The sequence below is a fragment of the Antechinus flavipes genome, chromosome 4 (assembly GCF_016432865.1).
Source record: "Antechinus flavipes isolate AdamAnt ecotype Samford, QLD, Australia chromosome 4, AdamAnt_v2, whole genome shotgun sequence".
In the NCBI taxonomy this organism is placed as follows: domain Eukaryota; kingdom Metazoa; phylum Chordata; class Mammalia; order Dasyuromorphia; family Dasyuridae; genus Antechinus; species Antechinus flavipes.
In genome coordinates, this window is record NC_067401.1 from 442,409,957 (window position 1) to 442,482,045 (window position 72,089).

Here is a 72,089-nt window from a genome sequence, read left to right on the forward strand (position 1 = left end):
AATTGCTTTCTTTTTAAATGAGAGGGGAATGCAAGAGAGAAAAGAATGTGGAACTCAAAATTTGAAAGGGAGATGTCAAAATTATTTTTTTACATTTAATTGGGGAAAATAAAATAAAAACTCACAGTCTTAGAATAAGATTTATCTGATTCAAATCCCAAACTAATCAAATTCTTAACAGTATTTAGGAGGGAACAAAGAATGAAAAATATGAATCCCATTCAAATAGGTTTCACTTATAAATGCATAAGCTACATTTTAATTGTTTTCATTTGTCCACATCTATTATTTCATCTGTGTGGAAATTTCCTCAGCTGATAACAGATTTGTGACTGTTCTATAATTTATAAGCTTAACAAGACTCTTAGATCATTAGTTCAATGTCTGCCCAGGGTGAAACAACCAGTATGTTTCTTAGGTGGGAAGAGAGCTCAGATTTTGCTGGTTCGAAAGTTGGCTCTAATTATACCATGCTTCCACAAGTTACATTTCTAAAACACTATCAGTGGAAAGAAAATCCCAACATGCATTATGTTCTTTACCATGTTTAATGGAATTCATTTCACAAAGTTCTAGGATGTCAGACAAATTTCTCTTTTCACACACATACACACATGCATGATCATACACACACACACACACACACACACACACACACACTTCCCAGATAGACTGAAAACATTAAAAAAAAAATGGATTCCTGTTTGATCACACCCAAATGGTACTTTGGAGACCACCTATTATCAAAACCTAAACCCTCCTTCTCTATTCCATCATATTCCACAATCACAATGGAGTCTATCCCAGAATCATGATGGAGTCCTATAAGTTTTGAAACAATAGTCAGTTTTGTTATATATGCATAGTTGGAACTCAAAGCAAAAGGACATCTTACTGTTTTTGAATTGCAAAATAAATTGCTCTCCTTCATCATAGAAGTACCCCCACATTTCTTAGGCTTCTCAATGCAGGAGCAGCTGGATGCAATTATGCTATGCATACAGACTATTTTGATTCATTTTTGATAGTCCATTATCTTATTTTTAGTGAGCCCAGGTCTCTTGGTGGGGCCAGCCACTCCCTGGGAGAAAGCTGAACATTAACTCTTTCAGGTCATTAGGATATCAGTTAGGAAATTACTGATATGGTTTCATTCATAGCCACTGGGAGTATCTAGATCCTAGTGCTGTTTCCCTCTAAATTTGCAAACACTACAAAACAATGTTTTCAAGAAAAAAAGGTGTGAAGCCATGCATCTCTCCTCATTCTCATCTGTGCTCAGGAGGGAACTCTCCAATAATAAAGCTTCTTGTACTAAACACAAATGGAATAAGAAGCCAAGAACAAAACCATTAGAGCAGGAGAAGGATGGAAGGGCACTGTGGATCCCTGGGAGCAGCTCCTTCCACACAGGAAGCCTTGGCTGCTTTCATCCAGCAAATACTGTGGCCTCTTGCACTCAACCTACACGGTTTCTAATTAAGCTCCAGAGTGGATTATATAGTTCATTGAACTGAGTCACTAGGCTACAACTGGGAGAGAAAAGGCACTCCTATTTTATCAGAAAAATAAACACTTTTGTTTCATCCCTCTAGATACATACAATCTTTCTTTGGTCTGCTGTTAAGTCTAGGAAATTTACTTCTTTCCTTCCTTCATTCCATCCTTCATTCTTTATTTTTCCCTGCTTTTCTTTTTTTCTGTTTCCTTTCTTCTTCCATTACTTTTTTTTCCATTACTCTTTCTTTCTTTCTTTTTTCTTTCTTTTCTTCTTTCTTTCTTTCTTTTTTTTTTTCTTTCTTTCTTTCTTTCTCTTTCTTTCTTTCTTTCTTTCTTTCTTTCTTTCTTTCTTTCTTTCTTTCTTTTCTTCTTTCTTTCTTTCTTTCTTTTTTCTTTCTTTCTTTCTTTCTTTCTTTCTTTTCTTCCTTTCTCCCTTCTCCCTTCTTCTTTTCCTTTCCTTTTCTTTTTCCAGAGAATTCTTCTTTGGGTTTTTCCAGATATTTGCACTCTAATATTTGGTATAATTCAAATCAAAACAAAGTTTCAATGTTGCATCAAAGAAGAGGATTTACTTGCAGAGGAGCAGAGTAGGCAAAAGAATGAGTCTCAATTTAAGAACAAAGCAATTTGTTCAACCAACAGTGCTTATACACATGCACACATGCGTGCACATACACATACACATACTTCAAGCAAAAAATGTATATTATCAGAATCAAATAAGATTTGAACCAACTTGGTATTTCTGTCAGTATGACTTACAGAATAGATTTAGAAATCCAATGGGCTTCCTCTATTCTTGTCAGGGACTACTGTTAAACAATATAAAATGTGCTGTTTCATAAATCAATACTTAAGAAGAAACACTTTTTCTAGTATTTTCAAGACTTCTTTTTGCACATGGAGGAAAGCTTTATTTATTATAATTAACTTGCAATCATGGAACATATTTCTAAAGAGTTCATTCCTAAGCTCTCTTGGTTGAATAAGATTTCTTTCCAACTACTCTTTATTTTACCCTATGTCTTTAAGAACTGATATCTTTTACTTAGCTGTTTCTCACTATTCCTTTGATAGAATTCTCTTTGGGGCCATTATCTGATTAGGGTACTCAAGCTAAGAAGGTGAGATCCACAGAGGGTGAAATACCTTAATATGAAATAGGCCTTAATATAAAGATATAATAAGAATCATTAGCAAAAAAAAATCCACCTAAATAGCCATAAATCCATGGTAGAATGGGTGCAGGCTTAAAATATATTGATAAGGAGTCATGAATATAGAATACACTTGTGAGAAAGAGACATTTCTACTAGAAATGTAATTCTTTATAAAATCTTCATAAAGTCCCTTTTAAATTCCCTCTGTTGAATGAGCAGTTCAGCTGGAATCTTTAAAACTTTTATCATCCTCAGGTCTTACTGAGTCTGTCTATAGCCATTTATATCACTACTGTCCATTTCTACCATTTCTGGTGAGTACTGCTTCTACTGACATTCAGCTCCAACTGCCAAGTGAACCTCTTATATTTCCCAATATCATAAAGATACACAAACACTTCCACTTGAAAATATTTTGTTGCCTAGCCAGGAAGGTATAAACATAAAGAGAAAAGCAGCAATAAATTAATGATAAGGGCTGATGCTTCTTCCCTTCCCAAATCACAGAATCAATCAAAGTAGCTGTATTAACTCAAAACCACAAAAGAAAGTAGTGTAAGGATGATCTGTCCTTTTGTATACTAACAAGTCCAAGTCAACAAAATCAATTCTGTCTGCACACTTAGCACACTTTTCATCATGACATAATACAAAAACTTTTATGGTACTTTACATAAAATGAATTCCCCAAAGTTCCATGTTAGGGAAGGAGGCTAACCAAAGAATTTCTGTGCTTGGTCTTAATACCCCATTAGGAAGGGCAAATCCAAGCATGTTCACTCTATTATACTTGTAAACACCAAACATTCCCCTTGGTAAAAACATCTAGCTCTTGTGCTAAATGGTCCCCATAGAAGTATTTTAATTAATTAACACTTTTTGTTGCACTTCAAGGGACAAGTTGATGAATCAGAAAATTTCAGGGTTAGAGCAGTCCTTGTAGGCCATCTATGATTGGAGATAAATTATCCTCCAGATTTTACATAAAGAATTTTAGTGAGGGGAAAACCTAGTGATTCCTAAGGCAATCCTTTGAATTAAAAATATTCATTAAGTCATGTATGTTTTAGACACAACCAATGTGGGAATTTGTTTTGATTTATTATATAGATTTGACAAAGGTTTGGATTTTACTTTAGCTTTTTGTTTTTAGTGTTGGAAGTAGGAAAGTAGAAAAATAGGTATTTTGGTTATTAAAAATGATTTTAAAAACATTTATTGAACACCTACTGTATACAAGACATTGTGCTGGAGAATAGTGCAACAAAGAAAAAAAATACAATTGCCACCTTCAGGGAGTTTATACTGGGGACTTCTGAGGATTACAATAGGGAAATTTCAATATTTTTTCGTTTATGAGAAGCAGAAACAGAAAAAAAAAAAAAAAAAGAAGTCACGGGAAAAGGTGTCAGTTTCACTATAAGCTGCATTGAAGACTACCCTTAACATTTGTCTCAAAATGCTTCCTAACTGATGAGAAATTTGAGTATCTCAAATCACTTTCAATTTTTGGAGATCACTTTTATCAGTCGCAAAACTATGAAATGTTGAGCTAGAAGGCATCATTTGTAGTCCACCACATACTGAAAAAAAGGCATTTCTTCTCCTAACATGCTAGATAAGAGATCAAGCTATTCCTGAAGACTCTGAATGTGGAGGAACTCAACACTTTTAAATGCAGCCTAATCCAATTGTGACAGCTTTAAATGTTAACCCATGCTGTTTTGACAAAAAAGTTAGTGCCAAGTTATTTTTAAACTTTCCCTATCTTACAGAGCATGAGCACCTTGTAAGTTCTCAATAAATTGATCTTTTAAAATAAAGGATGACATTTTGGGGTCTTGTGATAATAAGCTCAGAAAAAATCAGGTTCAATGTGGAACGATCAAAAGTACAAGAAATGGTTGGAAACTACAGAGAGTTTTTTCATAGAGAACAGAGATTTAGGATTGGAAGAATGCTTCGAAGCTACCTTGTTCAGCCTCCTCAATTTACAGATAAGGATACTAAGGTCTAAAAAGGTTAAGTATTTCCCTACAGTCACATAGGAAGTAAATGTCAGAGGGAAGATTTGAACCTAGCTCTTTTATATTTCATATAAGAAAAGTTCTTCATAACCTACCTCCTCTTAACATTCAATTCTTCTTACATTTTATTCCCCTTTATACTTCCTATTATCTGCTACAGTGTTCTACTTGAAGCTTTTTAAATGACATTCTTGCTTTTCAGAATATGATATTCCACAGAAATTTATATTCTGTCTTTCTTGGGATGTTCTGGTGCCTCACTTTCTCCTAATGACTTTCTTACAATTCTTCAAGACTCAAATCACATCCTTCCTTCTAAGAGAGTTCTTTCTGAGCTTGTCCAGTTGCTAGTGTTTTTCAAACACAAATTAACTTTGTTCAAATTTATATGTACATGTACCCACTTATGTCCCATCAGCTACTAATGCCATATTTTTTCAAATGCTTTCCATATACTTTTACATAGGGAGGATATTTTAATATTGTTATAATTGTCATTGGTATTATTATTTTGCTTTTTTTTCAAGATTATTGTCACTTCTGTGTATTTGTGTTCCTAATGTTTATTATTTTACTTAGTTCTTCAGTGAAATTTCCCATTACAGACTTCTGTTTTTCTATTCTTTTCATTTTATCTTACTATTCATGCCACAAATTCTGTTTTTATAATTATCAGCCCTCTTGTGAACCACCCAGAAGCAGTTTTTTGTAGTTCCATGTTCTCTCTATATTCTATAGGGGTTTTGATCTCATCAAGAATTGAATCATTTTCCTTTGTTTTGCAGTATTTATTCATAAAATCCTGAACTCATTTATTAAGTCTAGAGGCCATATTTCCTTCTTTTATTACTGTTTCCCTATTGATTTATCTCCCTATGTTCAAGATCTTTGAGTTTTCTTCTTCCTGAATTTTTGGTAATTCTATTCCTCCCTCCATCCATGTTATTTTCTTCTACTGCTCACTTTTTGATTCCCTCCCCTTTGATTGTGTTTTTTTTTTTTTTTGGGGGGGGCGGTGATTCTCAAAGCATCACGGTATTTTCCAGTGCTGTGCAGTTAATAGTTTACAAGCCCAGGACTCTTCCCCAAGTCATTTTTTGGATTATGATAATTGGTTCCAGATAGAAGCTGTGTTTTTCCCTTAGGCCTGCTAAAGTGCTATACAGCTCTTCAATCCCATTATGTCTTGTCCTAGTATCATGTCCTATTCTATTTCTTGTATCTTTGGGTTAATACCAACAATTCAGAGCTCTGCAGCACTAGTACTACAGGATTGTGGTCTCTGGAAGACTTTTTTTTTCCTAATAGGCTGCAGCTACACTGGCTATCTTCAAGATCCAGGACAAATTTGTGCAACGTGGAATCAAGGTCCCCATAGCACTGGAAAGAGGGAGAGGAGGACCAGAGCAAGCACATGTGTCATAATCTTGGGTCTGCCAGTGTAGCCTCACTGATAGTAGCACAGGAAGTAAGGAAGGTATCCCTGAAGGGACCCTGAATGAGCTCCTCAATCAGCCAATACAGTATGTTTTTTTTTTTTAATCTTCTTTTGGATTCTGAGTATTCTAATCAATGGGAAGATTTGAAGTTGTTTTATTTTAGGTGTTTTAGATAGTTTTGAGAGATTATGAGTATCAGATAAAATGCCTCAATTTCCCTCTTCTTGCTCACATGACTCCATTTATGCTATATACATTTTAAATGACGTATGTTGTCTCCTCAATAAGAAAGTGAGCTTTGGGAGGGGATGAACATTTTTAAAAATCTTTCTTTATATCCCAAGCCCTATTCTAGGTCCTGATACTTAATAAGTACTTAATGAATGCTTTTCAGTTCATTGATTTAACCTGAATTAGAGTAAAATTGGGCTACTTCAAAGGTTAACATGTCACTTTTTACCAAAATTCTAGCCTAATGTTTATTTATTAAATATATTTGTTATCATTTGTTAAAAATATTTTGGAGGGCATTCCTGTCCAATAAGTATGGATTGGACTAGATGACTTTTTTAATTAAAGCTTTTTTTTTATTTTCAAAATATATGCATGGATACTTTTAAACATTCACCCTTGCAAAACCTTGTGTGCCAAATTGTTTCCCTTCCTTCCCCCGGTTCCTTATATTAGACAACAGAATGTGTACTCCTTCAGTTGACAGAATAACTAGTCAAAATAAGAAACTGCCAGATGATTCCCTCCCATTCAATCCTAGGGTCATCCTCAGTAAGTTCCTCTCTAACTACACCCACTTTCCTCTTTCCTAGAAAGGGACCTTTCAGGCAGCAGCCTTGCTATGTTCCAGATGCACCATCCACAAAGATCTTGGTCCTAAGGTTCAAGGCTTTCCCATGGTCTCATCTACAAGAAATAGATCAACAATAGAAAAGATGTGGTTATTTTATTGAATGAAATTATCTGAAGTTTCTGCAAATAAACAGGGTTTTACTCTTATTACCCTAGTATTAATCTCTACTCTATTAGATTAGCTAATACTCCCTATTTGTAAGCCTGGGGTTTATATGCCTTAGAGGGAGATCAGATTTAGCAAACAGAAGAGTGTTTCAAATCAATTCCATAGTATAGTATATAACAGATTGAACTTGGAGTCTGTATTTTTGAAATCAAATCCTAGCTCCTCTATTTTTTATCTTGAAATCTTTGCCAAATCACTCATGTTCCTGGGAAACAGTTTCCTTAACTATTGAAGGAGGGCTTGGTTAGCCTTGGCTTCTGAGGGTTACTAAAGCTCTAAATATACAATCCTATCATATCCACCTACTATTCACCAAATCCTATGGAAGCTTCTTGTATAGTTTGTATGTGGTACAGACCCTATTCTTATGCAGCTAAAGAGAATGAAACTCATGAGCAAAAAAAAAAAAAAAAGAAAAGAAAAGAAAAGAAAAGAGAGAGAATTTAACAGAATACATTATTACAAATATAAAAGAAAGGTAGTATTACACAGAGGCCAGAGTGACCTCTGGTTCTAGAAAGTGTGAGTTCTAGCCCTATCACAGCTAGTTGCTTGCTTGTGAGCAAATTAGTACCTCCAGGCAACTCTATTCTAAGATTATAAATTAAAGAGAAGGTGTTAACTTACTTTGGTAAAGGAAGGGTCTTCACATGGGAATTACCTCTACTAGATTAGAGATCTGATTACAACTAGATCAAGAGACATGCAAGCAAAATTCTATATGACTTATCAGGAAGAGGAGTGTTACTGAATGGGAGGATTGAGGAAAACTTTAGAGAAATGATGACATGAAAATGGGGCTTTAAAAGGATCATAGAAAAATTTTTGAGGTCATGTTGTCCCCTCTGCTTCCCTCCCCCTTTTAACATATGAGAAAATTATGGACCAGTGTATTATAGTGAATTGCCAAGATCATATTGAAAGTTCATGGAAGGACCAAGTTTTACACTCAGCTATTTTAATTCCATATCCAACCCTCTTTCCAATATAGTATGAATATCACAAGTTAATTAATTGAACAAAGTCATGTAATGAGGGTATGAACTATGATACAAATGTCCAGACTACCATTCCAGAGATATTTGGGAAAAAATCAACATTCCCCTGCTCACTTTGGTTAAAACTGAAAGATCTACCTTTCTTATAATTAAAGACTAATTGATCTTTGATTATAGAGGGCTACTTTCTATGATTGGCTAATATTCTGAAATGAGTAAATTGCTGAAGTGAGGAAATTAATTTTTCTCATTAATTTCACATTCCTGCTCTCAAAATTTGCTTTTTACCCTTCTTTCTTTTGTTTATTTAAAGGATATTTTCTGAGCAGTTACCACTTCTATCATGCTCATATATTTTAACTTGTTCCACTTCTCTAATTTTACTCCTCTCTCTAATCTCCCAAAGCTTCCCCTAGTATTTGTTTCCCTCCTGGAAAGAAAAAAAAATAGTGTCCTAGAGGCAATTGTTTTTCTTTCTCCTTTTCCCCTTTTTTTAAAATTGAAGCTTTTTATTTTCAAAACATATGCATAAATTATTTTCATCATTCACTTTGCAAAAGCTTGTGTTCCATCTTTTCCTTCCCTTCTTTCTACCCCCTCCCCTTGACAGCAAGTAAATAGTTAAAACATGTGCAATTCTTCTATACCTATTTCCACAATTGTTATGCTGCACAACAAAAATCATATCAAAAAGGAAAAAAGTGAGAAAGAAAACAAAATCCAGACTAACAACAATAAAAAAATGAAAATACTATGTTGTGATCCACACTCAGATCCCACAGTCTTCTCTCTATGTGTAAATGGCTCTCTTTATCACAAGATTATTAGAACTGGTTCTATTCACTTCATTTAGCGTCAGTTCATGTAAGTCTCTCTAGGACTCTCTGAAATCATCCTGCTCACTGTTTCTTATAGAACAATAATAATCCATAATATTCATATACCATAACTTATTCGGCCATTCTCCAAATGATTGGCATTCACTCGATTCCCAGTTTCTTTCCACTACAAAAAAGGGCTGCCACAAACATTTTTTAATGTCTTTTCCCCTTTTTTATGATCCCTTAGGGATACAGGCCCAGTGGAGACACTGCTGGATCAAAGTGTATGCACAGTTTGATATTACTTTGGCCATAGTTTCAAATTGCTCTCCAGAATGTTTGGATTAGTTCACAACTCCACTTATAATGTACTAATGTCCCAGTTTTCCCACATCCCCTCCAACATTCATTATTATCTTTTCTTGTAATTTTAGCCCACTTGAGAGGTGTATATCAGTACCTCAAAGCTGTCTTGATTTGCATTTCCAAAAGGCAAATTTGCACTAGATAAAACACAAACACCTTAAGAGTGAACACTTCACCAATTTTGATGGACTGCCTCAGGAGGTTGAAGAAGTTCCTTCATTGGATACAATAATAATTAACAACCACAACTAGCACTGATATGGTACTTTACAGTATTTTTTTTCCATTAGAGAGAAAAACAAACAGTAATATATAGTAATGGGAATAATCAAAGAACTTATAGTCTCTTGAGAGAAGAGAGAACATATACATAGAAATAACAAATAAAATATAGATGAAGTTAGCAGAGAATAATTTCAGGAGAAGATTACTAGCAACTGAAACAATCAGGATTGATTTTGGGAAGAGGCATTTGAGATTAACTTGGAAAGAGACTGATGTATCCATCTATGTATGTATGTAATCATGAATGGGTATACAGAGGATGGGAAAACAACAAGAAAAATTACAGGTACAGAACTGACTAGATTTGATAACTGAAGGAGAGGAGAGGAACAGGGAAAGGTCAAAGATAATCCTAAAATTTTTAACATAAAAGACATGATTGATTAGTGATGACCAGGGATATTATCAGGCTCAGCTAAGAAAATGTATATAAAAGATTTTGAAAAATCTAAGGAACTACATAAATAAAAAATTTGGTTGTAGCTCTTGTTTTTATTGTCATTATTGTTGTTGTTGTTGTTTCCTGAACCTTTTACTGCATTCCTACTGAAATCAAGCAACGCTTACAAATCAATATAGGGATATACTGGTAAATATTTACTGATAGGGTTCTTCAAGGATAAAAGAAACATGTATACACACACAAGTATAATGTGCATTATTGCAACTTTAGTAAGTCTAGACTATCAGCAAGATAATAAATCAATGTCTGCTTCTTAGCAATTTTTTAGGTGTAAATGATCACACTGAAAGTTTACATTGGTTCCCCTAAGCCAGTTAGAATTGATTCTTGCATACTCCTGGCATCGATGTTGATTTAGTGAAATCAGGAGAAATATATTGGAAAAAATATAAAAAAGTTAAATTAGTGAGGTCAGAAGCTCAATTTCAAAGGATTTAGGAAAGACTGGGTAGTATAAGCAGCCATGTAGATTTTTTTTTCAATAAATATGACCATGAATGGGGGGGGAGGGGAAGAGATAATACAAGAGGTGGATGGAGTTGGCACTAAGAACACTACTTTTGAAAGGCAGTTAGTTTGAAATGATTATTTCCACCTAGAAACATGAGTGCTTTATGGCTAGATTAAGGAAGAGGTTTTCTAATGCTAATAACTAGTCCTTTCAATTTCCCCTGGGAAAAAAAAAATGACAACTCTGCAAAGGATTCACTAGGACATTTTATATTATTTTTAGACTAAGAATGAGTGGTGAAATTCTTTCTCCAATCGAGAGCCTTTGCTAAGAGGATGTCTACAGGTATCATCATCATCTTCTTCCATTTACATAGAATTTTAAAATTTTCAGTGTTTTATAAATATGATTTTATTTTATCCTCAAAACAGCCCACTGAAATAGGCAAGAGTAAGCAGAGGTTAAATGACTTATAGGTTCACAAAGCTAATAAGTATTTGAGGCTAGATTTGAATTCAAATCTTCCTAATTCTAGACCAAGCACTTTATTCACTGAGACACCTACCAACAAAAGAGGTAACTAAGGGAACAGGTAATTAAGATGAACTTCCTAAAAGCAACACAACTAAATCAAAAGTAATACATTAAAAATTGTGATGGACTGAATATTGATCTCTAAAAAATCATAGGTTTCTGAAATAAAGAAAAATTAGTAACTAATAAGGGCTTAAAACTTAGGAATTTTTTTTAATTCAATAAAAACAATAAATCGTTTCATCACTCAACTAATGCATGATGCCAAAAATTTGTCTTTCCTCCACCAGATCAGATAGTATACCATAACTTCTAAGGGTTCTGACTTTGGAGTTAGAAGTCTTGGATTCAACTGCGACAACTTAGTAATGAGTCACCTGAGATAAATTACTTAATCTTTCTGGATCTCAGTATTTTCACCTGTAAGGCAAAGAATTTGGACTAAATGTTATTCAAGGTCCATTCTAAATCTGTGATCCTATCATTCCACAAGATTCTATTTAAGGCTTTTCTATAAATCTTCATCAAGTGATTCCTAATGAATGTGTAATTTCCCTTTGGGTTTTTTAATATTTCATGGAATTTTTCCAGTGATTTATTAAATCACTGGACATTGCACAACGATCTTCCCTCTAGAGTACTAACAGTTAAATTAATATTTGGAAATAGTCTAAAATGGTATGGTTCTTCTCTTCTCATTACACCATTCCCACCCTTATTACAGAGGGAAAAGGGTTCCAGAGATCAGAGGGTCAGTTTGAATTCTTATCTCTTTCATATTACCATAGCCAAAGAACCCATTATGTTGTGACCAATCCTCTGATGGTGAGCTTCCCTGTACTTTGCTTTAGTGAGCCTCACAAAACAGGCAAAATCTTTTGTTAGAATCATATGCAAAGCTTTTAGTTGTTTGGCAGAAGCTATCAAAGATCCTATTCTTCTGGCCTAAGCTTTGGAAACTCAAGGTCACTATCATGCCCTGCTTAGTTATCAAATAGGGTGTTGTGGAGAACAAATACAGAAATTTAAACATAAAAATTGATAATCAAATAATTGAATAAACTGAGCAAATAAATAAATGGGAATTAAATAAAAATAAAATTTAAAATTTAAAAAGTGCAAAAAATATTTCTATAAACTGATAATAGCATTGTCATCATAATCCTAAAGACAGAAACACATGAGCCTTGCTGAAAAGAAAAAAAAAATCATATTAAACTAATAGTTTATGTTCATGTAAGCTAACATTTATGTCATTTCATTTAGTTCCCACGTCTGTGGGGTTAGTGCAACTCAATGAGATTGGTATGATCCCTTTAACACATGACATGACGGGGGCCAAAAAAGGCTGAATCATCTGGGATTCAAAACTGGGAAATAAAAAAGGGTGTTCTGTGAAAGTACATGAGGATACTAGTTCAACAATCTTTAGATCAACTATAGAAAAGTCACCTCTTTGGAGGAGAACAAATTGAAATTATTTTGTTAATAATGGAAAGTAATTACTTAAACTTATTCATGTGATCTGCTTTAGCCTTCTTGTTCAAAATCTGTTGTTTTAACTAGAGCTTGGGATAGAGAAGTCACTGCAATAAATGACCTCATCAAAAAAGCTATACAATAATCATGCTAATCAAAAATTACGATATTTTCGTCAAGAACCCCATGCCCAGTATTCTCTGCAAAGAAACCATTTTAGAGCAAGAACATTGCTGTAACTAAACTTTTTTATTGTATGGAGGGAAGAGTGCTGTTTAAACAGTAAATGAATATTAGTTTGTATGTCCACTATGTAGGAGACTTTGAATAATTTATCTAACCCCTCTGGGTTTTAATTTCATCATGTATAAAATAGTTTTGGATTAACTGATCTCTAAAGTCCAGTCCAGCTTTAAATCCCAAAATGAGATTTAAAAGTTGTTCTTTCCTCCGTGGTACAAATCCTAAGCTATACCCCAACCCATTTTGGTCCCACGAAACATTAGGTTCATGTAAGCAAATTATCCAAATTAGACGCTCTTAACCTTTTATGCATGATGGAACCCTTTGTCAGTCTGGTAAAACCTGTGGATTCCTTCAGAGAATAATGCTTTAGTTTCTTTTAGATGCATAAAATAAAACACATATTGGAGGGGAAAAAAAAGATATAGTTTTTCCTACTCAATTCATGAACCATCTTGAAATCTGAGGAGTCTGTGTATTCCAATTTAAAAACTCTTGATTTATTTGACTTCCCACCTTTGGTGAAGCTATCTCCCAAGTACATTTTAGTTGACATCCCTTTCTCAACCACTCTTATTTTTATGCCGTGATATTTTAAGAGGATAGGGCTCAAAATAGTTGGTCCTATGTAGCTATAACTAAGACAAAATCATTGAGGTTTTGCCCATGCACAGAAAACTGGGTGGGAGGGATACTAATAATACTAACTTATGTCATGCTTCCTCCTTGATAAGCCTGTTCTTTGAATAATCATGTCATTAAACAACTTGGAAACAAACTTCATCCTATCCTTTGAAGTGGCGCCTTCCTGTACCCTAGATGAACTCAAAGTCTTCCTTATCCCATTGCTACTTGCCCCAGGTGTAAAAACTCCTGGTTATAGCTCTGGCTCTGACTAAATCAGCCTACAGATTTATAGTAATTATTCCTTGAATTTTTATAGCACACTAAATATTTCAAAGAACTTTTCCATACATTATCCTTTTTATTCCCTACCAAAACCCCATGAGACAAATAGGACTGGAATGTTCCTCGTGATGAAGCATTGAAAGGCTCACCTTTGGTCAAGCATTACCTTTCAGTTACACCTGCACACATTGATGAGGACAGGTTTATGAACATTTCTTTTCATCTTTTCAGTATATCTTTATGTGCATATACAAAGTGTTCCAATAAAATATATATCATTTTGAGTGGATAAGACATTTATAAAATATATAAAAGTGAAATGATTTATGCTAAAGCATGAAGAGGTGAAATATATATATACATATATATATATATATATTTTTGCTGGGAAGGACACAGTAGAAATAGAGCTTAACTCGGGGTCACAGGAATTGAGTTCAATTCTGGGTCCTACTACTTGTTACTTCAGGACAAGACAGTTCTCTCTAGACCTTATTTTTCTCAAATGTAAAATGAGAGATTATACAAAATGCCATCTGAGGTCCTTTCTAGGGCTAGAGTGAAAATCCTGTGACCTTAGATGGAAGTTAGGGTTTAGTCCAACTCATATCTAGTAAGTTATGATACTCTACCTGTAAAATGGGGATACAATATCAGTTAAAGATTTCCAAGAACAGATGTCCTATATCTCAGGATAGCCTGTTCTACTTGTGGGGCAGTACAGAGAAGAAAAGGAAAAAGTTATTTATTAAGTTCTTTCTATGTTTCAGAATTGTGCTTAGAGCTTTACAAACATTAGTTCATTTGATGCTCATAATAAATATGAGGAGTAGATCCTATTATTTTTTCCATTTCACAGTTGAGAAAGTTGAGTCAAGAAGAGATTAAGCTTAATGGCTTGCTTGTACTGATCTTATAACATGGATTAAAGATTTTTCATTAAATATGTAGTGGACACAATATATAATGGAGAGAAAAATAAAAAGTATGTTCGATCAAGATACATGAAGATGCCAGTTCCACTTCAGAAACACTATAGTAAAGTCAGCTCTTCTGGAGACTTGAGACTTTTTATGAGTGTACTTCATAAAATGTAACCCCAAGATTTATCTATATGTATTTATGTTATCTACATTTATTTATATTTATCTCCATTGCATTTCATTTTGTTAGATTCATCCCTGTGCTGCAATCTGTCAAAACCCTGCCATCTATATTGGGGATATTCATCCTTGCTTTGAAACATCTTCAAAAGTGCTGAATATGTCATATATGCTTTTACCCCATCAATCAACTTCAACAAGTATTTATTCCAGATACTTTGCTAGTAAATAAAAATGCAATTAATGAAATACTCCTTTCTGGCAAAATTCATCTTTAATGAGAAAGACAAGAAGTAAATATGTGAATAGATACATGATAGAGATTTAGATAATAAATGCATATATGAAAGAGAGGTAGATTATTGATACATATTGACATCACAGTTATTTAGATCATATATATGTACATACATACATATAGATATAGATTTGGATATAGACAGACATGGATAATTAAAAATATACACAAAGTAGTTAAATACAATGTAGTTTCAAAAAACAAGGGCAAAGCAATTGAGAGTATCAGGAAAGTTATATTTAGAAAGTTGTACATAATCTAGATTTTGAAGATTGAGACATTTTCTGAGGTGAAGGTAAAAAGAATTGTATATTCCAGGCACAGGGAATACTCAGGCATTCAAAGACATTGAGATAGATAGTATATGTTAGGGGAAAATAGAGATGACTAACTTAACTAGATCATGGAGTGTGGGATATAGAGTAATATTCAATGAAGGTACAGAAAAGAGTTGAGACCAGGTTATGAATGACTTTAATAGCAAAAGTTGTAGAAAAACATATTTGTGACACAGAGCCAAATATAGAGTCCTTTGGAGTATGCCACAGGAAACTTCTTTAACTATTCAATTATTATTGAAGCTGTCTGATTGTATTATTGTCTTATCCTTCTCTCTCCATCATCTCCACAAGATCACTATTAGGTATTTTACCAAAAAGTTTGGTAAAATAAAAATAAATAACATTGACAATAAGGTCTATTTTGTAACTAAGAAAGATAGCCAAGTGGTAAAATGAATAGAATTCTGAATGAATCTTCCTGTGGTCAAATCCAGCTCCAAACATTTTCTAGTTGTATGATCCGAGTGAGTCATTTAACTCTGCATGTTCAGTTTCCTTATCTGTAAAATGAGATGGAGAAAGAAACCTTTGCCAAGAAAACCTCAAATAGGGACATGAAGCATCAGACATGACTGAAGACCAAACTATATAGCCAAGTAAAGTAAAGATTAGAGAGAAGTAACAGAAGTCATATATGTAATGAGTGAAAGGATCACAATTCAAACACATGTGCCATGTCTCTGGATTTAACATATTCTTACTGTATTACAGATTGGTTGTCATTGGTTTTGTGGTGACATTAACTGTAATTCTCAGGAGGGAGAACTTTAAAATGCAATTTTTTCCATAATATCTGGAAAGTCATTCAATTAACCACATTTATAACTCTACTGGGGATAAACTGAAAAATGGACAATAGTTCCTGCTCTCAGAGAGTTTACATTTTAAAGGAGGATATAAGTGCATACAAGGTTCATAGAGAATGGATGGGAGCTAACTTTAGTGAGGAAGGCAGTTTGGAAGGACCGAGAAAAGTCACCTATAGAAAATGAAATTTTAGTTTAGAGATTCTAATATGTGAAGTTAAGAAGGAAACACATATTTCAGGCATTGGGAAGTTAGGTATTGCAGTGAGTAAGTCAAGATAAGCCATAAAATGCTAGATAAGACAAATATATAAGAAGACTGGAAAATTAGGAAAGGTATAAGTTGTGAAAATATTTAACTGCTAATGGTGGACATTATATTTTATCTTAGAGGCAATAGGGAGACCTTCACAGATTTGGAACAACAGGAATAACATAGTCAAACTTTCACTTTAATAAAATCCCTTTGCAGTGGTGTGAAGGATGGATTGGAGAGGAGAGAGACTTGAGACAGGGAGAAATAAGCCAAGTGATAAATAATAAAGATGTTAGCTAAAGTATGTCTATGTGAGTGGTACAAGGAGTATGTATGTACCTAGGAGGTTTTATAGAAATAGAACAGATAAATACATTATTAGTTCTTTGTGAATAACTACTATGGGCTGTCTGCAATCATTTCTCTTACTCTGAGTATTTTCCATTCATGGCACAATTCAGTCTTCCCCTCAAATCATCCCAAACCCCCTCAACTCCATAAAAGTCTTCCCTGGTCTTTCTGTCATTGTCATAATCATTTGCTGCCCTCATCTGGCTGGTGAGTAAATGCAGAAGGGAAGAAATAAAATTCTGGGAAAATGAAGTTTAGGAGAGTATCACCTCTTTTAGTTCTCTTCTTTCTTCCAAAGGAATATAACCTTTCTTTTGGGATTTCCTCTCACTTTCTGAAGGCTAAACCTTCAATGTGTTTCAGCTGCATCAATTGAAATATTAATCCAACACTAAGACCCCTTAATATTAAAGCTGGGTAACACCTCCCAAAAAAAATTTCCCATGATACTGGAATGCTAAAATAATCCACCCTATGCAATTCACTCTCTTTAGATCTGGAATATGAATTGTTCAAAATAACCTAGGTAAGTCTCTGTATTTCATCCCCATTTGAAAGATCAATGTATATGTGTATTGTGGGTGGTTAAGAACTCTAGTGAATTGGACAACATCTGGATCAAGTCAGACAATGTGACTCAAGCTGGATATTGTCTGAATAATCATTCAATGGGAAGATGGGTCACATTGACTGGAGGAAGTTTCAGTACAGCTATATTCCATTTAAAGGTTTTCAAATATTATATCATCTTACCTTTATAACAACCCTTGGAGGTAAGTGATATTATCTCCATTTTGTATATGAAGAAACTGAGGCAGACTTGTCACTTGTTCAGTATCACATATTATGTGAGGCTGGATTATTCTTCACATCTTCTGGACACCAAATCCAGGGCTTTCTCCACTAAATCACTGCATCTGTCAGCCATCTCTAATACCCAATCCATCCTGCTGCCACTGAAAAGTCAAGCTTTCTTGCTTTATTAATTTAAAAAAATATTTAGACATGTGTTCTGTAATATCCTCTCTCTAATTTTCACCTTAAATAAATACATGATTAACCGAAGTATATATTTTAGTTACTCATTGGGCAACCTTGCCTTCTTGAAGAGCATATTAAAAAAACACCAGAGTAGGCAGATTATACAATGAGGTAAAATCTTCGATAAAGTCTCAAACAGAGAAGTTTGTGGCTTTCTAAGAACCAGCTTCATTCATTACAGAGACAACTGGCCATAATAATGAACTCTATGGCCTTTCCAATTCAAGAAATAACGAAAAATGTAAAGTGTCTTGTATGAATCAATGGATGAATTAAACATGTATTAAGTGCTTACCATGTGCAAAACACTGCACATGTTTTTTCATGTGCAAATTGAAAAATTGAGATAATCCTTTTCCTTAAGGAGCTCATTTCTAATGGGAGAGATATGTACATGATACACTGTGCTCATGCCTGTAGATGTATTAGGAAAGGGAGATTAAACTTACAATTTTATTGGTAAAGGAAATTCCTGGATGAGGAGAATGCATGGATAAGGAATTAGAACCAGGAGACCTTGGTTTGAGTGTTCAAAATGCTTTCCATGATAGGTATATCCCTTACATGGAGGGAATTCACTGGCAGAGTGGACAATGTGCGGTATGCAGGGGTGCCCTAGAGCAATGATTTGGGAGAGCCATTGTTAAATTTTCAGGGTAAATATTTGAAATCTGGGCTTAAGTTATCAATTTGCTGATTGTCTAGATTTTAAAAAGTGATGGAAAATATTAATAATTCAGAAAAAAAAAACTTTAAAATATATTGCCTACATATTTCTCCCCTGGAGTCATTAGTAAACTACTTTCCAAAATACCTGTTTTAAAGTTGTACCTTTCATAAATTCTAATTGTTTGAAAATGGGGGGGGGAAACCCTTTAAATTTTATTTCCTATCAATAATCTGATTTAAACAACTGTGAATCCCATTTCCCTCATCTTCAAACATGCATTAATACCCATAATTCCATAGAATTGCAATTTAGGGGTAGTAGGGTAAATGGCATGCTGGATTTGACACCAGAGGTTAGATATTTTTCCTTAGCATCAGGAAAATCTGGATTCAAGTCTTCTTGGATACGTACTGGTTGTGTTATCCCAAGCAATTCATTTAGCACCTTGAGTGTTTAAGGTAACTTAAAGAAAACAAGTTGAAGAAGATTTACAGATCTCCATTGGTAGAGAAAATTCCCCAATTAGAAATTCCCTAATCAGTTAAGAATACAGATTTTTATTGAAAAAAAATTTAAAAGTCTACCTTAAAGGATTGTTGTGAAGCTAAATTTAGGTAATACATGCACTAGTTTTTATATATTCTTGAAACATGATGTAAATAAATGACAGGTCTTACTGTCATGTCTTACATCTTATTTTACTGACTTTTTGAGTTCCTGCAATCAAAAGAAAAATCATCAGCTACTGGACATTTTTTCATGCAGAGGCTCAATATTTGATCATTTAGGGTTTTGAACAAAAAATTATAATCCAAAACCAGGGTCTGTTAGAGATTGTTCTCTGATGGTACAGCTTTTGTAAAATCTGGAGTAATGTAAGTGGTAAGATGTATTATTAAAATTATTCTTTAATCATAACAAATGAATAAAATGAAAGGTTAAGTGATTGACATGTACACAACTGGAAAGAAACTGAGGTCTGGCCTCCAACTCGGGTCTCCAGCTTCCAAGATCAGCATTCTCTGCTGAGTCAGATTACTTTGAAGTGAAATCACATCAAAACTATTTCTATTTGGGAATTTCAAAACTGTTTCTCTAAACATATGGTCACATATCATCTAAGGTGAGACTCTTTGAGATCCCCTTGGACAGAGGAAGGGGAGCCTTCATTTAAACTGATGAGAGTTTGCCCGTGTAGACATGGCAAATCTCCTCTAAGTGTGTTCTTAGAGTTTTGATGTCATGAGTATACTTACCAAAAATAGCCTTTTATCCAAAATCGGTGAGCAGGGAGATACCCTGGGAGCATTCAAGGACCACTTTATCTTATACTTGAAATTTACACAGAGATGACTTTATGAATCATATAATACAGAAATGTGTTGAGGTTTTTGTGTATTTGTATATGAAAATAGCTATAGTGATCTAAGCCCTGAATACCTTATAAAATTTATCTTGGTATAACATTTATAAAACATGACAGCTGTTAATGCTGACATCATTATTCTAACACCACATCACTATGGTTCAGTGAAATATATAAGATTCAGGGATGAGGGAGGATTTCTGGTAGATGGAAATTTAGAACTATTCTAGAGTCCAAAGAGGTGAGATGAATGTTGCTATCCAGAGAGCATGAACCAAGAGCATATCTATAAGAACATAGATTAGATTTTCTCTACCATTACCACTTTAAAGGCTATAAGATGTTACTGCCTTGGTAAACATGTTCGACACTCCAAGACCAGGTGGTTTTGATCCATAAGATTGAATGGGAGACTAGCAATTCATGTGATGATTAAACAATATGTTTTCATGTATCTTTTCTTCCTTAGGCTCCATAATAGAAAAAAACATTATCCTCATTTCCAAGATAGGAAAATATTTCAGAAAATCCATGATTTTCCCAAGGGTGGTTCAGTTATTAAGAACAGACTGGCCATTAAATGATAGTTCCCTGGTTGAGAATTCTTCCTGTCACTTTACAGAAAATGTTCTGATTTCCCAGGCCTTTCCCATTTCTAATAGGCTTTCTCTGCTGTAGATGCTTCCCCTGTTCATAGCCAGTAAAACCTCCCTGTCACACTGCATCTTTTCTTGATCCCCTCCCAATATCTGAAATTGTCCTTGATGGAAACACAACTCACCAATTAATTGATCCCTATCAGCCTGTGGCATCAGAGATGAGAAACCCAGAAATACCAAAGGAAAAAGTATTACCCCTTAGTATAATACCTGTCCATGTTTCAAAACGGATAGTGACCCTATTGAGTGGGGCAGCCCAGTTGCCCTACATCAAAGTAACTAAGAGCCTTTGGCAGTTCCCTGCTGAAAGGAGAGGATGGTACTTCTCACTAGGAATATCAATCATCTTCTTAATCCTGCTATGGTCCACTGGTATCAGTACAATGTAAGAGAACCTGAGCAAGGTCCCCAGAATACTGTGTACCCTGCTGAGTAGCATATATCTGACTAGGCAAATTAATGTGAGGACGAAAAGAAAAATCTCGTGGGTGATTTCTCTGTGCAAATCTCTATTTCTAAAGATAAAAGGAATAATATATGGCATGTATTTAGTGTTTTGTTGTTTTCTGATCACTTTACATATTATATCCTTTTGGATACTCCCATCAACCTTATAAAACAGGTGTTGCTATTATTTCCCTTTTATAGATAAGGAAACTGAGACTGAGTGAAATTAAAATAATTTACATAATGTCATAAGGATAGATAAGTCTTTGATGCAATATTTAATGGGGTTTCCCTGATTGAAAAACAACAGTTTTCAAAGAACTGAGACAGTCATACTTTTTTTAAAAATTTCTATACTCTAAAAGAAATACCATTCTGTAGCATTTAACAGGATATTTCTCTTTTAAATGCTGAAATAAAAATCCCTTCTTTCTTTGTAAAGGCCTCCAAGAGGTTTAAGTTCTGAGGGGATTTGAGCATGCTTCAACTATGCCTATAAACAGCATAATCTGGATTCTGGTCAAAATGTGCTGGATGGCATTTTATTTTCCCTTCTGTTTAAGCTAAGGGAAGAACTCATAAGCAGATGTTTGACACTGGTTTGCTAAATAAAGTGCTAATGAGTTGGGGCTGCTCCAGGCTGCTTTGGAGCCTCTTACCTTTGAGCCTGGACCCACCTGAAATTGTGAAGGGTGGAGGACTTTGGAACACACCCAAACGCTCCTTACTGGGAATCAAGCTGGATTGAAATTTCTTTTCCAGAAGTCTCAAGGGGTCCCCTCAGCAACCTTGGCCTTCTTTGCCAACTGAGTAATATCTAAAATTATGAAGTCTCTTTAAAGAGAGACAGGGGAGGAAAAAAGGAGAAAGAATAAAGAAAAAGAAAACAGAAAAGAAAAAAGTAAGAGAAAGGAGGAGGAACAAAAAGAGAAAGAAGGAAGAGAAGGAAGAAGAGAAGTTAAAGAAGATGAAGAGGAGGGAAGAGAAGGAGAAAGAAAAGGAGGAGGATAAAAAACAACTAGAAGAAGATGATCATAATTATAAATAGACCAATTTGTAAGTGTTACCTGATACAATGAGTCTTTTCCTCTATCTTGCCAGATAAATGGAAGGAAAGGTTTATGTTTATTGTTAAAGGAATGACTTAACAAGTTGTGGTAGATAAACATAATCATAGTTCAATAGAATAGATGTTGAACTTGAAATCCTAGGATCTGAGTTTGAATTCTGCATCTGCCATTTACTACATATGTCATTTAGGCAAGCTACATCTTCCCTAAGTGTAAATACACCACTGATCTCACATCAAATGCAATGGTTATTTATAATCCTAAGAGCAGGTAATAAAATATGTACTGCAGATCTGAATCTGTGTGTTGTTCAGTCATTTTTTTAATCATGTCCAACTTTTTGTGACCCCATTTGGGGTTTTCTTGGCAAAGATATTGGAGAGCTTTGCTTTTTCTTTCTCCAGCTTATTTTAGAGATGAGGAAACAGAGACAAACAGGGTTAAGTGAATTGCCCAGAATCACACAACTAATATGTGTGTGAGGTCAGATTTGAACTCGGGAAGATGAAACATGAGCAATTCATTACACATTTTAAGACCTCCATTTTTTCACTTGTAAAATGGGAGGGTTCAGCTGTCTGCCCTCAAAGAGCCTTCCAGCTACAAATTCTATGTCTAAGTCCTCTTGTCAATGGAAAGGTAGAAGATTATGTGATCAGGATTTTCATTTCATCATAAGATGGCCTCACCACTCTATTGCTCAGAAATACTAAACTATTTTTCTTTGATTAACAGAGTTCTGTTGACATGATATCAATTACGTAAGGCTAGGAGTATAGTATATAACAAGGCAAAAGACTCTTTTAAATCTCCAGATTTTATGGCTCTGTGCCCTCTATCTGATACAATATGAAGATCGCTGGCTCTTTGGGAAGAAGAACTGGGTTTTAATTCTTTTTCTGTTACTCTGTGACCTTAGCATGCTTGGACATGTGTTTCCTCATCTACAAAATGAGACAAGTGGTGTAAATCCTTCTTTGCTTCCTTCTAGCTACCTTAAATCCAAATCACTCTGGCTCTCATTGATTGGCTAACAAAAGGTCTCAGGCTCAGAGTAAATGAAACAGAAATTGTTTCTATTTTGTACAGAAACCTTAAGAGTCTTCTCCTCCCAGACTGATTTTTTTTTTGACTAAAAAAGACCCATCTCTGCTTCATTTCTTACCTATCCTTAATCACTGATGGGATGTTGCCTCAGTGAAAATGACATCTGTTCAGACTTTAGCTTAAAAAAGGTCAAGCTCTTCCACTGCGTTCAGGACCATTGTGAGTTGTCCTGATGAATTTCTGGCTACGGGACCCATATGCTTCTGGAGGAGAAAGTGAGGCTGGTGATCTTGCACAGCCCTCCCTTACACAAATCCAATTCATTTGTAAGTCATTGCATCACCTCCTTCATGTCATGGACCTCTTCAAGAAAAAAGGACCAATAATAACAATGCTCTTGATCCTAGGATAAGGAAATAGAATTTGAATGGGGAACTCCAGTGGTAAGAAAACTCATTCAGCTAACGCACATTAGTATTTTCCTGCAACTTAGTATCCTAAAGAATTTCCTGGGCTCACTGAGGAGTTAAATAACTCATTTAGGATCACATCTAGTATGTGTCACAGACATTAAGATCTTTCTAGGTCAGTTCTCTATCCCTTAGTCCACACTGCCTGTTACACTATATCTGTGAGTCAATGGTCTCCATATGCAATATCAGCATACTGCCTTTAATTTGGATTCTTTTTTTTTTTCCTTTCAAAGGCCTACAAGAGCACAAAAGTATGCTGAGGTTATATCGTTTGGATACATTTGACTTTTAAAAAATGATAAAGGCACTTTATAAACTTTAGTCTCCTTAATCAAAGGTTACTTTTATTTGTAAATTTTAAGAGGAGCTAAATGTTTTATTTGATACATTCCTCAGAGTTCTCATTTGGCATACCTGAGGGTCTTTATTGTGTCCTGGGATTGAACATAAATCAAGGGATTTCCCACAGACAAATGAAAGAAAAGGAGTAAAGTAATATAGTTCCCGGAATTTAACACTCTCTGGTCAGAAGGTCACATATGCTAAGTTGCTTGTTTATCCACCTCTTAAAGTTCAGATCTGTGGGAAACAGAACTAGAGCAACGTAACTTACTTTATCAATAAAGCATGTCCTGTTAAATTGATGGGGGTGAAATTAACAAATGCTGGAGCAGCAGGTAAATACAATCATCTCAGCAGCAGCAATTACAAATCTCTCACTCCATTAAATGGGGGGAGGGGTGTGACTCAATTCATTTTCCATTCTAGCCTTTATTAAAAACCACTTTGATTCATTCAATTTAATTCAACAAGCATATGTTAAGAGTCCATTATGTGTAAGGTATTGTTCTTGGTGCTAGGTACAAAAAAAAAAAAATGAAATGCTGGTGTGATGGAAGGAAGACTGGATCTGCAGAGGAAGGAGCAGGGTGCAAATCCCCACCTCTGACACTTAAGCCTTTTGTAAAGTTAGTCAAGTCATTAAAAACCGTGTGTATTGAGCAGGGGGAGAACAATACTTCCTTGCTCTGTAAAATGAATATATTTAACTACATTGGTCAATCCAATGGTCTTTTTTCAGTCTACCCTATCTCTGACTTTTCGGCAGTCTGTGACACTGCTGATCACCCAGTCTTCCTTGATCTTCTCTCATTTTAGGTTTTCAAGACATTGGACTCTCGTGTTTCTCCTACCTATCAGATTCCTTCTCTATTTTCTTTGCTGGATCTTGTTCCTATCCATATACTATGATTGTAGATCTCCCAGGGTTTTTTGGTTGGCCATGTTTTCTTCTCTGTATATACTACTTCACTTTGTAAAATCAATCCTATGGATTCAAATACCATCTCTATGTTGCTGATTTTTAAATCTACCTATCCTGCCTTAACCTTTCTACTGATTGCCAGTCTCACATTTCCAACTGCCTTCTAGACATCTCAAACTTCTGTCCAAAAACACAACATGCCCCAACCTGAATTAATTCTCTTTCCCCAAACCTTCCCAAACTCCACTAACTTCTTATTATTGTAGAGAGTAATGCTGACATGGTGCAGCTTCTCAGAAAGATGTAGCTAGTGATTACTATAAGACCATCTGGCCTTGAGAATGATGTAGTTAGAAATTATATATTTCTTCCCTATGCTATCCTACTCTATATGACCAGGATTCTGATCCCACAAATATTGCCAGCTATCAGATATCAGCCTATTGGTCAGTGATAACAGAATCTCTGAGATTAATGAGCAACAATAATTGGAAGCTTTAAGTTGATCCAAACATAGAGCAAAATTCGTTATTGGTCACTTTCAGACTTAAAAACATACCTCTATGCACAAAGTCAGAAGCAGCCTCCTCAAGTCCATCTCTAAGCCATAAATTAGCATATAAGTGGCATGAAATACCTGGTTTTTCAACTTTTCCCTATTAACTTATCTTCCTCCTCCTACTCCTTTGCTAACTTCTTTTAGAACTTAGTCTGCTGTTAATTGCATAATAAATCATTTGCAAATTCTTATATCATACTCGAGACACCGACTTGAGGACCCTAACATTGCTAAGGTATATTTCACCTCAACAATGCCATCCTCCTTTTACAACGATCTAGAAACCTAGATTCCTTACTATCTCTCCCCCATATTCAATATGCTACCAGTACCTACTGATTTCACTTTTGCAACATCTCTCTAATAGGTCCTCTTCTCTCTTCAGATACTGCCATTTCCCTGGTAAAAACCCTCATTTCATCAAACCTGAACAACCAATTGCTAGTTGGTCTGCCTGCCTTGAGCCTCTCCCCACTTCAATCTGTCCCCCATTCAGCTAAGCTAAAAGACAAGTCCAACATTCCTTCTTACTCAATAAACTCCCATGAGTCTCTTTTGGCTGGAGCTTCTAATATAAAATCCTTTGTTTGGTATTCAAAGTCTTTCATAACTTAGTTCCTTGTTGCATTCCGAGGATTTTCCTTAACATACACTCTTCAATCCAGCCACACTGGCTTCCTGGCTATTCCACAAACAAGATATCTGTCTCTCAGCTCTAGGAATTCTCTTTAGCTGTCTTGCAAGAAACACTTTCCCTCCCCATTCTAATATCTGACCTCCCCTGCTTCCTTTAAGTCCCCCCAAAATATTGCCTTCTATAGGAAACCTTTTCAATCCTTCTGAATTCTTTTGTTTCTAGCTCTTATTTCCTATGGATATCAATATCATGTCTGTAATATTCCTTTGCATGTTGTCTCTCCTATTTGATTCTGAGTTCCTTAAGAATGAAGGCAGACTTTTGCCTCTTTTTATATCAATAGTTTTTAGTATAATTCCTGCACAGAATAAATGTTTAATAAATATGTATTGACAGACTGACTAAATGACCCTTCTAGTTCAAAATCTACAATCCCTCAAAGAGCTTACTTTCTACAGAGCTCTAAGAAAGGGGTAGGAGATAAAATGTACACAAATAAGTAAACATAAAATATTTACAAAGGAAATACAAAGTTGGTTGTTGTCTATAATTCTCAAAGGGAATCAAAATGACATCTCTATGTTGGAGTCAAGGTATAATGTGTTTGACTGAGCAGACCAATAGGAGCTCAGGTCTGCCACAGATTGGGCACATGAAGTTAGAATGGAGATATCTCTAAATTTGAACATCTCACGCTTTTCTTTTTTTTAACATACTTTTGGCATTCGGACACTTGTAATCAGCACTTTGATGATGAGAGCTTCCAGGACTTCATAATATTTTTCTTCGACCTCTTCAAAGTTCATCGCAGTAGGGACATACACTGTGTGATGATATGCGTACTTCCCTATTATTGGCAATTGCATTTTCATGAGGCTGTAATTCCTTCCTTTTGGTAGATGTACACACTTACTGACTATATTAGTTTGATTGCAAAACCTACATTAGTTTCACCAAAGTCCTCTTCACTGTGGCCAATCCATAAAAAATGTATATTTAGCTCTAACTTCCATTAGTCCACCTTCATTTGATAATCTTGTTTCACTCAGAGCTGCCAGTTGGATGTAATACCTGGTAAGTCCTCTTACAACAAAATCTGTTTGTCTTTCAATTACTGGATTTTGTATTGTCCATAAGAGTGGTCACGTGTCTTGTAATGATGGCGAGTGGACTCATTTTCACAAATGTATTCGTGTATTTTTATGTGTTTCTACAAAAAGGTGGCACCCCTTCTGCCACAGCAAGCAGAGCAGGATTGAATGAAAGACAAGTTTTTAGGGCACTTTTCTAACTCTGTCTTTATACCAGGAGATGAGCAATGTGCTCCTTCAAAAAGGCTACTCAGACAACCAGGAATCGCAAAATCCCATTCTGCTTCTATCCAGTAAGCAACTAATTGTATAGTTTGGGTCACCTATGTGCAAGATTGTGACTACAGAGTATTCAAACTTCTTGCTTTGTCACTTGCTATTGCCTATTTACCTTTGCAATAAGTAAAAATTGTTATAAAATTATATGAGTGATATCTTTTCAATAGTCTAGAAACTGGATTTAAGTAAGGCAGTCACACAAAATCTTCTGCCTCACACTCTCTCCCAGAGTCATCACAGTCCAGTGGCAAGACAATAGTCAAGTTGATTGATAAAATTTTGGTATGCTATGGATAATCTTGGTGTCTTCTATGTCCAATTAAGCTCTAAGTGCACCACAGCACCTCCTTCCACCAAGTTCATGGCTTTTGCAGACAAATTGTTCTCATGTAACCATTCTGCTGCAGGAAGTCTTCCCATGTTTGGAAGTAGACATTTCCTCTAACCCACCAATGGGTTTTGAGATGCCTTCATTATCTTCAATTTGTTTTAGTCCATCTGCTTAATAATTTACTAGGGTATGACCACTGGGTGAGTTACACAGGTGAAAGTTGCATGAATCAGGTGGATACCAAAGTTAGAAAGCAACCCTGAAAAGGGGCTCTATACCCCATTTATAAAATGTACACATTAAAATAATCTATAGAATAATAAATAACAATAATAATACTAAAGAAAATTTTAAAATAGATAAAATATACACAGACAAGTATGCATAAAATATTCACAAAGGAAATTGGTGGTAGGAGGGTAAAGTGCTGACAATTGGGGCATGATGGTAAATGTCATAAATGATAGCACTTTCACAGAGCTTTGAAGAAAGCTAGGAATTTGTAGAGGTGGAGATGAGAAGCCTCAGGCATCAGGAGAAGCAGTCAGTTACAAGGAAATGAAGGCAGGAAATGGAATGCCTCATAGGGCATATAAGACACTTTGGTTATTATGAAGAGTCCATGTGAGAAAGTAATATGAAATTGGACTGAAAAGTTAGCCTGAATCCATATTATAAAGGCCTTCAAAAACTAGATGAAAAAGTTTGGAGATAGCAAGATTCATGAGCAGATTAGTGATAGTGACACAGTCATACTTGCTTGGTAGCTGTATAGGGAATGAATAAGTGAGAGATGGGGACCAATGATAAAGCTACTGCAATACTTCAGAGAAGAGAACATGAGGGTCTAACTAGAAAGGATATGCTGTGAGTAGGGAGATAGATAGCATTATCCTCAACAATTGATTTGGGAAAGAAGACTGAGTTCTGTTTAAAATCATGGTGAGTTTGAAATGACTTTGAGCCATCTAGGTGGAGGTGTCCAGCAGACAGTTACTTGGTACTGGAGTTCAAGAGAAATATGTTAATTCCTGCCTTACTCTACTTCTGAAGTTCCAGTCAGACTAACTCTGAGGAATCTCCAGGCACACTGGAACTTGTATCCATGAATTACATATCAAAAATAGTCATTTTTGAAATAAAATAGATGTGTAAGACAGAGATACACATGCCCTTAAGCATCAAGTCTTTCAGACTGTATTTCTTTTTACATGAAAATGCCTCTTTAAATTCAGGGGGAAATCTATACCTAGAGGAACAACATAAAATCTTGAGATCAGATCTTAGAATAACAAAAGATATATTAAGATTTATTAGAGACCAGCTAGTCCAAATGCATATATGCATGTGTGTATATATGAATGTATGTATATGTATATGTGAGTCTTCAAGCATGTATTTTTGCATATACATATGTATGTGTGTGTCATCTGTGTGCACACATATGTGCATGTGTTTATGTATATACATATATGCATATATATGCATATATACAGAAATATGAATGTACATATATAAATCTGATTTTTATTGATACACTTTCTTTTTTAATATTTTCATTTACAAATATACCTCTATCCTCTCTCCCAACTTGAAACACTTCTCATAATGAAACATTTTTAAAAGAGCAGAAAAATGGTTCAGTAAAAAACAAGCAATATATCCACCATATCTGACAATATAAGTAATATTTTACTCTCTCAGTTCTCTACCTCTATACAGAAGGGTAAAGAGTGGGTTTTCTCACTTTTTTCTGGAGTCAGTTTGATCATTATTGTTACAAAGATTCTAAGCTAATTTGTGTTATTGTAATTCTCTTCAATTACATTGTTGTAAATATGAAACATTTTGAAGATTACAAAATTGAGGTTTCATTTGGTAAAATGGTGTATTGCGTTATCCAGGTGTTCACTGGTAGGACTCGGTTCAAAATACCTACGTCAAGAGATTCTGTTATTTAAACCACTTTGAAGGGGAGATAGAAAGGTTAAGATTTGTGATTTCCACATTGTTGGGAGTGCTCAGTATAGAAAACTCTTCTAATATGGCAGACTGGCAACCTGCCTATAATTAATAGACTTAGAGCACTAGGAGATCACATAGTGTCTATCAAAGATAGAACTTGAATCCAAGTCTTATTGATTCTAAGAGTGGTTCCTTATTTCCTAAGTACAGTGTTACTCATATTAAAGAAACCAACTTTTGGAAAATTTGAGAGAGAAAAACATCCAGTGTAATAGGAGATTTGGGTATGGCCCATTGAATAGGGCATTTGAATTAGAATCAGGCAGGTCAGGGTTCAGATCTTACCTAAACTATTTGCTATGTGGTTCCAGATAAATCACTTGATCTGTGTCTCATTTATCTCAGCTACAAGATGAGAAGCAATGGATTTGATGGTCTCTAAATTAAAATCTAGGATTAAGGTTCTATGAACTTTAAAAAATTAATAATGATAACAAATAAAAAATATAGACTATAAGCTCCTTCAGGGCAGCAATTAACTTATTTTGTAATTTTATTGTCTTTGCTTTGCCTAGAATAATGTTTAACAGTTATTCCAAACTTTCAAAGACAGATGATTTCAATTGGGTGCTCAAAAGAGATCACAAACCCTCTACAAATAAGCTTTGTGACTTCACTCTTCATTGCATTCTTTCGATGAGTCTTTCCTAGCTTAACCAAGCTGATTCTGGGACTTTTGACGGCCTCTCACCTGGTCCTTGTGTGAAAGCCTATCCAGTTATTCTGTGTACAGTTCCCAAATGTATCTTACTCAGATTATCCAGATGACCCTCCTGCTCAAAAAGCACTAGTACATCCCTATTGCATTTAGGATTAAACACAAAAACTTCTGGTATTTTATGCCTGTCACAGTATGACCTCAACCTATTTTTTTTCCAGGTTGCTGACTAAACCTTATTTCTCCTTTTGATCTCCATGCCCCATTGTCCTTCTGTCAATCATAAATATTTTCAAAGAGCCTCCTAGAAATCAGACACTATGTTAGTCAAATGGCCTAATTTGTTATTCTCAATACTGAAGATTTTGTTTTCCATTTCCACTTGTTTCCACAAATGGTTACATCCACAAAGGTTTCCATTTTTTCCATCTCTTGGGATATCTAGTTCCCTGAAGTTCCACTTCTTACAAAAGGCCTTTCCTGAACTTCCCATTTTTAAACGCCTTCTTCGAATAACTTTGTATTTATTTTAGTTTTATTTTGTTCTGTACTTCTCTTGGTAGATATCCCATTTCGTCCCAATCTACAGTGCAATCCTTGAAAGCAGGCACTTTTGTATGTCTATCTGTGTATATCTAACAATTTATCTAACAAAATATCTAACAAAAAACAATGTTGGCACCCAAGAAGTATATTTAACAATTGCTTGTGGAATTGAAATCAAATTAAATGAATTGACTTGTTCCTGCTATAGCCAGTTGTCTCAACAAATAGAGCAGGAAAACAGGAAGTCCTGAGATCAAATCCAGTCTTAACTGGGCAAGTCATTTAATTGCTACTTACCTCAGTTTATTCAACTGTAAAATGGGGATAATGATAGCACTGACCTTTCAGAGTTGTTTTGAGTATCAAACAAGAAAATATTTGTAAACTCTTAGAACAGTGTGTGGTGCCAGTAGGCATTTAATAAATCGTTCCTGCTATTCTGTGGATGCTGCCCCAATTGTAAAGATCTCTGCAGTGAGACACTGATACTGTAGAAACACCCATTCTTTTCCATCTTCCTCAACACACCCAGCCAGACAAGTCCCAAAAGGAAACCTGGCAAGGAAGAGCCCAGTACCTGAACAGAAAATTAATTCTACTGACCTTCTCTTCTCCAACAGGGACTTGGCAATGCAGCTTTTAAATCATTGCCCTCATTCCCCTTGGCTGCTGGCCTCATAGGCTGATAACAGCCAAAAACACGGCCTAGGGAGAGACTCTTCTCCCTCACAGAAGCCAAGCAGGAAAATGAGGCTCATGGGAATCTCCTCCCACCCCACAAATCCAGTACAGTATTGAACTTTCTAAAACCTGGCTGGCCTGAAGCAGTCACATACCACGTTGCTACTTAAATGCAGAGCATCGGGCTTTCTGCAGAATCTGTTAGGCAAGCTTCCCTCTATATCACAAACCTTGGTTTAAATTTCAAAGCACTAGATAAAAATGACCTTATACTACATTTGTAGATGTCACTCTGGAACTATCCCAATATGGTTACCATGGGAACTAATGTACATCAAAGAAGAAAAGGGAGATAGAAGCAATGAGGTCAAATCTGCATTCCCTACCACCTCTTTTAGTGGGGGTATCCAAATTAGTCCAGTGTTCAATCTGGTTAAATTAGACATGTGCTTTATAATGTGAGAACAACTTTTCTTTTTACCCAGGAGTCTAATCATGATTAATATTATATACTTTTAAACTCGTTTTCATTTTTGCCCAAAGACTTCATCCCTTTGATTTACCAACTGTACCTAATATCTTCAAAGGCATACAAGCCTTGTTTTGGGAAGAGGGTCAAACCATTTCAATTCTCCAGTTCTTTAAGATTTCCTGATTTCATCAATGTAGATGCTTCATTGTAATTCACATTCCTCTTTTGGTATGCCATTGTACAGAGTTTTGATGGCCAAATATTTCATCATTCATTGGTCACCTTGAAAATGACGCACTCACAGTTTATCTGGATATATATTACTTCACTGGACCTATATTGCATACCTTTTCAGCTTTACGGGTCCTGCTAGAATTTGGATCCATGGCCACAGTCTTTCTATTATAGGCTTCTTCCACAGGGAAGCATAAAATGGATTTGAATCCTGCCTTTACCACTTGCTATATAAATCACCTAGAGAAAATAATGTAAGCAAATTGTGCCTCTGATTCCTGTTTATAAAATACAGTAAGATAGTTGGACTAGATAGTCTTTAAGCTCTAGTTTTAATATCTCAACCCAAATTTAAGATCTCATGATCTATGTTTTAATAAAAATAATGAATAAAAACAAGCTGGAAACAGACTCAAGTTTTCTGAAGTTCATAACCTGAGATCTGTGAACTTGTATTTTTATTTTATAATTTTGATAACTTTATTTCAAAATAATTCATTTCTTTTGTAATGCTATCTAGATACAGCATCGATCTGAAGACAGAAAAATACAAATTCAAATGCAGCTTCAGACACTTACTTGCTATATGACCCTTGGTGAAACATTTAATTCCTAACTGCCTTAGTTTCCCTTGTAAAATGAGAATGATATCATACATTTCCCAAAGTTGTTGTATAGATTAATGAAATAACATATGACTTTAATTTTGCATTACACAGAGTGGAAAGTCCCAGAAAAATAGACTCAGGGCTCAGTAAAGCACTTTGAAAGCTACTCTTACTAATAGAAATGGTCTTTAATGTTCAAACCTCTTAACAATTTGCAACAAAGGGAAAAAGACCTGAATCAAGGACTAAATCAGGCCTTCAAAAGAACACTTGAAAATGAATTATAAGATCACAATCAAAGGACCTACCAGTAAAAAGCAAATGAAATGGAGAAAGTAAATAAAGAATTAGAAGAGAGATGTTCTTTTTTAAAGCAAAAGTAAAATCAGAAAATGTGTGTCTAGGGATAAAACATAAAAACGGTTTAGGAGAGGGGAAAGGTCTTTTTTTAAACCATTTTAAAGTTCTGAAAACATTAACATGCCTTTTAAGACTGTCACCACTCCTACTACTGGTTGGAAATCATTGAGGTTTATTTTCTCTTTTCTTATGATCCACAGACCATTTGCTAATGTTTTCCTTTCTATAATTTTTTAAAGTAAAAATGTTTTTCAGTATCCTTAAAACACTTCCTGAACAGCTGTTCATGCTCAACTTGGGCAAATCCAGATTTTTCAATTAATATCTTGTCCTCCTTATGGATTCTTTGCCATGACTGCCAGAGTCTGAATTACAGAATTTGCATTAAAAGGGACTTTGGTGATCATCTAGGACAACTCATTCAAGAAACAAATCTTTACTATAACATATCCAAGAAGTATAAATCAGCTAATGTCTCTGTGGATAGAACACTGGTATAAAGTCAGGAAGATATGGGTTCAATCCCAGCTTGAGACACCTAGTTATATGACTCTGGCCAAGTCATTTAACCTTGAATAACGGCAAACTACTCCCATTTTTTGCTAAGAAAACCTCAAATGGTGTTATGAAGAATCAGATATGACTGAACAACAAAACAACAATCCCAAAAAGTGGTTGTCCTGCCTCTGCTTGAAAATCTTCAAGGAGAAAAATCTTCAATAAAATACCTTGACTGGAAGTTGCCCATTTAAGTTGCCCATTAAAAGTTCCTTTTAGGAAACTTTAATCATGAAGAAATATGACTTGTACTTTAGAAGAAAAAAAAAAAAGATTCCAGCATGAAAGCTAAGTAGAGAAGAAACACCGGCCCTGAAGTCAGAAAGACCTGAATTCAAATTTGGTCTCAGACACTGAACATCATTAGCAAACCAGTTAACCCCAATTGCCTTGCCAAAAAATTTCAATAATAAGATTTCAAATTTGGGTGATGGGAGAATGATAGGAGCCTCTACATAAATAGCAAAATTAGGAAGGGAGAAGGATTTGGGAGAAAATATAATGAGCTCAGTTTTGGACATAATTTTAAGATATTAATAGGATATTTAGCTTGAAATGTCCAATAGATGACCCTGGGCTAGTCACTTAACCCTGTTTCCCTCAGTTTCTCATCAATAAAGTGAACTAAAATAGAAAATTGTATACTCAAGTACTTTTTTCTTTTTTGGAGGTTCAAGTCTGGAGAATAGGAGAGAGATTAGAACTAGATAAGTAAATCCTCAGTAAAAATTCCTAATTCCTTTCATTGATCTTTATTTGACCTAGACAATTTCCAGAACTTTCACTATGTTGAGTATCCTCCTCTAGCTGACAAATTAATGTTGTTTTTAATCTTTGGTGCCCATGACTGAGCACAATAGTAGAAATGAAGGTTGAATGAGGCAGAGGACAATGAAACCCTACTTAGTCTTTTTCTTGCTAAATACTGGGTTTCATGTACACAATAGAATGGAGTTACAGGAGAAATTTGGGGAGAAGAAAAAATTAAGACTAAATAGAAATTGCCTTTGATTGTCTCACTGATCATCAGCACAAAGTCTGTTTTAAGCAGAATCCTTGAAAGCAGAAACTGCATCATTTTTATCTTCATATCACTAACACTTGACACAATGCTTGACATATGCTAGAAGATTGATAACTTTTTAATCAGTTTTGTGTATATATACACATTCATCTATATGTTACATTAGTAAATTAAATGTTGCTATGCATATATGTGTGAGAATACATATGTCTGTACATAATATATATGATAGGATATATGATATAGAATATATCATAGAGTATAGAATTTATAATATTTAACTATATAATATATACAAATTCAATGCATATGTTGTACATTATATGTGAATAATTATATCAACAATTCATAAACCCTTGAATAAGTGAGCAACAGAAAATTGATTTTAAGGTCACTGGAATTTTCAGGAGAAAGTGAATGAAATGTAAGGAAAATACCAACAGGTAAAGTTTCTGAGGTACTGAGAAGCTAAAGAAACTTTCCTTGGCAAACCCAGATTATCACTTTTTTATAACATGCTCTTTTGGAGAAGATTCAAACCTTGCCAAGAAAATAAAGAAATTTAAGCAAAGTAAACAGAGATGCTTTTTTTATGGGGCATCACAGACAATTAAGACCATAACACCCAATCTCTTAGAAGAGAATGTTAGTTTTCTGATCATTTGAACCTCCACTTCTCAGTGTATTTCCATTCCATAAGTATCTGTGCTTAATAACTTCAAACTGATAGACTGGGAAAATTCAGTGTTCAATCGCCCTCAAAATTTCTAATTTCTTACCTGTGGTGAAGTGACCTTGCAGCTATACAAAGGATTTGCCTTTAAAACACATGGTGTAGAAAAAAGCATTGGTTCTCATTCTTCAGCAGGATTAGAATGTGTGCTGTGACATGTTAGCCACTGTTTTATTTAGGTTGTCTATCTTCACTTCAGCAGTTAGATGTATGGAAAGGATCTATGATTTTATCAGCATAGAGACCTTTGCTGTGAGACCTTTACCAACATAATTCATGACCCATCCATGACTTAAATAGCTCATAAGTCTTAGATGTTAAGCTGGAAGGGACTTTAGAGATCTTTGTTTCCAACCTCCTCATTTTATACATGAGGAAACTGAGGAAACTGAAGCCTAGTGAGGAGAAGTGACATATTTCTGATGTATATGATGGACGCAATAAGTGACAAAGGTTGATCTGAAGGCAGGTCATCTGAATCCAAATTCATTGCCCTTTTCACTGCACTTCCTTATAATTACTCAGTTAGTGTCAGAGGTACAATTTGACCCTGGTATTGCCAACTTCAAAATCATGGGTACTGCTTCTATTAATGTTAAGCATCCATAGAAAGGATCAAAATGTGTTTGATAAAATGACAACTGAATGAAACTGGACTGTCTCAAAAACATCAAAAATCATTGAAGAAAAGAAATCTCATTGCCAAATGCCATTGCTATCAGCACATTTTTTTTTTACCAGCTGGTAACATAAGCCAAAATACCAAGTTCTTTGAATTGTGCTTTGAGATTTTAAGTTGAGAGAGTTTAAACTAATCATGTTCTCTTTGCTCCTAAACCTGACACTCTTTTTAATTGATTTATTTCTCTTTATGTCAATATCTTCGTTCCAGTCAGAATGGTTCAGAACTTTTTTGTTATCTTTTATTTCAAATTAGTCTAAAGTTTCTCACCAATCTGTTTCATCTACTCTTAAAAACTGCAGCTCTAGCCATATGACTCACCTATTCAATAAAATTCAGTGGCTGCCTATTAATACTAAAGTCAAATGTAAATTACACTGTTTAATAGTTTAGCCTACTAGTCAACTAGTGTTTATGAAGAGCCTACTATGTGCCAAGTATTATACTATGTACTATTTAGCTTTTAAAGTCCTATGGAACTGACCACAATCTCTTTTCCTGGCCTCTTTGACCACTTCACTACCTTCAATACACTGTGATTCAATCAAACTGGTCTCACTCTTTCTCAAAATAATACTTTTATCTCCTATAGTTCTGGTTTTCTATTGGCTACCTCACACACTTAGAACATACTTCCTCCTTGCTACTATTGATCTATTAGTCACTCTCTTAAAATGCAACCCCAAAACAGTTTCTTCATGAAGAAGTTCTCTCCAATTGCTATTATCTTCTTTCTAAGATTAAATTGCATGCATTTATATTTATTCATATTATGATATGTATTTACCCCTACATATGTATATAATGCATACTTCTCTCTTCCATTATATTCTTCTATATATCCCATCAAAATATTATAATAGGAATTTGTCATTCTTTGTACTTGTATCTTCTGTGCTTAGCATAACACTTGGGATAAATAGGACCTTAATAAATAATTTTTGATTAATTGCCTCAAAAGCCTATTAATTGTCAAGATCCTATATTTAAATCACAGCCTTTTCTTGCTCTGCATTAGCACTACCATTGTTTTAATTTTCACCCTGATCTCTTCTTATCTATGCATTTGACATGATCCCCAGCATTTCTCCCTGGCTTCTAGTTTGCTCAGGATCAATAAAGGACATGATGTACTATAAAGAGTTCTGGATATTAATAGAGAATCTGGTTTCTTATCTCATCTCTACTATCTGTGCGATTTTGGGCAAACCACTTCATTGACTTCATCCAAATATACATATTTAGAGAGTCAGAATCATACTTTTATCTTGCACAAAACAAACCATCATTCCATGTACTAGCTATTTTCAAGTTCCAGCAATTTGAGCATACAGTTTTGTGTTGCATGTGAAACACTTTATAAAACTTAAATAATTATTGCTAATTAAATTAGTATCATTATCTGGCCCATTCCTTTCATTTTAACAGAGAGAAAAGATAAACTATCAATATCAGAGAACAGTTATCACTAGTAGAAATTTGATGCTTTGGTAAAAAGAAAATCTATCAGAGAATTTATTTTATAATTGATAGTACCAAACCATAGAATTGACTTTTTATTGCCAAAGCACTTTATATCCATCATCTTATAGCATCATAACAACTCTGTGAGATAGATGCTAGGGAAAATTTTATCCCCATCCTATGTATTAAACAGAGTTGTCCATAGCCATCTGGTGAGTTAGTTAGGGGCACCATGCCAAGCCAGGCTTTTGTGATTCCAAATCTGCAAGTCTATTCCCTTAGCTGAGCTGCCCAGTGGCCTTCTCACCCAAAGCCTCCTATTTCTAACTACTTGGACAGCACATCACAAAATGAGTATTTAACCTGAGTGTCATACTTAGCTAAATGGTCATTAGGATATTTTGGAATACAAAAAATACATGCTTGGAGAGGAAATGTGTAGGAGTGGATTGAAAGCCAACTTTGGAGGCCAGAAGAACTGAGCACAAGGCCTGTCTCTGATACATAGATGCTGGATAACCTTTGAAAAATCTTTTAGCCTTGTAGTATCATCAAGCAACTTACTAAAACTTACTAAAAGTTGCAGTGCAGTTGAATATCTGTATAAGTACAAAGAGTTTCTTCTTCTCCTTTTTCATACAAATAAAAGTATATATCCACCCCCCCAAAAAAAAGGAATTTTAAAAGAACAAACATGAAAATTTCAAAATACTTTAAAGTTCTATAAGGGAAAAAAAAAAGCGTGTCCTCAAGAAACTTACATTCTATTAGAAAAAAAAAAAAGTAGTCATTCAGTTGTTTCAGGTATGACTCTTTGTAACCCTATTTGGGGTTTTCTTAGCAAAGTATGATACTTTAACATTTCTTTCTCTACTTCATTTTACAAATGAGGAAACTGAGACAAATAGGTTTAAATTATTTCTCCAGGGTCACATGATTAGAATTATGTGAGACCACATTTGAACTCAGGTCTTTCTGACTTGAGACCCAGTGATCTATTCGCTGTGCCACTTTCCTGCCCCTTCTGTCTTTTAATAAACATTTAATAGATCACCCCCCTATCAACTCTGGGAAGTAGGTACTACAGATTCTTTCTCATTTTGAAGAGTAAGACAGAGAAAGTCATGGTCACATAGTGGTGATTGGTGGCTTTTTTTTTCCTTGTCCATCTTTAAAGTATTTTGAAATTTTGAAGAGAGAAAAATTAGGAAATTGTGTTATTTAGGGCATGCCACTGTGTAAAACACAATTACATTGGGTAAACGATAATTACTTACTTAATTCACCAACTTGTTTCTGTTTGCTTGGTTTTTTTAATTCTTGTTTTTGGGGGTTTGGATATATACTTTTATTTGTGTGGAAAGGAAGAAAATTCTTCTATTCATGCAAATATATAACTTCAACGTAACTTAAGAGTTTTGGTAAATTGCTTGGTAGTACTACAAGGCTAAGGTCATCCAGCATCTATGTATCAGAGTATCTTTGCTAAAGAAACACTAATTGGAATCATAGAGCGTTATATATTATTGAAGCAACTAAATAAAAATAACAAGACATGACGCTACATATTGGAAATACAAAAACAAAGGTCAAGTAGTATTAGCCTTCAAGAAACCGACATTCTAAAAGGGAAGACATCATGTGATTTGGAAGTACATATAAAATATATGTAAGATGATTGTGGAAGAGGATAATACCAACTTGGGGGAAGGGAAGAGGATGAGCAAAAAAGACTCCCTGTAAAAGATGGTACTTTATTTGAGTCTTAAAGGGATTCAAGGATTCTCATCAACCAATTTGTATAAGTCCAAGGGGGAATATGGGGAAGGATTCCCTCCTCATAATTCACATAGTATATGCATATCACAAATGAGATAATATGTCTAAAGTGCCTTATAAACCTTTAATTATTATATAAATTCAGTGATTATAATTATTACTAAATGAACAAGTGTGCATGTCAAGTCTTTTTGGTACCTCTTGAGCTCTGATTGGATTATACTGATCATGTACTTAATTTTCAAAGTCCTAGAAGAAAAAAAAATGTGAAAGGTTCCTTCCTACCCCAACAGACTATTACAATCAGAAATCCATTTATCTTGGATTCTGTGAATCCCCCTCTGTTTGAGAATTCCAGAATCTCAAGTCTCATACCCAGATTTGTAGTTTCATGTTCAGCTGGACTGCCAATTATCTGTTCTTGTCTAGACATGGACACTGAACCAGCACTGCAAGTAGAATTTTTTACACAAGGAACAAGTATGAAATGCATCCTCAATTGAACAAGTTAGGATAGAGAAGGATTTTCCACTAGTAGGCCACTGTATAATACTATTTGAACTAATTATTCTTGCCAAGTAGGTGCTAAAATACTGCAAGTGTGTCAGCCTTCTAAAAATCAATACTCTGGTATAATGTCCTCTTCATCTGATCCTAGTTATACCTTAGCTAATCTCTTGCTAAGAGTCATATCAAGATATAAACCTCCCCAAATAAGCCTGAAGTTCAATCCACTGATAAAAGTCCCTGTATTCCTGAGCTTCTTTGCTTGCCCATTTTCACAGGAGGAGACCACAATGTTTTGTTGTAGTTATGAGAGCTAAGATAGATAAGTATCTCTGCTTTACATCCACCTATGCCAAGATTTCTGGATTCTCCTGCCATGATATGGATCATATAACATTACTTTGACTGTGGCTTCTCATAACTGATACAAATACATTCCCTTTGTGCATATTCCTTTAAGCTGAAGTACAAAAATATATTACTCCACTCTCTCTCCTTTTCTTTTTCTTAAGAGAAATAGCAATGTGTAGAGAGCTGGAACTCTGGAAAGGTATACTTGAATCAAGGACAGCAGGGTGCTTATAGTTAAGCACCTAGTCAGTGTGATTGATGGAATAATGGTTCTCTAGTTAAACATACACTTAATGTGATGTAATGATGTAATCACTCTAGTTGGCATATACTTAGTACTATATGGTGATGTAATGGCTACAGTTGGCACATGCTCAGTTGCTGTAGTGATATAATTATACTGAGGTATTTAAGGACTGAGAGGACTGGGAATTGTTCTCAGATACAAAGAGCCTCAGACATAGACACAAGAGAAGACTCTTGACTCCATCTTTGAACATCCTCATGTGTCTCCTGCCTTCATCACTCCTCCACTAAGACCAAGGACTCGGGCTGGTCCTGAGGTCCTCTAGACATCTAGTCCAGACATTACAGCAATGAAATCATAATTATACATACTTATCACTGACAACTGGACAAGCTCTTATTTTTTGTATTCAGAACCCTCCAAGAATGAAGTCCATTCTAACTTGGAGGAGTTATTTTATCACTCCATCTAGTATTTCACAGTTTTCTAATCCCTAAAGTATTGACTCATAAATAATTGAGAAGGGAGAAGAGGAGGAGGGAGGGAAGGAGAGAAAGAGGGAGAGAGGAAGAGGGAAAGGGAGAGGGAGAGGGATAGATGGAGGGAAGGAGAGAAGGAAGGACAGAGAAAAAAATATTGTGAGGGAGACCAGAAGAGAGAAATAAAGAACAAGACAAGGAAGGAAAGGAAAAATGTATTTATAAATTTATGTGATTAAAAAATTCTTGCTACTGTGGATCTGGTAAAAACAAAACAGCAGTATAATGTGTAAGGTACAGCTAAAAATTTACTAGCCTTTAATAACTCAAAAATTATAATTGTTGGTTAATTGGTGTCATAGATTACTTGGGATTGAATAGTAATTCTTATTAAATGATGGGATTTTAAATCTTGTCTTTAATTGCCACATCATTTAGTGGGCCGAGAGCCCTTTCTTTTCACATGGAAGGTCTTGTGTAATGAATTGTACTCTTCTAAATTTAGAACCTTTAACAGACAATGAGAAGAATGATTCATGGGGGGAGCTGCTGATCTTGGAAAGAAAAGTTATGGGTAGTTTTGCTTATAAATAAGCCAATTTCTCTTGGTTCCGATTTGGCTGTGAGCCAAAAACATTAATGACCCTTACTCTGTTCTATACAGACCTTCAGAAAGGTCAGAATGGGGGTACATTATTTATGTTTTATGGGAAGATGTATTTAATGTTTGTTTGTAAATCCATTTGGATAATAACATTGATTTTAACGGGCTGATAGATGTATTTGTCTTTTAATGTCCATTATAATAACGATCGCCTAGAGCCTATGAAATATTCAACATTTACTTGTTGATTAGTCTGCTTTTATTTATTGTTGGAAGTCTGGATTAAACAAAGTTTCCAAAGCACTAACCTCTCTACTAAATGACCCCCTTATTACTTCAAGCATCCTAAGATGTATAAAACTGTAACTTTAGAATGATTTACAAATTAGGAAACTGAGTTCCAGAATCATATGAGTGTAGAAGGAAAATGATGAGTTAAAAGTCAAAAAACTGAATAGTTCAGGATCAAGAATTGTATTTCCTTAAGAATAATGCAATTCACTTCAATAAGTATTTAAATGCCTAGTATGTGCTTAGCAGCATGGGATAGTGAATAGATAGCTTCTTTTACAACAACTTAGTTATTCTTTTTTGAATATAGATGCTCATTACCATGTACAAGATTTTTAGACTCTCAGTATTTCAGAAAACTTATTATAGGATTACCAATCTGCAATTTATTTTATGATACAGAGCAAGTCACTTAAACTCTGTAGGATCCCAGTTTTTCTCTTTTGCAAAATGATGGATATCTATGTAGTATTGTAGATAAAGTGTATGACCCTAGAGTCAGGAAAATTCAATTTTCTGACTTCAAATCTGACCTCAGACACTTGCTAGCTATGTGATCCTGAAGAAGTTACTTAACCTTGTTTTCTTCAGTTTCCTCATCTATAAAAATGATCTGGAGAAGGAAATGGTAAACCACTCAAGTATTCATGCCAAAAATGTGGTTATAAAAAGGCAAGTAACTGCTGAAAAATTACTGAACAACAAAAAATGAAGGGATATTCATTTGAAAGATTGTTGCAAATCACTAATAATAAGAGAAATTATTGTCACAACTCTTGAGGTTTCACCTCATAATCTGTTTTTTGGCAAAAATGACAAAGATGGAAATAATGATGGAGGGTCTACCAAACTATTTCTAAACTCTAATACATGGTTGGTGGAATGAAGAATTAGTCTACTATTACCAGAAAACAATTTGAAATTATAATTATAAAATGACTAAAATGTCTATAAGACCCATAAGATAACACTATAGACAACTATCCAAAGGAAATCAAAGATAGACCAAAAAGTCCTATATGACAAAATATTTTAGCTATAGGTTTTAATTTCTGTTTCGGTTTATTTTTTTGTTTGTTTGTTTTTAGCAAAGAAAAAATAGATGTGTGCAGAGTGGAGTAAACAATAAGTAATGATGATTGCACTGTTCTATGTGAAGCAGAGAATTATGAAATGTTTAAATGAACTAATATAGTGAAATAGAACAGGAAAACAATGACTACAATAGCTTTAGTTGCTTATATGCTTAGTCCTGGAAAAGAGATGAGAAAATATACATTCTTTATTTCTTCACAGATTGGAAGATTATGAGTTTGAAACATTGCCCATACAGAATTGATATGTAGCTTAGTTTTACTGTACTATATTATTTCTTCTTTATATTTTATTCTTTGATAAAAGGGAAGAAGTGAGGAATAATATGCTCACAACTAATGGGTAAAATTATATAACTAAATGAGAAGTAAAACCAAAGATATTAAATTTTTTTAATGAATAAATGGAACAGATAACTTCAAAGATCCTTTTCAAATCCATGTTTCTGGATAGAGATTCAATGATAAGGAGTAAGTGTGGTAGGAGGAGTTAGTATTCCATTTTGGTACAGAATAAATGAAGGATAATAATGTACAATACAATTACAAAGATAAATGAGAGCCACGCAGTAAAGAGAGTAATAAATATCAAGCTGAAGATTTTTAATTTTTTGCTAAAAGCACATCATTGAAGAATTTTGAGTAGAAAAGTAATATGTGGGATATCAATTTATCAGCTAAGGAGAATATAGATTTGAAGAAGGAGATACTAGTATTAGGAAGCCTTTATGGTTGTGAAATACTGGGGCACTGAAGTTTGGTAAAAAACTACGTGACTAGAGATGAGATTTATTAAAGAAATGTGATATAAGAATATCAAAAAAAAATAATTGAATATGAGTGTTAAGAACCAAAGAAGGATCTTAGACAATCTGAGTTTGTAAATGTGGGTGGTAAAAAAGCTAACTATATTTTCAAGAGAAATTTGGAAGTTTGGATAAAGGATAGATTAAGAGATAGGCTGATTTATTGCCTTTCATTTGGGAAATACTGAGTTTGAAATAACTAGTGAATTGGAGTTAGATACTAAATATAGGTGATATCGAATGATAATTAATCCATAAGTAGCTGAAGATATTACCAAGAGAAGCCTACCATAGGACAGAGGTTGGGGAAAGCCAAGATTTAGTAATCAGGTGTAAAATGATGATCCAACAAAGTATTTAGATAAGAAATGGGGAATTATCATCAGGAGGTAAAAAAAATAGAGAGAGAGAGAGAGAGAGAGAGAGAGAGAGAGAGAGAGAGAGAGAGAGAATGAACTATTATAGCAGCAAAAGGAGAAGGTTTTCCAGGAAAAGGGATAAGTCATAGAAGCCAAAAAAAAATTCAAGAAGGAGAAAACTTGAAGATATTTTGGAGTGCTATTATTCAAATGGAGATATCAGAAGTCTGATTGCAAGTTGGTTAAACAAAAGCAGGTGAGCAAGTGAAGAAAATGAGCAGAGACAAGATTTTCTATTGGTTTGACCACTAAATTACATTACCAAATTATATGTTTAGGGGAAGAAGAAAACTTGGAGGTCATCTAGCCCAACTCTCTGATTTTAAAAATAAGGTACTGTGGTAATACTATATGTACCTCAAGTGGCTAAGATGACAAGAAAAGATAATAATAAATGTTGGAGGGGATATAGAAAACCTATCACACTAATATGTTGTCGGTGGAGTTGTGAACTGATCCAACCATTCTGGAGAGCAATTTGGAACTATGTCCAAAGGGCTATCAAACTGTGCATACACTTTGATCCAGCAGTATTTCTACTGGGTTTGTATCCCAAAGAGATCATAAAAAAGGGGAAAAGAACACATATGTGCAATAATATTTGTAGTAGCCCTTTCTGTAGTGTCAAGGAACTGGAAACTGAGTAGATAGATGCCCATCAGGTGTAGAATGGCTGAATAAGTTACAGTATATGAATGTTGTGGAATATTATTGTTCTATAAGAAACTATCAGCAGGATGATTCAAAAAGGCCTGGAGATACATGAACTGATGCTAAGTGAAGTGAGTAGAACCAAGAGACCATTGTATCCTGAAGAAAGAAAATTATGTGATGATCAATTCTGATGGATATAGTTCTTGTCAACAATGAGGAGATTCAGACTAATTCCAGTGGATTTGTGATGAAGAGAGCCACCTGTACCCAGAGAGAAGACTGTAGGGACTGAATATGGATCACAACATGGTATTTTACAAGTAAAACACCTTACTTGCTTTTTAATTTCTTTCTCATTTTTTTTTCCTTTTTGATCTGATTTTTCTTGTGCAGCATGATGATTGTGGATATATGTGTGGAAGAATTGCACATGATTAACACATAGTGGGTTGCTTACTATGTGAGGGAGGGAGTGGAGAGAAGGGAAGGAGAAAAAATTCGGAGCACAAAATTTTGCAGGGGTGAATGTTGAAAATAATCTTTGTATATATTTTGAAAATAAAAAGCTATTATTTAAAAATAAAATAAAATAAGGTAATTAAAATTTAGGAAGTGTAAACAATTTGTTCAATGTCAAACAGGTAGTTAAAAGGGTGAGCCACAGGTCAAACCTAAACCCTTCTGACTTAAAATCCAACATGATTTCCCTTGCACTGCACTGCAGCTAATTTGGATGCTTTTACTTAGAATGAAATGGTTAGGAGTTTACTTATGATCTTTAAAATGGAAAGAGAGAAACATTTAATTAAATGCATAAAGATAAAAAAGAGAGTTTATTTTCTATTGAGTTGATACAGTTGCAAATGTATTTATCTTTTTATAATAAAATCTGTTTGGGGGAAATATTGGAGAAATGATCTTCCTCCAGACCTTGGTGCTCTTGACTATTCAAAAAAACCTTTAAATAAAATATAATATTGAGGCTGTGTTCTGCATGCCAAAACCATATCAGTGTTGAGCCCAGAGAGCCAGTAACTAGACTCCAGATAATTAAGTCTGAACAAAATTACATTATCCATCCTTTTCTCCAAAAGGTAACTGCATATTGTAAGAAGGGTCAAGAACGCCCAGAATGCCCAACAAGCATTGTATCCCTTACAAAATCCATAGCAAAAAAAAAAAAAAAAAAAAAAAGGATCTCAAATATGCCTCACTTATAAATCCTATATTTCTCTTTGTAGTTGGGATTGATATAGTAGATGAAAGAAGCCAAATGCTACTGTTCACAACTGAATAAAACTACCATCTAGAATGCAGAGAGCTTCACAACCGGTTCATAAGAACAATGGGAATTTGGGGGGCTGGAGAGTCTCTGTCTATGCTGATTAGAAATTTCTTCTACAAATATAATCCAACAAGCAATTATTCCAGGCTTGAAAAATACTAGACACTACTAGATACAAAGACAAAATCAAAACAGTTCCTGACTTCGAAGAATTTATATTTTACTGGGAGAGGGTATTATAGAAACTAATAAATATGAAAAATATAATTATGAACCCATCTTCTTTTACACAAAAGTTGCTTTTGTGGATATTTTTTTCTCTGCTTACTCCTTTTTTATTTTATATTTCATTTTTAACAGTTTCTTATTATAATCAGATTTTCGTCCCCAGCTGTGGATAATGTTGCCCTAAGCCTCAGGTCCTCTTGATTGTCAGTTTCTCAATTGAGCCTGAGAGCTCAACATCAGGGACTCTTTTACTACCCTAAATCCCAGTTAGGGCCCCCAGCCACACTTTCTTGAAGATGTCCCTGCTACCTACAGTACCACATTCACAGGGTGTGTACTGGCTCCTGTTCAACCACTAACCACAGCCTGGGATCACTTCTGGTCAGCAAGAGAAGACCTGCTTTCTGAAACAAGATAGCCCTTCAATCTTCTCCCACTTAACTATCTGTTGTTCTTTGTGAGGTAAAGTTCCTCAAGTTGTGAGATAAAAGCTTGTGAGGTGAAATTTCTTGAAGCCTAATCTCCTTCCAATGGAGCTGCCCCCAGGTCCTACTATCTGTTGATTCAGTAGAGTTGATCTGCAGGTGATTACACTCAACTACAGTTGACTTGTAAGTGACCACACTTCACTCAGACCAAATTCCAGTTCTTGAAAGCCCTATCTTTTCTGAGGTCCTCCCAAGTTATCTTAAGAGGACAACTGTTTTTCTCCTTTATTTTTGCTGTTCTATGTTCATTTTGTGGCAATCTTCTGTCTGTTTATGGAGGAAATCTGCAGATCCTGAAAATTACTACTACTCTATCATCTTCCCAGATTTTTTTATACATGACTATACATATGTAACCTATATCAAATTGCTTGCTGTCTCAGATGGGTTGGGTGGGTGAAAAAGAATTTGGAACTCAAAATTTTAAAAGTTGTTAAAATTCTTTATATGTAGTAGGAAAAATATTTTTAAAAAAGAAAATGCAATTATGATGATGCTAATTACTGGCATGTCTGTCTCATTTTAGGTTTTGTAAAGAGCTGTACATATATTAATTAAGTTATTCTACCCTCACAACATCAAAATATCATCCCCAGTTGACATATTAGGAAACTGAGACTTAGAAAATTGGGTTATTTGTGCAGCGTCAGAGACATGACCTAAAATAAGAGTTTTGCTGTCTGCCAAGTATAGTATACCATTCACCATATTACTTAGGATTTGAAGAGAAAGCATGAAAAATAACATCTAATGGAAAAGGAAAGGTTTTTTATAGGAGATAGTGCATTACAGCTGAGTTTTGACATAAGCTAGGAAGACTAACAGGCAGAAGAGAAGGAAGTGCTTTTCAGGAATCAGGGATAGACTGAACAAAAGCATGAAAGTAAGAGCTAGAATACTGAAGAGGAACAGCAAGTGGGCAAGTTTGAAATTAGAAGAACTGCAGTAAATACTAATTCTGTCATATATTAGTTATCTTATCTTTCTGAGCCTCAATCTTTCATCTTTCATTTGTAAAATGAAAATAGAAATACTCACATTATTTATGTCACAGGGATATTATGAATATCATACATTAAATCATTTTTAAAGCTCAAAGACTGCCTAAATTTCTCGAAATAAATAGATGAAAGATCCCTCAACATGATTGTGCTCATACAACAAAAGCTTTAAAGGTAGGGTACCACACATCAGAGAGAGAGACAGACACAGAGACGGAGAAACAGAAACAGAGAAAGAAAGAGAGACAGAGACAGAGAGAAGTATGAATACTTTCGCTATATACATTGATTTATACTCAGCTATTAGTGGAATAATTTTTTATTCAGCAGAATTTACATTTCAATCAAATAATCCTTGAGAAAGCATTAAATGCCTGATCTATGACAATTAATATGTCAGGTTCAAGGTATACAAAAACAGAAGTGGAAAAATCCTTGTCCTCAATTTTGTAATTATATTGGTGATGAGGCAGTTGTGCAGTAATTCTACTTGGGTTGGTGTCTTCCTAAAATAGATTTCATGTTTTGTCTCGTTACTAACTATTGCTCAAAAATTTTTCTTTCCCTCCCAGTCAGAGATAATTTTCCCCTCCTGTTAATTCATTTTTTTCTGGTTTCATATTCTTCTTGCCAATGGTGTCTTCCCTCTGAGAAGGTATCCTCTATCTATTTTGGATGTATTTTGTACATACAATAGTCTTTCCTATCAGAATATAAAGTTCTTGAAGGCAGAGATATTTATTTGATTTTCCTTTGTATCCCCAGAACTTACCATGGTATCTGGATCTTAATAAGTATATATTTGATGCTTAGTGGTTGATTAATTGATTGATTTTACTGGAAGTTGACAGGAAAGCTATGAGTTTCTTCTCATATGTCTTAGGGATATGTGCTAGTTGTAGCTTTAAGTGACACCGTGGCTTTTTACAGATTGATCAAGAAATTCCCTCCTGAAATACATTTTTAATAATTGCCACATTGATCAATTTATTTAGCTAACATTTATGAGGCACCTATTATGTACACTACTAAATCCAATTGCCTTTTTTCAGGCTGCATCCTTCTCAAACTCTCTACCACAATTGTCCTACACACGCAGAAGCTATCTATATTCAATTTCTGTTGGGGTTGCCCATCAAATCTATGCATATCCATCTTCACAAACTCATTGTCATACTCATTTTTTTCTTTTCAATTGCTCCCATAAACAATTAGTCCAAAGTTATATTGATTTTGCTCCCATAACTTTTCTCTCAATTCTTTCCTTGATTCCATTCATATGACCACCCTTCTAACTCCACTTTAATCATCTATTTTCATGTTCAATTGAAGTCACTTGAGAACTGGACTCTTGGTTTCCCATTTCACCATTAGCCAATTCATCTTTCATGTGATTTCTAAAATAATCTTCCTAAAATTACCTAACCACATCACTCCTTCCCTCAAGAACATCAGTGGTTCCCTATTGCATCCAAGGTAAAATGCATGCTTAAGTAAACATCTAAAAGCATACATAATCTATCTCCAACTTCATCCAGCTCATTTGATGAGAAATAGAAGACTAGGGCTCAGAAAAGGAAAGTGATGCAACAATAGTCATATAACTAATAAGAGAAGGAATTACTATTTTGTCTCTGGTTGTATAACTCCAAGACTTTTTTTCTCTTTTTAGAAGATCATGCTTGTTCTCAAGCATCAAGATCAATGTATCAACATTTTAATAATAGGATGTCACTGATGTAGTAAGCTTGACTATTTTTTCCTGAAACACCACATCTATTCCAAAACTGGGCATCTGCTTTCCCTTATATTCTATTTTTTAGCCATACATATTTATACAATTATCTTGCTGTACAAGAAAAATCAGGTCAAAAAGGACAAAGAAATGAGAAAGAAAATAAAATTCAAGCAAACTACAATGAAAAAAGTGAAAATGCTATGTTATGATTCAAACTCAGTTCACATAGTCCTCTCTCTGGGTATAGATGTTCTCATCATCACAAGTTCATTGGAACTGACCTGAATCACCTCATTAGTGAAAAGAGCCATGTCCATCAGAATGGATTGTCATATAATCTTGCTGTTGCTAGGTACAATGATCTCCTAGTTCTGCTCATTACACTTAGCATCAGGTCATCTAAGTCTCCCCAGGTCTTTCTGAAATCGCTCAGGTGATTATTTCTTATAGAATCATAATATTCCATAATATTCCTATACTATAACTTATTTACCCATTTTCCAAATGATGTTTCCCTAATATTCTGGAGAAAAACAGCTGTCATTGCAACAGCCTTTTAGTCTTCATACAATACTAGTATAATATTCATTCTTTTCTTAATCTTTGAAGTAAATATGATTCCAGATGATGTTTTTCACCATAAATAGATAGTTGCTTATTTTGAAATGTGAAAAAAACAATGTAGGAATACGTTGATAGATTTGTTGTGCAAACTTAGTGTGCCTCAGTTTCCACCTCTGTAAATTGGGATCTATATGATCTAGAAACTAGAGTTTCTTCCAAATTTAATCTTTGTGTCTAAAGTATATAACAATTAAGATGATAGTCTTCTATTTATACCTTCATATTATGTGCAATTCTTTCCCAAATCCTTCTGTATGTAATTCATTGAATATCATTTTTCCTGCTTGACTTGGCCTAGAAATATAGTTTTCATCTTTATACATAAACCAACATTCTATTTTATGTATGACTACCAAACATACAAAGCCTTTTTAAAAAGAGACAAGGATCAATGAGAAGATGACTAAATCAAGAATCTGCGTGATGAGATTGACCTGTGCGTTTACTTAAGTGAACAATTCCCACTTTATCCTTGGACATTCAATCTGAAGGAATTCTGGCACATTGTGATACACTGCCGATGTCACCTCCTGGACATCTACGTGGCACCGTGTATAGAGGGCTTTGTCTAGTCAGGAACATGTGAATCAAAAACATCAGCATTTAGTTTCCTCAATTGAAAGTGGGGATAATAACTACACTTACTTCCCAGTGTTGTTATGAGAATTAAAGGAGAGATTTTGGCTTAGCACAATACCTAGTAGATAGTAGGTGGTTGTTTCTTTGCCTGAGCAATTCTCTAAAGTTGTAGTTACAGAATAGTTGTGAATTACAAAGCAAGAAAAACTTTCTTCCTTGGGAATTCCCAATACTGATGAAATCATAAGTCAGGATCATTTGTAAAATGCAATATTTCTTTATGAAGCTAAACTTCTCAGTCAAAGGTATGGATTTTAAAAGTCAACATTACTTTTTTTCTATTTTTAAATAATAGCTTTTTATTATTTTATTATTTATTTTATTATAAAATATATGGAAAGATACTTTTCAACATTCAGCCATGCAAAACCCTCTACTCCAAATTTTGTCTTTTCCCCTCACCTCTGCCCCTAGACAGCAAGCAATCCAATATATGTTAAACATGTTCTATTTGTCTATATATGTTTCCAAATTTATCATGATGCACAAGAAAACTTAGAACAAAAAGGGAAAGTAATGAGAAAGAAAACAAAAAGGAAGCAAACAACAGCCAAAAAAAAAAAAAAAGTAAAATGCTATGTTGTAACCCATATTCAGTCCCCACAGCCCTCTTTCTTGATGTAGGCAGCTCCTTCCATCACAAGTCTATTAGAATTGGTCTGAATCACTTCATTGTTGACAATGCCATGGCCCTCAAAATTGATCATCACGCAATATTATTATTGGTGTGTACAATGGTCTTTTGGTTCTATTCATTTCACTTAACATCAGTTCATGTAAGTCTCCCCAGACCTTTCTGAAATCATCCTGATGATCCTTTTTTAAAAAAAAAAAAAATTAAAGCATTTTATTTACAAAGCACATGCATGGGTAATTTTTCCAACAGTGACTCTTGCAAAACTTTTTGTTCCAAATTTTCCCCTCCTTCCCCCACCCCCTTCCCTCCCTGGCAGGTAGTCCAATACATGTTAAATATGTTGAAATATATGTTAAATCCAATATATGTAAACATATTTATACAGTTATCTTGTTGCACAAGAAAAATCAGATCAAGAAGTAAGACAAAGAAAAACTAAGAAAGAAAATAAAATGCAAGCAAATAACAAGAGAGAGAGTGAGAATGCCATGTTGTTTTCCATGCTCTATTCTCATAGTTCTTTCTCTGGGTGTAGAGGCTATCTTCATCACTGCACAAGTAGAACTGATTTGAACTGATGATCCTTTTTTATAGAAAAATAATACTCCATAACATTCATACTCCATAATTTATTCAGCCATTCTCCAATTATGGGCATCCACTCAATTTCCAGTTCCTTGCCACTACATAAGGGCTTCTATAAACATTTTTGCAAATCTTGATCATTCTTCCTTTTTTATAATATCTTTGGTATTCAGGCCCAGTAGAGACACTTCTGGATCAAAGAATATGCACATTTTGAAAGCCCCTTGGGCAGAGTTCCAAATTGCTCTCCAGAATGGTTGGATCACTTCACAACTCCATCAACAATGTATCAGTGTCCTAGTTTTCCCATATCCCCTCCAACATTCATCATTATCTTTTCCTGTCATCTTAGCCAATCTGAGAGGTGTGGAGTGGTACCTCAGAGTTGTCTTAATTTGTATTTCTCTGATCAATACTTATTTAGAGCATTTTTATATGACCAGAAATGGCTTTAACGTCTTCATCTGAAAATTGTCTGTTCATATCTTTTGACTATTTATCAATTGGAGAATGGCTTGTATTCTTAGAAAATGAATCAATTATATATTTTAGACATGAGGCCTTTATCAGAACACTTGAATGAAAAAAAATCCCAGTTTTCTGTTGCCCTTCTAATCTTGTCTGCATTGGTTTTATTTGCACAAAACTTATGACTTAATATAATCAAAATTATTCATTTTGTATTTCATAATGTATTCTAGTTATTCTTTTGCCATAAATTCCTTCCTTCTCCACAGATCTGAGAGTTAGGCTATACTTTGTACTTTTAATTTACTTATAGTATTACTTTTTTTATGTCTAATCATGATGTCTACCTTATTTTGGCATAGAACATTAGGTGTTGGTCAGTACCTAGTTTCTGCCATACAATTTTCAAATTTTTCCAGCAATTTTTGTCAAATAGAGAATTCTTATCCCAGAAGCTGGGGTCTTTAGGTTTATCAAACACTAGATTATTATAGTCTTTGGCTATTGTTTCTTGTGAATCTAACCTATTCCATTGATCAACTACTCTATTTCTTAGCAGGTACCAATGGTTTTGATGATCTCTGCTTTATAATATAGTTTAAGGTCTGGTAGACCTAAGCTACCTTCATTAGCATTTTTTTTCATTAATTCTTTTGAAATTCTTGACCTTTTGTTCTTCCAGATGAATTTTGCTATTATTTTTTCTAGCTCTGTGAAGTACTTTCTTGGCACTTTGATTGGTATGGCACTGTATAAGTGATTGATTTAAGTAGAATTGTCATTTTTATTTTATTAGATTAACATATCCATAAGCACTTGATATTCTTCCAGTTGTTTAGAGCTGATTTTATTTATGTGGAAAGTGTTTTCTAATTGTGTTCAAATATTTTCTAATTTTATCTTGGCAAGTAAACTCCCAAATATTTTATATAATCTACAGTTACTTTAAATGGAATTTCTCTTTGTATCTCTTGCTGCTAGACATATAGAATGCTAATGATTTGTGTGGATTTATTTTCTATACTGCAAGTTTGCTAAAGTTGTTAATTGTTTCTAATATTTTTTAAATCGAAACTCTAGGATTCTCTAATTTTTTTCATGATTTAATTTTTATAATGATAAGTATATCATTAAGTATACAGAGTGATAATTTTGTTTCTTCATTACCTACTCTAATTCCTTTAATTCCTTTTTTTCTCTTACTGCTAAATATAATATTTCAAATACAATATTGAAAAGTAATAGTGATAACGGGCAATCTTGTTTCATCTCTGATCTTATTGGGAAGGTTTCTAAATTATCCCCATCATATATGATGGTAGCTGATGATTTTAGATATATGTTACTGATCATTTTAAAGAAAACCCCAATTTCTTTCTATGCTCTCTGTTATTCCTAATAGGAATGGATGTTGAATTTTGTCACATGCTTTTATGCTTCTATTAAGATAATCATATGATTTTGTTCATTTGTTAAAGCTGAGGTCTGCTCTTAGCAAAGAAGAGATTGTCCCAAGCTTCCTGTATAGGCAACAGTGGCTTCACACTCTCCTTTAACCTATGCTGTAGGCTTTCTCCTCATTTTCGGTGGACATGGCCAAGTCCTACTTGTTATGCTGGGATATGGGGTTCACTATTTGCTCTCTGTCATTGCTTTGGAGATCTGACAGCTAATTTGCTGATCCACTGGCTTCTGGACCAGGAGAGAGTAGAAAATACTGCTGTATTTTGACCAAGAGCCTTTCACCAAATTCCCCTTGGACATGGAGGCCTGTCTACCCTGGGTCTTCTGCACTGCATCTACACTGGGCTGCAACCCACCTGCCAGACTGAAATAGGATTTTCCTGAAATTTTTGTGAAATATATTCTACTGGAAATTTGTTACACTTGAAATATTTGTAAATTCTGTCACTCCAAAACCCTTTCAGAGGCTTGATCTGTTGTTGATCTGAGGAAAGTCAGGAAAATCTCAAAGACTTGTCTTCTCTCTGCTGTCTCAAACTCAAACAGAAATGGATTCTTTGCTGGCCATACATTGATTTAGAAAACGACATAACTTCTTCATTTCTACTCTCTTCTCTCCACCAAGATCAAAGGGTCTGTTGGAGCAAATGCCACAGGTTGCCCTTCTCTCCCCTAAGAAAACATTTCCTGCTAATTATCCATCTTTCTCCTTTAATCCTAATAGATGAGTCCCACCTCACTCTCCCCAATTCTACTAGTGTGGGAAAGAACTCCACCAGTTCAGCGACCAATCAAATCTAATGCCCTCTTCCTAATATTTTTATACAGAAATACTTCAGCCCCCTTCACCCCTAAGTGATATGGCTTTTCATATAATTTGGATAGAGAACTTACCATTTTCCCCTGCCACTGGGTTCTTAGGGTTTTTCAAGCCTTACCACTTATTCTTCCCCTATATCATTCAGTACTGCTGGGTACTAAAAAACTTAGTAATTCGGTCTAAGGACATTTGAACTTTACAATGCTGAATTCTTAGTAATCACAGGTTTTTCCAGATGCCCTATAGCTGGACTTTCTTATCTGTGTTGTCTCGCCCACTTCAGAACATGAAGTTTTTGAAACCAAGAACTATTTGTTTCAATATCACTTAGCTCAGTTCTTGGCATATAATAAGTATTTAATAAAGCTTCTCCATTAACTCCTTCTATAAATATACTCATAATGGAATATTGTGGTAACATTTTGAAAGTAAATATTCCTCAAATTCTTATTGCTCTGTAACGAGACTTCTCTTTCTTTATTTCATTTCACCTTGTATCAGGTAATTGTGCATTTTTCTCCATTTTCTCCTTATTAGATTCTAGATTCCCTAAGGATAGAAATGGTATTAATTTTCACATTTCATAATTTTCTTAATCTTTATACTTAATCCATTGTCTTCCATAAAAAAAAAAAACTTGCTAAATATGTTTTTTTATTGATTTGAATGAAATTAAATTAAACTGAACAAGTCTGAGGATGAATTTTCACTTGTAATATCTTTTAAAAACTGGTAAAAATGTATACTAAGTACTCAAAAATAGCTTATAAATGAAATTTTAGAGAATGATCAATTAGTTTTATTAGCCCAATCAGACAATAGGTTTTTTGAGTTCATTGATATCATGATTATTCTCTTCAATAATTATGCTCACATAAGCCTATCAAACCATGCAACTCTTCTCCATGTTATCTTAAAGTTTGCCACAGGGATGCCAGGCAGCATGCTAGATACAAGTGTTACATTATCAACCCACGTTAAAAAAACACCAAATGAAGTGGATGGGCAGTATACCAAATATCCCTAATTTGTACTGTATAATTATACATATTTTCTCCATGGCTTTTTTGATTTGTCTTTTATTCAAAGTCTCTTTCATAATATTTTGCTTATGATATATAGCAGTCTATGATATGTTTTATCTTATAGCTGTTCCACAAATTTAGTTTTCCCAAGACTAGAAATTCATGACTTGCAAAGTTATGATATGACAGGAAAAAATCAATTTGTGATTTCAATGAAATAGGGAACTTTTGTTGAGAAAACACTCTCTCCCAATGAAATTTGGCACCTTTTTATACCTCATAGAATTACATGTAGATGATCAGTTTCTAGGAATATAATTTTTAGTTAGTTATATTTTTATAAGATATTTTGAATTTGGAGTCCTTCCCAGGGTGCCCAGGAGAGAATAGCCATTCTCTTGACCTTCTAGAAACTGGTTGCTTTCAGACATAGTCTATCCAATCAGCTGCAATGTCATTGTGTCCCAGAATTCAGGTATAGATAAGAAAGGGAACCTCCCTTGGCCCTCACTGAGGAATGAATTCACATAGTTACAGCAAATGAATATAGCTCCTTCAGTAGAAGGTAAACAAATCTATTGGTAATAGAGAAGAAGATCTGATTTCCCATTCTTGAGAAGAACTGACCTTTAAAAATAGGATTAATTTAGCTCTCAGCAGATAAGTGAAGGAACCTCCTCCAGAGTTCATTATTTTGCTAAAAGTCAGGATAATGCATTAGACCTCAAATGTCTAGAACTAGCAAATAAGGTAGACCTGATTTGGGTGGTTGGAGGTAGCTTTGTGTTTAAGGCATGCAGAAATCTGGTCATCAGCAACTGTTTATGACAAGAATTTTGTAAGAATTTGAGTGATAAATTTCACACACACACAAATTGACCTAAGGAGATATAAACTTCTCCCACAATATCCAGGTATTCTTATTTATATCCATGTAGAAAAAGATATTCAGTATAAATTTGAAGTATCTGAAAAAGCATGATTAATATTAAAGGTTTGAAGATTGTTATTTCCAACTAATTTTTTTACCATATAAATTTATATGATATTGGCATAAAACTATTGTTAGAAATACTATGTTTATTTTTACTTTTTATTATATCAATAAATATTTATTAAGTACCTATTATGTGTCAGGCATTGTATTAAGCTCCAGGAATACAAAAGGAGACAAAGGACAATTCCTGACCTTGTTTCATAGTCTCATAAATGAGACAACATGCAAGCAAATATATCCAAACAAGATATAGATAGGATAAATTAGAAATAATAAACAGAAGGAAGATACTAGAATTAAGGTCTTAGAGAAGGCTTCCTATAAAAAGTGAAAATTTTGTTAGGACAAAGCTAGGGAGTGTAGAAAAGAAAGAGAAAAAGAAAAAAAAAGAAGAAAAGGAGGAGGAAGAGGAGAGATAAGGGGCAGAAGAGAAAGGAGGGGAAAAGGAGAAGGAGGAAGAAGACAAAAAGGAAGCAGAACAGGAGGAGGAGGAAGAGGAGGAGAAAAAGAAGGAGAAGAAAAGGAGAAGGAGGAGAAGAGGACGAAGGAGGGGGAGGAGGAGGGAAAGGAGGAAATAAGAGGAAGAAGGAAGGAAAAAGAAAGTAAAGGAGAAAGAAGTGAAGAGAGAGGGAAAACAAGAATTTCAGGTATGGAGGACAGCCAAGGAGAATACCTGGAGCCAAGAGACAAAGTGTTCTATTTGTGGAATAGCCAGGAGTACAGAATCACTGGATTAGAAAGTATGAGCTGAAAACTAAAGTATAAGACTGAGAAATTAGAAGAATGCAAAACTGAACATTTTGTACAAATAAAATTTTTCCATTTTTTTTTTTCAAATCACAATTATTTTTTTGTCTTCTGTCCTAGTTCTGGTTCTGCTTATAGATTCATCTGTTATTACAGATTGCTAAGTTATTCTGCAATAAATAAATACATAACAACACAAGTTTGCCTTTAAAAAAGAAGAAAATTCTTTTTACATAGAAATGTGACTTTTGTCAGTTGAGAGAGGGACAGTAATTTTTTTGTTGTTTCTTTGTTTTTAAAAAAAATATTTTTTTTTTTGATGAGTGACAGAAAGGAGCCACAATTCTGTATTGTGAGATCAAGAAGAAAGTTGCTACTTTTATTTCCCTACTATTTATATCTAAATTCCTAGGAAAAAATCAACTTAACAACTTTAAAGACTATCTGCTCATTTGGGATTTTGTTTTGTTTTTAATACATAAACTTTGGATAAATTACTCAGGCCTTTAAATTTATTTTCCTCATCTGTTTCTTAAAAATGGACTAGAACCTTACCAGCTCATGGAAAACATAGATTTTATAGATTAGGAAAATGATGATCATCTATAATAATTATAACTAACAATTATCTGGCATTTTGAAGTTTGCAAAATACTTTGCCAATATCTAATTTGGGATCACAACAACTTGGTAGGTTGGTTCTATTCTTGCTTTACAGAAGAGAAAACTAAGGCTGGGGGAGGTTGGGTGACTGTCCAGAGGCAATTAAATAAATGCTTTTAAATTAATTAATTAATTTATAAGTGTCTGAGCCTGGATTTGAACTAAACTTGCAGAACAATACTTGACTACATACAGTACTCTGTCCACTGCACCAATTAACTACATCTGCCATCTAGCAAGAATTAGTTGGAACTACCTCCAACAATTTTAGATTAGATTGTTATGCAGACTCCTGTTTATTTGTTTGTTTAGGGGCATGTAGAAAAAAGGTAGTGAATACAAAGAACCTGACTAAAAAAGAACTTTAAACAGACCATGATTTTTAGGGTTTATTGGACAGAGTGACTGAAAGCATGATTAGAGTAGAAAAAATAACTTAGTGGATCAATCTTGGAAATACATATAATTGTACAAGGACAATTTCAATTTTGAAATGGTAAAGATGGGATCCATCATTAAATAAGACTTTTTGAAAGTTTTCTTGTTCCCTGCTGACTTCCCTCATCAAATATATCCTCATCTCACTTATGAAGCTATCAAAAAGATTTTGTATGGAAGAAATTAAAACCATTTCCTGTCATATGGAAAGAATGCTCTAAATAACTATTGATCAAAATGCAGATTAAGACAACTCTGAGGTACTACTACACACCTCTCAGATTGGCTAACATGACAGAAAAAAGATCATGATAAATGTTGGAAGGGATGTGGAAAAATTGGGACACTGATACTTTATTGGTGGAGTTGTGAACTGATCCAACCATTCTAGAGAGCAATTTGGAACTCTGCCCAAAGGGATATGAAACTCTATATACCTTTTGATCTACCAGTGTCTCTCCTGGGCCTCTATAACAAAGAGATCATAAAAAGGGGGAAAGGACCCACATGTGCAAAAATGTTTGTAGCCACCCTTTTTGTAGTGGCAAGGAACTGGAAACTTAGTGGATGCCCATCAATTGGAAAATGGCTGAATGAGTTATGGTATGAATGTTATGAAATATTGTTGTCCTATAAGAAAATATCAACAAGATGATTTCAAAAATTAAAAATTCAAAAAATCCAGGCCTTCAAAAAGACCTGGAGATACTACATGAACTGATGCTAAGTGAAGTGAATAGAACCATTGTACACATCAAGATTATGTATTGATCAATTCTAATGGATGTCTCTTGTCAACAATGAGGTGATTCAGGTCAGTTCCAGTAATCTTGTTATATAGAAAGCCATCTGTATCCAGAAAAAGGACTATTGTGATGGAATGCATATTTCAACATAGTTTTTCTACCTTTTTATTGTTTGCTTGCTTGTTTGTTTGTTTTCTCAATTTTTTTTTCTTTTTGATATGATTTTTCTTGTACGCCATGATAAACGTGAATATATGTATAGATGAATTGTATATGTTTAACATATTAGATTATTTGCTCTCTAAACGACAGGGCAGGGGAAGAGAGGGAGAAAATTTGGAACATAAGACTTTGCAAGGATGAATGTTGAAAACTATCTTTGCATATGTTTTGAAAATAAAAAACTATTATTTAAAAAAATAAAAATATTTTGTATGGTTGAGAAAGTAGACATATGGGTCAATAATTTCTGAGGTTCTCTCAGTCACTTTTTTTGGGGAGAATAAGGGAGAATGAAATCAATAAAATCTGAAGTTTTCTCACACCTTTTGTATCTTCCCCTCATTTTGTTATCTTGATGTCCCCACAATTGTATTATATCCAGGAGGATCTTGTCTTTTGTGTACTTGCTCCAAAATGTTAGCTTTTCTCATCATCATTCTCTTTGGTATTACTTCTATTTCTTTCATAATTACTTCAGGACTTGAAATATTAAGTTCAAGACTGTTATTCCCCACTATCCTAGGTGGGAAAACATTTTTGCAATGATTTTTGCAAATCTTTTCCATTTTTCTTGTCTGTAGTTCTCTTTTTATTTTCATTCTTAAATCACTTTAAGATGACTTTGCCTAGTTGGTTATCTTGCCAAGCTTTCTTTAGACTAGTTGACTGTGTACCATTTCTCTCTGTTTTATGAGATGCTGCTCTTATAATTTTTGTCACCCTTAATAAAATTTTAAAAATAAGTTTATATTCTAATCTAGTGATGTCTTTCATAGTCATCTCTCTCCCTTTTGGCATAATTCGAATATATCCTAAGACTCTTTCAGGGTTCTTTTGAACTCCTTATTATAACAATTAATTTACCTTGATTTAACTTCTGGATCAAATTATTCTAGTCTGTATCAATATAATTTCTGTTATCCATTTTCAATCTTCAGTAGTTTATTTTAATAAATCAGGTTTAAATCTTCTTAATTATGCACCATATCTTCTTCTCATTGCTGTTCTTTCTGCATTTATATATTATAAATTCTGATCTTATCTCTGATATGTCAGTGGTATTATGTATAGACAGATGATTCCCACATACATAATAAAATTTCCTTGTCTATTATATATGTATGTATGTATGTATGTATGTATACGTATATATGTTTGGGAGCTAGATAATTTTTCTAAAGGCTGAGACAATTTACTTTTTATCCCATGTAGTTTTAATTTGGTATTTCTTGAAATATAGCTCTGAAAAAAAGACATTTTTCCCCCAAAGGAGTCAATGGACCAACCCATAGTGTTTCAAATGGACCTACTAAATGATGCATTTAAACTCAAATTACTCTGGTTTTCATTGAATGGCCAATAATATCCCCCCAGCATAAGCTTTGGTGGCACATTGTTTAAGTTTTGATGTCTAAGAATAAGTGTAAATAGCATTTTGCTTTCTATTCTGAGCAGAAATGTTGAGTGTCTTGCATCATATTGTTATGATGGTAAATTATGACATAGTTTGTCTCAATTCTTAACTAGTCTTTGGTCAATGAATGGACATTGCTCAATCAAACTGGAAGATCTTAATTTAGAAATGTCAAGTACATCCTCACCATCCCAGGCCAATGCTAGTCATCTTGACTTCTGTCTTGCCTCTTGTTCTGGAGGAGAGAGTAAAGCTGACAATTTGACTTTGAACAGTTCTGCCTCATTTAAATCCAATTCATTAGACATCAACCTCATGATGACATTGATGTTTTTAAGAATTAACAACTCACATAACTGAAAAGTTAAATGACTAGTCCAGAGTCATATGGCCGGTAAGAGTTGAATTCAGGACATATACCCAGGTGATCCTGACTTTGAGCTTAACCCTCTATCTTATATAAGAAGTGTCAAACTTGAAAGTCATAGTATGTCCCCCAAAACAGAATAAATTGTAACTGGGGAGTGTTTAATGAAATATGTATTTTTAAATATACTAGTATATAAAAATAGATTTGTGTTTTTCTCAGTCAATGTATGGCCAGCAAAGATCTATTTATGTTTCATTTTGACACCAATGAATTCCACTTTATCTTCTCAAGAAAAAATGAGGATTTTAAAAATATGTACCTCTTAGAGAGAAGGTCCAGATCATTTAAAGAATTTTGCATTTTACCACTGGCAATCCAATCTATTATCTTCTTTCTATTGAAGCAAATGTCAAATTTGTCCATCTGGTTGGTTTGCCAGTATCTAAAATACCAGTAGAAATATTTTATAAGCTATTCATCTATATACACATTATTTTCAGAGCCATGGTTTTCAAAAATTATGGTTACTACATGATCTACCAATATTTAGGAAAAAAATACTCAAATTTCTATTTCTATTTATTTCATTCACAATTTTTAAAAATTGAGCTTTCCTAACACTCAATATGCAAGAAATACTATATCAGCTATGATTTCTGATGACTCACCAAGCAGATTAAACCACAAAAGAAAAAAAATGTCTCTTAAAATTTAGCACATATAGAAAGGGATTTTTGTCAAATAGTGAGTTCTTATCCCAAAAGCTAGAGTTTGGGATTTGACGAGTATTAGATTGTTATAGGTCTTGATTATTGTGTCACGTGCATCTAGCACTCATGCACTACTTTATTTCTTTGCTATTTCTTAGCCAGATGGTTTTGAGGACTGCTGCTTTATAACAGAATTTTAGGTCTGATACTGCTAGGCCACCATCCTTTGCTTTTTTTTTTTCTTCATTAATTACTTTGATACTATTGATCTTTTCCTTTTCCAAATAAATTTTATAATTTTTTTCCTAGTTCTATAACAATATTTTGGTAGTTTGGTTAGTATGACACTGAACAAGTACACTAATTTAGGTAGAATTGCCATTTTTTATTATATTAGCTCAACCTATTCATGAGGAATTGATGTTTTTCTAACTTTGTATAAAAAGGTTTTTTTTGTTTGTTTGTTTGTTTTTTGGTAATTCATTCATATAGTTCCTGGCTTTGTTTTTGTAGGTAGACACCCACATATTTTATTTGCTTATAGTAATTTTAAATGGAATATCTCTTTCTATCTCCTGCTGCTGGGCTTTGTTAATAAGATATAGAAATGCTGATGAGATTTTTGTGGGTTTTTATATCCTGAAATTTGGCTAAAGCTGTTAAATGTTTCAAGTAGATTTTTGGTTGATTCTCTAAGTAAACCATCATATCATCTGCAAAGAGTGATAGTTTTATCTCCTAATTTTCTTCTCTAATTCCTTTAATTTCTTTTTCTTTTCTAGTGCTAAAGCCAACATTTCTATTACAATTCTGAATAATAGTGGTGATAATGGTCATCTTTGTTTCACCCCTTTCGTATTGGGAATGCATCCAGCTTCTCACCATTACAAATAATGATTGCTATTGGTTTTAGACAGATGCTGCTTATCATTTTAAGGAAAATTCCAATTATTCTTATATTCTTTAGTGTTTTTCATAGAAATGCATATTGTATTTTCTCAAAAACTTTTTCTTCATCTATTGAGATTATCATGTGATTTCTGTTACTTTTGTTTTTGGTATGGTCAATGATGCCAGTAGTTTTCTTGATATGAACCAGCCTTGCATTCCTGCATAAATCCCACTTGTCATAGTAAATTATCTTGCTGATAAATTCTTGTAATCTCGTTTCTAAGATTTTGTTTACAATTTTTGCATCAATATTCATTAGGGAGATTGGTTTATGATTTTCTTTTTCTGTCTTAGAACTTACTGGTTTAGGTATCAGCATCATATTTGTGTCATAGAAGGAATCTGACAGCACTCTTCCTTTGCTTATTTTTCCAAGTAATTGATATATTGAAATTAATTGCTTTTTTAATTGTTTAACAGAATTCATTTATAAATGCATCTTGTTCTGGAGATTTTTTCTTAGGGAATTCATTGATGGCTTGTTCAATTTCTTTTTTTTTCCTGAAATGGGATTATTTAAGTAATAGATTTTCTTTTCTGCTAATCTGTGCAATTCATATGTTTGTAAATGTTCATCCATTTCAGTTAAATTGCCAGATTTGTTAGCATACAGTTGAACAAAATAGCTCCTAATTTATTGCTTTAATTTCTTCTTTCTTGGTGGTAAGTTCATCCTTTTCATTTTTGATGCTGGTAATTTGTTTTGTTTTGTTTTTCCTTCCAATTGAATTAGCCAAAGATTTATCCATTTTTGTTTATTTTTGTTTGTTTGTTTTTGCTGAGGCAATTGAGGTTAAGAGACTTGCCCAGAGTCACACAGCTAGGAAGTGTTAAGTGTTTGAGAAAAGATTTGAACTCAGATACTTCTGACTTCAATGCTGGTGCTCTACCCACTGTGTTACCTAGCTGCCCCTATTTTGTTGTTGTTGTTGTTTAATAAAAGCAACTCTTGGTTATATTAACTAGTTCAATACTTTTCATAGTTTTAATTTAATTAATGTCATCTTTGATTTTCAGATTTTCTGATTTATATTTAATTTTTGAATTTAATTAACTAATCTTTATTGAAGCTTCCGAATCCTAGGTAATCTTGACTGTATTTCCTTTATATATATTTCCTGATAGCCTGCAGTATATTTTTTCATGAGATTATAGTTCTGGAGTATTACAAGAATGTTTCTAGGAATTTTCCTTGTGGGATTTCTTTCCAGAGGTAATTGATGTATTCTTTCAATGAGTATTTTGCACTCAGGTTCTAGTCTATCAGGGCAATTTTCTTTGATGATCTCTTGAAGAATGCTATCCAAACTATGCACTTTTATTTTGTCTTTGGTCTTCAGGTAGACCAATAATTTTTATACTGTCTCTCCTGGGTCTATTTTAAGGTCAGCTGTTTTTTTCATTGAGTTATTTCCTTCCATTTTTTTTTTCATTCTTTTGTTTGATTATTGATGTCTCAGTCATTAGTTTACATTTCTTGGTTCTAATTTTCCTTCCTTCCTTCATTCCTTCCTTCCTCTCTTATTTCCTTCCACCCTCCCTTCCTTCCATTCTCCATTCCTTCTTTTTCTCCCCTATTTTGTGACTTTTAAGGTTGAGTTCTGCTCTTGGCATACAGGAAGTGCTGAGTCAAGCTTCTTGTGCAGCTCTGAGATTTGGCTTTGAACACAGGTTCTCCTTGTGCTTGGTATTTTGCTCACAGCAAGGGGTAGTTCTACCTAGCCTTTTCTGCTGCTCCTAGTTTCCCAGGCTGCCTTCTCCCCTGAAACTGGAGGCTGGCCTACTGCTCTATTCTGCTATTGACATAGGATAGTGTCATAGTTGCTGATCTAATATGATTTAGGCACTCTCACTGGCTTTCCTGGATACTCTCTGAGCTAGGTTGAACACTCTTTTACCCCAGTGAGCATGAACTTTCTTGAAGTTCTTCCAAGCTATTTTAAACTATAGTTTCATTTCATCTTTTCATAGGCTATCATTCCAGATTCTGTTCAGATGTTTGATTTCATGTGATTTTTAAGGGAATGTAGAAAGCTCAAGTAGCTTCCTGGCTTCACTCCACCATCTTGGATCTGCCCCCTACACAACTTGACATTATTTTATGGCTCAATTTTGAATGGTGTCTTGTATATAGCAGATGTTTAATAAATATTTTGAATTAGGTTACACTGTGTTAAATGTCTGAATATCCCATATCCTCTACATTCTATTAGTTTTCTAGTCTGGATAAGTCTATCTTCCTGAGTTCTTTCATTCTTTCCTTTGATGAAGATATTACACTGGTACAGGCTCTCCTCACCATACTGGACTTCTGCATTGAACTCAACATTAAACTCACTACTTTGTCTTTCCTTGCTCCTCTCAATCTTCTACTCAGCTATGGAATTGATCTCTTAGATTCAGGTCTGTCCATGTCATCCAAATAATCTTCAGTGGTTCCCTATTTTCTTCAAAATAAAACCTAAAGTTCTGTGTTTGGTTTCTGGGAATGCTCATAACTTGTCAACTTACTACTTTCCAAATCATTTAATACTTTCATGTACTCGTCCATCTGGTAGCAAGATGGTGTAATGGTTAGAGAATCAGGCCTTGAGTTATGAAGACTTAAGTTCAAATTTTATTAGCTATATGACCCTGGTCAAGTAACTTAATCATGTTTGCCTCATTTTCTCCATCTGGATAATAAACTGGAAAAAGAAATGGCAAACCATACTAGTATCTTTGCCAAGAAAAGCCCATGAAGAGTCAGACATTGAACTGATGCTGAGTGAAATGAGCAGAACCAGGAGATCATTATATACCTCAACAACGATATTGTTTGAGGATGTATTCTGATGGAAGTGGACCTCTTCAATAAAGAGAGCCTTAATTGATCAAAGATGGACAGAAGCAGCTACACCCAGAGAAAGAACACTGGGAAATGAATATAAACTGCTTGCATTTTTGTTTTTCTTCCTGGGTTATTTATGCCTTCTGAATTCAATTCTCCCTGTGCAACAAGAAAACTGTTTGGTTCTGCACACATATATTGTATCTAGGATATACTGCAACCCATTCAACATGTAAAGGATTCTTGCCATCTCGGGGAAGGGGTGAAGGGAGGGAGGGGAAAAACTGGAACAGAAGTAAATGCAAGGGATAATGCTGTAAAAAATTACCCTGGCATGCGTTCTATCAATAAAAAGTTATTAAAAAATTAAAAAAAAATAAACTTAAAAAAAAAAGAGTCAGACATCATGATGGAAATGCTTTCTGCCTTTGGAGAAAGAACTGTGTAATCTGTATGCAGATCAAAGAATACTATTTCTACTTTTTTTTTTCATCTTTATCATTTTCTCTCTTTTTTTTTTTGATTCTTCTGTCAGAACACAAGTAATATGGAAATATATTTAATATGATTGTACATGTGTAACCTATATGAGATTGCTTACTATTTTGGGGAAGGAGGAGCAGCGAGAGGGAGGGAAAAATGGAAATCAAAATATTACAAAAGTAAATGTTGAAAACTAATAAATATTTTTTTAAATAAGCATTTATTAAACCCCTTTTATAAAAAAGGAAGAGAGAAGACACGACTGAAATGCTGTTGGCCTCTTTCATGTTCCTCATGTAGGACTTCATCCTTCAATTCCAGGAATTTTCACAGGCTCCACAAGAAGGCCCATTAGATAGAAAAGAAGCCCATTAGAAAGGGAATGTGTACTGACATTAATGTAACACTTAGAACAAAAGTATTTAAGAAGTGAAGTCTGGAAAAGCAACTGAATTTAGCCATTCTATTCCTCTGTCATATTGAATAGCTTCATTCACTTATATACTCACTCATTCATTCATTCAACTAAACTTTATTCAATGCATAATAAGAAATTCTAAGAGGTATTTAAAAATGTATAAGAACATGTCCCTGCCTTTCAGAGATTTCTAGAGAAGTTCTAGTATTTCAATCATATTATTCAGCTTTTTACAGTTTTATATTTTGTTCATTGACCTAGCATCTGGGATATCAAAATATCATTTTGTCTACATTAAAAAGTCCTATGTAATCAAAATTTTGCTCACCAAATATTCACAATAGGTTGGTTATTTTGTGTTCTTTTTAAAAAATCATTGAATCAATCAATTGCTTCAGTAAAATATAAATATAGTCACAGATAAGAGAAAAGATTTTCCCTAAAGTACTTGCAGGTCACTGTCATACACCAGTTGCTTAATCTGCCTGAATAAAGAAATAAGTTGTTTTCACAAAGCTTCAGTATTTTTTCACATCAAGTCAATTTTTTTATGACTTTAACATTCACAAAACATTCAAATATATGGGTTGTTTGGGTTTTTTCTGATTCTTATCCAACTTGATGACTCTATTTGGGTTTTCTTGGCAAAGATACTTTATCATTTCTTTTTCCAACTCATTTTACAGATGAGGAAATTAAGGCAAATAGAATTAACTGACTTCCTCAAGACTGTAAATATCTGGATGCTCATGAGATAATTTTAAACTCTAGACAAATAAAAAACTCCAAAGAAAAAATGACAAAGAAAAAGGAGAGCTTATGAAAATATGTAGCTAGATTTAAAACTGTTAAGGGTGTGCATATATTCAAAATCAAAATATCATAGAAGTTCAAAGTTTTAAGGGACTTAGGCAATTATTATGTTCATGCCATTCCCAGATGAGAATTTTTTCTTCAAGATTCTCAATTGCCATCCAGCCTTTGCTCATAGACATCCTGAAAGGAGGAACTCACTAATGGGAGGAGGAACTTACTAATGAGAAGAGGCAGTCCATCCCACTTGGACACAGCTCTGGTTGTTAAGAAGGTGTTTTGCTGGTGTTGGTCGTATTGTTTTTGTCTATGATTTCAAACTGAAATGTGCTTTGGGGGAATGTCCACATTTCCCCTAGATTTGTCTTCTGGATCCAAACAATGTCAATCCATTCCTTCACTTCAAAGTTTTTCACATACTTGAAGACAGATGCTCCCCCTGAGTCTCCTTTTCTCCAGACTAAACATCATCAGAACCTTCTACTGATTCCCATATGCCCTGAATTCAAGATCATTCTCCATTTTGATTGTCATTTTTTGGATTTATTCCAGCCAGCCATTGTCTTTCCTAAAATGAATCTTTCATCAAATAAATAAAAATAAAGAAAATGTGTTCTAGGTTTGTTCTGAACAAAGTTGATTTAATTGACAGTTTAAATCCCACATACCTAACATTTCCCCCTTCCTGTTTAAGTAAATAACATATATAAATTTTTAATTATTGATGCCTAGTAGTTCTACTTCTTTCTGATACATATTGTCAGTGTGGTCCTACAGTCACTTAACCTCTCAATTCTCTAGGGAATTCTCTAATAAAAGAAGCTGCAAAGAAGATACTTAGCTTCATTTTTAGTAGAAGCTTCCCTACCTGGGAGTTCCTTCTTTTCATGCTAGCACAGATCTAGCCCCTATCCCTATGTCTGAGTCCTGTATGTTTTCTGAGAGCATTCCAGGGATTTTGACCTACTAAGACTGAACTAAGTTCCATAAACCAAGTCCAAGTTCATGAGAACTATAATGGTATAGTGGAAAGGACACTAGATTGGGAAGAATGAGTAAAAAGAATGGATGGATGGATGAAAAAGCATTTATTAATGTATGTATTACTTTTTAAAAAGTGATATCTTAAGTACTCAATCTGTGCCAAACTCTATGCTATGTGATGAAGCTATAAAGAAAAAGCAAGATATATCTACTCTCATGGAGCTCATATTCTAATTGAGGAAGATCACACATAATAGAAATTTCAGCTTTAGGGAGGAAGAAAAGGCCTAGAAAGTATATGGAGGCAGCTAAAGAATAGATATCCAGTACCAAGACTCACGAGTTATGTCAAAAGATCAGGTGATAGTGCCACATTGTTAAGAACATAAAAGAAGGTCCAATAGTAATAGTATCAAACATTAGGATACACTATCCAAACAAATGGCAAAGCCTCAGGGTCTTCTCTCATACAAAAGAAGTGGGTTAAAAAGACCTGAGTTACTTTACCAACTTTTCTACATATTAATTCTTCATCTTTGAAGAAGTCACTTTTCTAGATCTCAATTCCCTATTTTAGAAGATAAAATAATAAAATAAAATAAGATACTTTGAATTATATGTTCTTTAGGGTCCTTCCCCATCCCTGAAATTTATGGGGGAAAAAACAAAATTTCCTTATAGACTTAGACAAATTGTTTTATGCCTTTGGACCTCAGTTTCCTCTTCTGTAAAACTGATAGGGTTCAATTGGATGGTTTCTAAGGACTATTTTGTTTATGAATTTGTGATTTCATTTACATAAGATATTCTCCCTGAGGAAATTCACCAAAGCAGATAACTAACTGTTCTGCAATTTATTGACTATTGAGTGACTTAAACAAAGATTTCAGATTTTTATACAGTCAGATTATAGTAGTGACAGGATTTTAACTTCAAGGCAGGATCTCTATCCATTAAGCAATACTATTTCTCAAAGAGGCATAAAAGGTCTATGACCTATTTGATACTGAGTTAAATAGTAGGTATAAATAGACTAACATTCTGTTCCTTCCCTTTCACCCCCCTGTTTAGCCCTCCAAGGATTTGTAATAATAGCTCTGTCACACTATAATCAGTAATCACATTTGCAATAATTATAATAGCAGTTCTCGCTAATCTTCTATTGTAGATATGGGGGGAGTGGGAGAATTCAGCCAAATCTTTTGTGACAACAGTGCTATAATAAATAGAGAACTAGTCTCAGTGTCAGAAAGATCTGAGTTCAAATCCTTCTGTTTTTGAAACATATTTCAAATGACACTACCAAAGTCATTTAATTTTTAGTGTTCTAGGCAACTCTTTTCAAATTACATGACTTGTAGAGAAATCAACATCATCCAGAAAAGCCCTATACCAATAAAATCAGAAGACTAATTCCTATCCTTTTCCATTACTTGGATAAATATTACTTGAATAGTAACCTTAGCCTGAGCAAGATAAATTATTAAAAGCTATACCAATGGGAAAATATGGCAGATCTTTCCTGCCAACACATAGCCATAATAAATCTATGTGGAAAGCAGCCATCTTGGATTCAAAAGAATTTATGACTCCCAGCCTAGGACAGGGAAGTGTTGACCTTCAAAATGAGATTATGTAGGTGTTATAAATAAATTAGAGAGGAATTAATTTGACCTAGAAATTCATCATAAGTGGTTATTATTCTGCTATATTCGTAGAAAGCAAGCTAGATTTGGAGAAAGAAAACTTGGGTCCACATTCTTAGCTGGACGCCTTATGATCTATGTGACCTTGAGAGATTTCTAATTTCCATATCTCTCTAAACCTCAGTTTCCTCTTTTGTAAAATGAGATGATTGAACTATGATTCAATTTCTTTTAAAATAGTATCAATAACTTCTATTACACTGCATATAGCTCATCAGAGAAAATGCTAAATAGTCAGAATACCTTGGATCTGTTCTTCAATGCTTCCCTTAATATAATGTCTGGTCTTGCCTCCCTGATTCAGCTCAATTTAATCTAAAGGGGGTTAGATTACTTAAAAGTTTAATTTAAGATATTTTAATAGTTTTTTAATGTTTTATTTATTTTAATATTTTAATAATCTAATGTGTATAAGGCACTATTCTAGAGATTGGAGACATAAAGAGAATAGTTCCTGCTTTCTAGGAGCTTATATTCTGCTATAGCAGGGAAGTACATAATGGGAGCCCACCCACCTCTATTACTATCTATGTTAATGTAGATATCACAATCCCCCTCTAAACCTCAAATCCTCATTCTTAAAACTAGGCAGTAGAACTAGATGACTTTTACAATCCTTTCAAGCTTTAAATCTATGAGCCTAAATTCCTAAATAGATATAGAACAAAGAAAATTAAGGATGGAGGGAGCCATGACAATTAGAATAATCAGAGAAAGCCTTATGGATGAAGTAGTACCTGAATCAAGTCTCAAAGAAAGTCAAGGTTTCTGAGAGCAATTGTTTCATTGCATGGAAGGTGAAGGTATGGGACAGATTGTGGAAAATAGGTAGTTAATAAAAGAATGCCTGAAGGGTGATTTTCAATCCTTGAAGAGCAGTCTAATATATATGCCAAAGTATTTTTATTTATGATGATATGGTGTCAAAGATATACAGCTGCGTTTGTTGAATTATTGGCATACCGGGAAAGTGTATCTAGGTCGATGGAGAGGGTTTTATTTTCCTCCAAATGCCTTTTATAAGAATTTTCTCTCTGCTTCCCAAAAGAATATATTTCAATTTTGTGATTATTTCTCCCCAAAAACCTCATCTTCATTATAAAAATGTCTCCAATATCCCTCTTAAATATTACTTTTCAGCATCTTTATCTACAATTATGATCCTCAAAAAGGATTTTTCTTGGTTACTTCATGTCTGTTCTCAGCCCTATATTACTCTGTCCTTTCTATTACACCCAGGGAATATCCAGTCTATTTCATATAGCAGAATGTGGGAGTTTGATTCAACAATTATTAATTAATTGTGTACTGTATGTAAGACACTGTGCAAGGTTCTGGGATGAAAAGTCAGAAATGGGACACCTCTTGTCCTTCAACAGCCACCATCTCGTGAACACATTCTATTTCTCACCATGTTCTTCATTTTTTTACACAATCACTGCTTCTACCTTTTTTTTCTCTTGCAAGGTTAGACAAGGAACATCATTCCTCTTCATGTTCTCTCTAAAACTAAAAAAAGAAG

The 72,089-nt window shown here is 34.2% G+C and overlaps 1 pseudogene; it reads left to right on the forward strand.

The window, feature by feature from the left end:
- The first annotated feature begins 27,255 nt into the window (after positions 1–27,255).
- LOC127561656 (dihydrofolate reductase-like) lies at positions 27,256–57,057 on the forward strand (annotated as a pseudogene).
- Positions 57,058–72,089: the final 15,032 nt, after the last annotated feature.